The sequence below is a fragment of the Heterocephalus glaber genome, unplaced genomic scaffold (assembly GCF_053883595.1).
Source record: "Heterocephalus glaber isolate CG9 unplaced genomic scaffold, H.glaber_assembly_v1.0 deba00001662, whole genome shotgun sequence".
NCBI lineage: Eukaryota > Metazoa > Chordata > Mammalia > Rodentia > Bathyergidae > Heterocephalus > Heterocephalus glaber.
This window is the reverse complement of record NW_028258403.1, coordinates 1,211,842-1,283,930: the sequence shown is the minus strand read 5'-3', so window position 1 is coordinate 1,283,930 and position 72,089 is coordinate 1,211,842. Positions and strand designations below refer to the sequence as shown.

The window sequence follows — 72,089 nt, the reverse complement described above, 5'->3', positions numbered from 1 at the left end:
AGAATTTCAAGTGAGAAATATGCTGTTATTCTAATGTGTTTTCCTTTAAATGTGATTTGATGTCTTTGTGTTCTGTACTATTGTGAAAAGATTTATTTCTGGTCATGTCTACTATGAGGTCTAACCACTTCCTGTGCCTTTATGCCTTCATGTCTTCATGGTTTTTCCCCCTAAGATTAGGAAATTTTCTGCTCTTATTTCACTATAAAAGTTTTATATTGGTTTCGCTGCCTGCTGCACAAGCGCAAGGACCCAAGTTCAATCCCTGGTACAAAAAAAAAAAAAAGTTGTATATATTTCCTGCTTGTAGATCTTCTTTGTTTATTTTATTTATGCATATATTTGGTTTTTTAGTGGTATTCTAGAGACTTTGTATATATATATAAAAATATATGTGTTTTATTATTCTCTGAATATTATTATTCATCAGCCTTGTCTTCAAGGCCTAATAGTCTTAGCTCTGCTTGACCTAGTATATTGGTAAAGTTTTGAGCTGAAAATTTAATCTAACTTGTTGAGCTTTTTATTTCCAAGATTATGGCTTTTTAAATCAAAATGTTTATCACTTTATTGTATTGCTAAATTATATCCTGAATTGTCTTTCTTAATTTTTGAGCCTTTTATTTATATTCTCTTAGAATTTATCTATTTAAAAAAATTCTTTTGAATTTTTTGTGTACCTTTTCATCTACTTTAATGTCCTTGGAATCAGTTACGACAGGTTGTGAACTTTAGCAGATGACATGTTTCCTCATTTTTCATATTTCTTGTGCTTCTCTGTTGGGATTTTCACAACTATTTGGATAGATATCTCTTCCATTTTTATGAAAAGTCTTTCTTAGTATGCAGCCTTCTCTTGAGGATGTGCTGTGGGTTTATTTATTATGTGCAGTGTTGAGCTTAATTCCAGTTGTTCAAAGTGTGATTTTCCTGTAGCTTTTTTGGCTGTGATTAGGGGATTTTGGTACAATATGTACTTTGTTAGAGACTGAGGGACATGCCTCCTCTGTAGATGTCACAGGAGTGAGGTCCTCTGGTTGTTCAGGCTTGTGTGAAATATAGACAACAGTGTGCATCCACTGTATTTGCTAGTTCAGTCTCGTCATCAAAGTGCAGCAGTCTGTTAGGGCAAAGGAAGGATCTATTTTGAGACCTTCATAGATACAACATTCACAATTTGTACTGATGTGTCATGTTGTCACTACTGTTGTTATGAGAGTAAATGTCCAGGAATGTAGCCCTCCCCAAATTCTGTATACTTGTTTTTTTTAATATGTCTTATTCTTTAAATTGAAATATGCACAAAGGCTTGAGCAGCACTAGACCATGGCAGGAGCAAAGTGCAGTTGCCTCACTTGGGCTGTCAGTGTAGTTCAGTAAACAGACAACCCAAAGTGTACAAAGTGCTGGCTGTATCTCCAGCACTATGTGGAAAGAAGACAAAAAACAATAACAGCAACAAAGAAACCCAAACAGATGGAGAAATAAAGTAAAAACAAAATCAAACAACAATACTATCAACTACAGTAGACAAGAAAGGGGCAAAAATAATACAAACTAAAAAATTATAAAATAATGAAAATAAAATTAATTTTAAAAAGAAAGAAAAAAGGTAATAGAAAAGTGAAAAGGGAGAAAAGTAGAACAAGAAAAAATGTTAAAAGTTAAAAACAGTAAAGAAATCAGAGGACAACTGGAGAAAGATAAAAAAGAAACAAGGGAAAAAAAGAAATAATATTAAAAAGGAGAGGAACACATATACAGAGTGAATAAATTATACAAATAAAAAGAGCAAAACAACAAGAAGTAAAAAAAATAAAAATTTCCTCTCTACTGAGGTGCTCAATTTTGCATTTAAGAGTGGATGTTCACAACCTATGTTAATTATAGCCTCTTTCTATATTTTCTTAGGCTACAGAGAGAGAAAAGTCCCTTTTTTCCTTTTGCATGCTCACTAGACAATGACTGAAAGTGTTTTGCAGCTGAAGCCAACTGGAACCCTCTCCTCTGCCCTGCATGCCAGAATAAGTGAGGGAGGAGCGCAGACTCCCAGGCAAAGATTTCCTCGAGTGCGCTCTGGGAAAGAGAGGAAAACGCCAAGGTGGCGGCGTTGAGACAGGTTAACTCAGAGTGGGGAAGTCATCTGGCACAGGTTCTGCCCGAGCTCTTTACAGCAGTTACAGCAGGTCAACGGGCTCTGTAAGGCTTCAAGAGGCTGCAGAGCCACAACTCTGTGTGATTTTGAGGAAGGTGGTGGTAGTGGTGGCTGTGGGCCTGCACAACCTATTTCTGATGTTCTGAAACTTATATCCCCTGAGTAATCACACTAGATTCCTCATTTCCCCAGATTCTTGCAGCGGGATTCTCAAAACACTGGTTTTAAGGGGAGAATTGGTCTTTTGTTCTCTTACACACTACAGTTTTTTTTCTTACCATTGAATTCTCAGTGGGTGGGCATTCGAGGCTCTCCTACAGGGCTACCTGCTGAGTCAGTGTAATAACAATTGCCACAGGGACCTTATATGGAAAAGTACGGGGACCTTTAGGTTCTAGGACAGTTAATGCAGATCAAACCTTTCCCCTGTTAGAGCACCATTAGAATGTGAGGGAAAGTGCAGAGTATTTTTGCAAAACCAGTTTTCTATGCAAATACCAAGTTTATTGTCTGTTTAGACTGTATTTCTACAAGGTGCCAAATCCTTTGCCTCATGGTACTCACTGAAACTCCCTGTCTTCCACTTTTACCCTCACCCTCTGCTGTAGTGTTGTGTAATCCATGTTGGAGAGCTCTGTTTCACCCTCTGGCCCACTATTCTAATTCTCTGGGTTTCTCCAGGTCCCTTTTTTTATCCGCTATTGAACTTGAGCATTTTTCCACAGTTGCCCTTTTTGATAAGCAGCTGCCCTCCAGTTGTTTTGATTCTGTCTTATGGAGAAGGGAGAAACTTGGTGCCTCTAATCCGGGACTTTCCAACTCTAAGATTTCTGTTTGACTTCTAAATTGCCTCAATTTTTGGGGTAAGTTTTTCTCTTGTAATATTGAAATATTTCTTTGTATTCTCATGAAGCTCGCTGATTTTCCTTAAAACAGCTGTGTTAAATCCTCCATCTGAGAGTTTTCCTATAACGTTTACAACCTGGTGAGTTCTGGTGCTGTATTTTAGCTGTTAGGTGAGGCCATGTTTCCCTGAAAGTTCTTGATTTTGGTTGATGTGCAATGTTGGGTACATGTTGGAGAATTAGGTATTTATTCTAGTCTTTTAAATCTGGCTTGATCTCGGCCTGTCTAGAAATTCCAAGTAGATTTATTTTCTTTTACCGTAGAGTCTCTTCCACTATTTCAGTACTTGGTGCCCTTTGTTAGGAATCCATGGTTGGTAAGTAGTCACTGTTTCAGTGCTAGAGGTTGATCCGAATCCAGGTTTGTCCCTTCACAGTTGATTCTTTGTTCCATATGGACTTGGGGTTTACTTAAATGGATATCCTTCCTTTCATGACTCTCCTTGAGGCTAGGGTTGGCCCAGGTGCCTTATTCGGAGTCACTGGCCTGTAGTTACACACAGTACGATTTTACCATTTTACCTTATAATGAGCAGAATCTCTGTGGAGGGACAACACTTAGGCTTATATATCATTAACGCTACATTTATGTGCCATACCCCTACCTTACAGCCAACAACAAGCAATGCAGCACTGGAGTGGACCAATGCCAGCACTGCTATGGGCTGCCTGCTGCTCAGGTGGAATTTTGGCATTCTCCTACAGGTGATATTGACCAGAATAGTCCAATAGACTGGTGGGTTTCATGTTTCAGTTCAGCTCCAGGACTGTTCCAGTGGCTCCATCCATGGGTACTTATCTGGTAATGGAACCATTAGCATTTGCCCAGCTGAGATTTTACCAGCCCAGTACTGAGTTCCAAGGCAAAATCCTTTGTTTACTACTTTGTCTTACTCTTGTGAATGGAGTCTTGATTCATGCTATGCTTACTTTAGTTTTGGTAGTATTGTTGAAGGAGGTCCCTTGACTGGGAGGTTCCTTGCTGGGGTTACTTTGGCTTGCCCCTGAGCTTTACAGCTGAAGGTACCCACATAGTCTCAGTGGTGGACCCAGGCCTATGCAGAAATTGTCAGTGGTCCAAGGATGAATCACAAGTCACATCTACTGGGGCACTGTGCTCTTTCTGATGACAGAGTGGGTCTACTTGCTTTGTATGTTAGCACTAGCTGCCTGTGGTTGAGGAATAAGTGATGGAGACCATCACTTGGTTGCCAAGACTTATTTACACTAAGCTGGGTGATATCCAAATCTCACAGCCTCAGGGACTTGTATACTCTGTGAAGGGGGCTACTCAGGCCCACTCCAAGGCTAGCCATGATGCATTCCAAAACTCCAGTCTGACCCAGTGGTATAAAGATTTCTGCATCATGCAGTGGAAAGTTTAGAGTCTCCATTTGCAGGCTCTGCTCTGGGACCAGGGGCTTTTGTTTTTGTTTGGTACCGGGGATCAAACTTGGGACTTTGTGCTTGCAAGGCAGGTAGCAGAACCACTAAGCTAAGTCCCCAGCTGGCTTTTTTTTGCTTGATGCTGTGTCTCACTGGAATGGGCTTGGTACTGAGCTCCAAGGCAAACTCCTTTCTTGGTTTTCATACCCTGCTCCACAGCAGGTGTAGTCTTGCTCCCTTCTTCTGCCCAAGACTAGAGGAGTGGTGGTGGTTGCAATTTATTTGTTACCTTGCTAACAGAGTTCCAGTAACTCAAGCAGCAGGTACCAGCCTGGGATCAGATAATCTCTTTAATGAATGGTGTTGGAAAAATATAATCCATGTGCAGAAGTATCAAATTGAATCATCTCATACCATAAAAAAACCAAACATTGACAAAAACTTAAACACAAAATCTTTAATCATAAAAGTATTAGAATAAAACATAACAAAAAATTTCTTGATAGTTTATTAGGGTATAACATTGCTGTCATTTGGGTATAGAATGTCTTCCAATAACCTTATATTAAATATTTGGTTCCCAGCTGGTACTATTGGGAAAGGTGGAAACTTTAAAGAGGTGGGACTTAGTGAGAAGTCTTCCAGTCATTAGGGGCATACCCTTTCTGCCAGTTAATCTTGATCTTCAACCTGACTGAATTAAAAGACTACTGAAGAGGTGATTGGATTGTCACCAGTGGGTTAATCCATTGATGAATTAATAGGTGAATGTGTTATTAGTGGGTGGGGATGAGTTGGAGGATGTGGGTCATGGGTCATGACTTTGGGGACTATATCTGGTTCCTGGCTTGTTCCAGTCAGGCTCTTTTACTCTGTGCTTCTCAGATGACATGAGTTGAGCAGGTTTTCTTGATGTTTCTGCCTTAGAGACAGGTGATCATGGACTAAAACCTCTGAAAATCTGAGCCAAAATAAAATTCTCCTCCTCCTATAAATTGTACTTTTCTGGTATTTTTGCCTTAGCAACTGAAAAGCAGACCAATGAAGTTTTGAAGGGGATAATGGGCCCTGATCCCCTCTTCTTTCTCTTCTTTTCCACTTTCTGGACAATATGAGGTGGTCAGATTATTCTATCATGCATTGCTTACCATGATATACTGCCTCACTACCAGCCCCAAAGCAATGGGGCCCAATGGACCATGGATTGAAAGCTCAAAAACTGTGAGCCAAAATAACATTTTATCTCTTAAAATTGCATACTTCTGGTGTTTTGTTAGAGTAAAGGAAAATTGATTAATACTGACAACAAAAGCATAAGCAACAAGAGCAAAAGTACACAAGTGGAATTGTAATAAGATAAGGAAAAGGAAAAAATTTGTAGAACCATTTCCATTTGTAGATATATCATTATTTAGAAAATACTAAAAGTTCTTGAAAGCAACTACTAGATATAATGCATAAACTTAGCAAGACAAGAGAATATGATGTGCATATAAAAGTCATATATATCTCTGTGCTAGCAGCAAACACTTGGAAATGAAATTAAATAATCAATTTCATTTATATTTGTGTCAAAAAACGGCAAGATTATCTTTAACCAAACCATGCAGTAAAAACTACATAACACTGCTGAAAGAACTTAAAATAGACCAAGATAAACCATTTTAGACATCAAAAGACCAAGTTTTGGGAGTTGTCAGAATCACTTCTGAACTTTTTTTTTGCTTCAACTTATATTGCCTTCTATTTTTATTCTGACTTTTATAATGTCTTCCTACAATGACAGAGTGTAAGTGCATGAGCACATACACATAGATATACAAGCACACTTGCACATAAATATATAAACATTCACTTATAACTACAGAGCCCTCAAATGAATGTCTATTAAGATTGGAATATGTTGGGCTGGGGATTTAGCTCAGTGGTTCTGTCGCCTGCCTCGCAAGTGCAAGGACCCAAGTTTGATCCCTGATACCCCAGCTCCCCCCAAAAAGATTGGAATATGTTATGTCCCTCAAGCATGTTGGGAAAAAATAAAGATTAAGAACTTTTAGTTTTGTTGATATATAGAATTTATAATAATTATACTATTTTCTAATACTTATTGAATGCTGAATATGTCACTGTTATGTTACCTTACATATTATCTATTATTTCATTACCCCTCATAATAACCATAAGCAATAAGCATTATTATTTCTTTTCTAAAAATGTAGAAACTAAAGCTCATGAAAGTTAATATATTCAAAGTTATGATTAGTAAGAGGTGAGTAGAGTTAAACCTAGCTTTTTTGGCTTTATAAAGCTAATCATGGAAAATTGTATTAAGTCCAAGTAATTACACTTTGTACCAACATATTGAGAGATTAGATCCCTTTAAATTCTTTTTACTGCTTATGAGCAGTTGTCATGTGCCTTAAGAGGCCAAGTGCCTCCAGAACAAGCTTTACATTGGTAGACTCACTTTTCCTATCACTCCTGATAGTGCACTCAGTGTATGGTTGTTGTGGTGGTTGGAAATAAAGTGTAAATTGTTACAAAGGGAAGAATTTCTTTTAAAAATTTCTTAAAAATTCACATACAAATCCTTATGACTAGAATATTTTTGAGTTAGGCATGTGGCAGTCCCTTTATTGATTTTTTTTGGGAAAATGAGTCAAGCAAAATAAAAATTTTAAGCCAGGTTAATTTCTACCCTGTCATCCATTAAACTCAAAACCATCTAGGAGTATTCAGTTGCACACAAGTACTAACATATTTCAATGTTTTGAAAACTAATGAGATAATATTATGAGTGCACATTATTAACTTTGCTGTATTCAAAGATATAACATGTAAAATTATTCAAGGATAAATTGAGACAGTGTATATGAAATTTATTTGACCATTACTAATGAAGTTGGAATGGAAGTTATAGTGTTCATAAGCTTTACTAAATAATTTACAGAGTTTTCCATATATTATTTTCTAAAATTAATTTCACAGTTACAGAAGATCTAAGACTTTGCCCTGAAATTCACATTTCATTTTCTCAGCTGTCTCATTGCAGTCTTCATGTCTTTGTTTCTCAGTGTGTATATTATTGGGTTTAAAAGAGGAGTAACCACAGAATAAAACACAGCAAGAAATTTATCTAATGATTTGACAGGGAATGGCCAGGCATAAATGAAGATACATGGTCCAAAAAACAAAAGAACGACTGTGATGTGAGCAGTCAAAGTTGACAGAGCCTTGGATGACCGATCTGAAGGGAGACGTTGGATGGTCATTAGAATGATAGTGTAGGAGATGATTAGGAAGACAAAAGAACACACTGTGAGCACACCACTATTAGCAATGACCATAATGTCTAGCCTGTAGGTACCTGTACAGGCCAGCTGGATTACCCTAGGAAGGTCACAATAAAAGCTATCGATCTTATTGGGACCACAGAAGGGCAAGTTCACCGCAAAGGCCAACTGGCTCACTGAGTGGAGGAAGCCAATTCCCCATGCAGCAGCCACAATTCCAAGACATACCTTGCTACACATAATTGTAGTATAATGTAGGGGTTTACAAATTGCTACATATCTGTCAAAGGCCATTGCTAGGAGGATCACCAACTCACTCCCACCAAAGAAGTGAAGGAGAAATATCTGTGCAAGGCACCCCTTGAAAGAGATGGCTTTGCGCTTACTAAAAAAGTCAGTAATCATCTTGGGGGCTGTGACTGAAGATAGAGACAAATCAGTGAGTGAGAGGTTCGCCAGTAAGAAATACATTGGGGAGTGAAGGTGGGAGTCAGAAGCCACAGTTATCACAATCAGAAGGTTTCCAAACACAATTCCTACATAGAAAACAAAAAAGAACACAAATAGGAAAAGCTGGAGTTCCTGAGAATTGGAGAGTCCAAGAAAAATGAACTCAGTGACCGCAGAGTAATTTGCTTTACTTATTGTTTCATTCCAGTAGATGACTTCTGCAGTGCCCTTGGAGAAAATGATGAAGAAGTCAGAATTGTTACACTGAGCTGAAAGCTTTATTCCACAGTAGTACCTTGATTATGCCTTATAGTTCGATTACCCAGGTCTTCCCAGTGTCCCCATTCATGGTAGGCTTATTCCTAATAAAATACTATTTTTTATGCTACTCTGTTTGTCAGATAAAATCTATGCCACTACCTTACATTTATGTCCTTTTTCTCCCATGTTCAAAAACAGTTCTTATTGTATTGTATATGTCTGACATCATTTGATGACACTAAAATTCTTAGGAGGAAAAAGGAATGAAAGATGAAAAATAGAAGAAAAAGAATTTAAAATATCAAAAACATAAGATTTTGAAAGTGAGAGAGGATATAAGAACGGGGAATCCAAAGGTGGAGCAAGAAAAAATGATGACAACGCAATAAAATTTATATGACAAAAAGTGTGAAGCAGTTCAATGGGAGAAAAATTGAAAAGAAATTTCTGAGTGCTTACTATCTATGCTTTATTATGAAAATAATGAAAAACTATTCAAGAATTAGCAACAATTGCTTAATAAATTAGGTCTGGTCTGAATGTGACTTTAAAGAGGATAGGTTTTAAAATAATGCCAAGTAATTATTTTAAGCCTAACTGGAGGTAGTAACTCCAGGTTATATGAGCAGGAATGGGGTGAGAAAGGATTTCTGAGTGCCCATTAAGCAATACATTATCCTGGGTGAGATGTGAGCATGTGTGTTGGAAGGCCTGGGTTCAAATCCTAGGTTTATCTGCTATGTAGATGGATGACCATGGACAACTCACTTAAATGCTTTGAGTCTTATGATCAGATCTGGACAAGATGAGTGATAATAGTAATTCTTCATCAGAGTGCATAAAGGATTGGATTTGATGATGAATATAAATTTTCTAGCATAAAGTAATTAGTCAATAAATTAGTGTTTATTAGGGAAAAATAATAGAAGCTTTACCAACAATCTATGGTAATAAATACATCATTCAAATGTTTTTATTCTGAATAATTGGGAGCAGTGTGATGGCTTCCATTCTCATAATAATTATAATGAGAACTAATGTCATGCTACCTCATGTACAGATCAATTTCAGGAGTAGAAATAACTTTGGAAGGTGGTAAAAGATAATGATAAATGTTCAAATATGTAGAGGTATTGTTGGGACATCCTTGTAAGTTGCTCTCTGGTACATGGGTAAGATACTAAACAGTGACTTTTGACGTGAGTTGAGAGAATCATTTCAGTAGTGTATCTAGGAGAGAAAATAAATACTGTTTCAAGTTTTGCACTGAAGTAGGGAGCAAATGAAAGATACCCTATGCTAAAAGTCTTCCAACACTGTTTTTGTTTTTGTTTTTGGCTTTTCTGGGTCCTTTGTACTCCTACATAACTTTTAAATTTCAATATCCAGTTCTTCATTTATAGCAAGTATACACAGACCTGAAGTTTTATATATACCTGTGTTTTCTAATTGTGCTAAATTCAAGTACAAGTTCTAGGGGCTCCTAGAGATTTCTTAGTATTTTCTCTGTAGATGATCATTTCATCTACATATAAAGATTTTGCTTCTGCCATGCCAATCCTATCCTAGTTGTGTCATTTTATTGCCAGACTATTTTGGTTTAGACCTATGTTTCAAAGTCTAATGGACAGATGAAGAGTAGGCATATACGCCCTTGTTTCCCACTTTAGGGAGAAAGCATGGTATCATCTCCATTCATAGAAGGAGTTTTTGTTGGAAGTATGGAGTACACGTCTTTGATCTGTTGAGAAGGTTCTGTTCTATTTCTAGTCTCCTGATACCTTTTACCATGAACAGCTGTAGAATTTGGTCCAATACTCTTTCTCCAACTAGTGATAGGATCATATGGCTTTCTCCTTTCCTCTGTTAAAATGATGACTTTTGGGGGTGGATCTTCCAATGCTGAACCAACACTGCCATCCCTATAATAAAACCACTTTCTACATACTGCCAGATCTGACTTCTAAGAGTTTGTTTTGTTAAACATATTTCTATGTATGTTCATACTTTTTTCTTCTATTATCTTTATCCAGTTTTAGGATTAGCACAATGTTGATTTCCTAAAATGAGGGGAGAAGTGTTCCTTCTTTTTTCTGCTTTAATTGTTTGCTATAATTTATCAGTTAAAATGTTTATGAGCCTGCTGTTGTCATATAGGTAGGTTTTCAAGCTAGGAATATACTTTCTTTAATAGGTGCTATTCAAATTTTATATTTCCTCCAGAGTTAGTTTCATTAATTTGTCTTCTAAGTTTCTTCTTAGAAGTTGTCAAATTTATTTCAAAAAAGATTTTTGTAATATGCTTTCTATATCCCTTTAAATTCTGTAAAATCTGTGGTAATGTCTCCTAGATCTTAATATTGTAATTTAAAAAATGTATAACTGATATTTTGTAACAGGAATAAGAGGTCTAAAAGAGCAGGGTAATTGGGATGGGTAGGGGAAGGGGAAAAAGGGAAAAGAAAAAATATGAGAAGAGGGAAAAAATGGAAGCAAGGTCTTTGCAAATAGGGAAGGGTGGAGGGGGTGAAGGGAGGGCAAGGGAAGGGGAAAAAAATAAGAACCAAGAGACTCATGTAATGGTACAAGATCCCAATGATGAATGTAACTGTATTTTATACCTAAAATGTACCAATAAAGTTAATGGGGGGGGAAAGAGAAAGATACCCTAAATGTAAAGCATAGCCACAAGAATACCTGTCAGATAAGATGAAAGTTAATTGACAAGTAAAATGTTAAGAAAGAAGTGTGAATTGATGGATAAAGTCCTCTCTCCATAATATATAGAGAGATACATTTGCCAAATTTCCTAGAGGAATACTACTATTTGTTTTGGACATTTGTTTAATTGTAGTTTTCCATTGCTTTTGAAATTTACATTTTTCATTATTGTGAATTCCATTCACTCAAGCAGTATGTTACTGTTTCCACAGTCCTACAAAATTTTTGTGATTCTAAGTTTCTCCAAGCTCAAAGAGAAGTCTAATGATGAAATAAGTCACAAGTACTTGTTTTAGTTCCTTTCTGTTTAACATAGCAATAAATACAATCATAATAATCATTGACCATGCAGAGTATAGGATTTCTACTGTGAGATCATTTTTGATGTGATTAACTGGTTCCGGTGTTTGCTTGTCCTCAAAGCATTTAAATTGTAATTAACTTTACTATTTTTTGTGTAAAGCCATTTCATTTCACCAACAAAAAAAGGATAAACTTGAAGTTATATCTCCATGAAAAATATGCCAATGATGACAGTTGACTCAGGTTCTCATCTGTAGCAAAAAAGATTTTCTGTTAACAGTAACAAGTAAGAATTCCAGAATGCTGTTCTTCAGCAATATGTTTTGTGTTCACCTATTTAAGACATCATATCCCCTGAATTTATGCTTCTAAGAAGAGAGTGATAATATGGGATCCTCAGCTACAGCTCCGTTTCCACCACAGTTCTTTCACAGTGCACTTACAACTCTTAAAAAGTTATTCAACAAGTTTTGAAAAAGTACATTTCTAGCATTAAATACATGCTAATTGGAGGAGTTCTCCAGAATCTCACGTACTAGTTCTAACAATCCTGAAAAGCCAGGCCCAGTTGAAAAAGTAAATCCTTCCCCAGGTACTACGTAAGGTTTTGAATTCAACCATTACAATTTTATGTTTTTCTTTAAATATCTTTTACTCACCATTAAGGAAAACACTATGTCTTTATAAGTATCATTGTGGTAGAAGTCAAGAACTTGAGTTCTAGCATAAATTCACTGCATGATCTGGGCATATCATTCAAAATTTGGGGCCTTAGTTTTCCTATTTTTCAAATGTATTTGTTTATCAAGAGCTCTCAAAATCTCCACAGTTCTAACAGCATGATTTGCACTTTTATATGAAACAAATGTCCCAAACCAGGTTTTATTGGTATTGTAAGAAAGAGGCAAGAAGGTGGGCAAGAAAATACTAGATTGGGGAAAGAAATAAGCACAGGGTCACTAAGTAGGAAAGGATAGATTGGTCCAAAAAGTTAGAAGAACCCAACAATTGTTTCCAGCAGAACACTAACAACAAAGGTTATATTTCCTTATATTTATATTAAATCTTTTAAGAATTTAAACCTACTCCATAGGATCTTTCAGTTTTTCCTAAGATAAGACATAAGAGAATTTTGAAAAATGAATTTTTATTAACAGAAACATCTCATTGTTAATAAAAGGCTGAGATTTGCTTAGTTCTACTAATATATTTATCACATGTATTTATAATATATTCGTCATTCCACTTACCTCCTTCATAACAGGAAGAGACTACAGCAACTTTCAGAGAAAGAGGAGTATATATATATTTTTTTATTTTTGCTTTCTCAAAGTATTAAAATTTGCAAGAGGGTAACATTTATGTGACTTTTTCTCCTTAGTAAATTAAATAAGAGCCCATTATGAAAGTGATCAGAAGCAGGTGAAGACATATGGAAATAACCAGCCCGAGCTTTGAGTACTGAGACTTATAGTCTCAGAGGTTTTCCCTTGGTTATTAGAGGAAAAACAAAATCTTGTTGTGTTAAGGAACAGTGTCACACTTTTTTGGCCCATTTGGCTATTTTCACTACCTGAGTCTAAAGGTGATTTTGAAAGAATTATGATAAAACAAATAAAATCAAATTGTAAAACTAAACTCTAAATAGGCCTGTAAGAGTGAATAATATTGCTTAGATTTTATAAAAAGAGAATAGCATAGAATATTGATGACCAACTTGTGGAGAAAACATAGGAATAATACCTTGACTAATAATAGAAAGTCTCACATATCACTTGCCATTTCATTCTGCAGCTTTAATCACCATGTAGTATTTAAAAATGAGCTAGGACAGGGCTGGGGGTTTAGCTCAGTGGTTCTGCTGCCTGCCTAGCAAGTGCAAGGTCTGGGGTTCAATTCCTGGTACAAAAAAAAAAGCTAAGGCAAAACAATTAGTGTTTCTTAAATTTATTAAAATTCATGTAAACGATGTCTAAATTGTGATTCTTGACTATCAGGATTTTCAGATTTTATCTAAAAGGTGTCAATCACCTTCCTTGTACATATCACCCTAGTTTAAGATCAAGCACCTTAAATAAGTTTTGCGATTTTAGTGGTGTGCCTTCATCTGGTAAATAAATCTCATCCAATACTTTTAGAATATTCCCTGCTTTATTTAGTGAATCAAGAAATTCTTTAAGAAGGAAGCAGCCTATATGCCCATCAGCAGATGAATAGATAAAAAATGTGTTATATTTACACAATGGGGCACTACTCAATCATGAAAAAGGAAAAATTGAGGTATTTGTCGCAAATTGGATAGATTTTTAGCCCATAATGTAAGTGAAATAAATCAGACACAGTGAAATAAATCAGGTTAAATTATGCATGGTTTTTCTGAGAAACACACAATATAAATAATTTAAAGAAGAAAATAAAAGTAATGGTAAGAAACAGGGAGGTAGACTCTGGCTATGGGAAGGAGTGTTGGGGAAAAAGAAAGAGGAGGGCAGGGAAAAGGGGAGTAAAACTGATCAAAATACAGAATGTATATGTACCGATTTTTCAGGTGGGTGTAATTATTATATACTGCATGCATATACTAATTTAAAAATTTCTTTTAATAGTTTCTCTGGTGTGAGAAACTGAAACCATAAATAAGGATCAAAATGTATTACAGATAATGTGAAATAGAAAGAAAAGCTCCAGAGGGGTAGAGGAAGTGGGAGGGATAGGAGAAAGGAAAGAAGGGAATGGAATAAATATGAGAAAAGGGAAAAATGGAAACAAAGTCTTTGTAAATAGGGAGGGGTGGAGGGGTTTAAGAGAGGCAGGGGAATGGGGAAAAAATAAGAACCAAGATATAAAGATGTAAAGGTACAAATTCCCAATGATGAATGTCATCATATTGTATACCTAAAATGTACCAATAAAATTAATCAATAAAAAAATAAAAATTTCTTTGAGGAAGATCACAAGAGTAACAGAATTCTGCTGTTTAAAGGGTGGAACATACCAACATTTTCCTTCATGCAAAGTACTAGAGCCTATTTCTAAAATGACAGTGTACAAAACAAATTGAAAATCATATTGAAAAGAATACTTGAGCTAAAACATAGTATCGATTTTTCTACTTATCTAATGTAAATTAAAATAAGAATTTAAAACAAGAATTATTTCTTCCTATATCTGTTGGTGTAAATAAGCCCATATTTCATTTATTGGATAGAGATAATTTCCATAAGAAATATCTATTAGTTTTCAGTGATCCCTATTATCAGTGTTTTGATGCCAATAAATTTATATCATATAAATGTATATAAAATATAAAATAACAGATCTAAATTCATTGCAGTCATTGTTGGTAGTTGCAGTTTAGTATGTAAGTTAGACAAAAATGTATAATATTTTTTTAATTAACAAAAGCTGTTGCAACTCCACCTGAAGTTAAATTTATTGATTTAATGTCTCTTTTTGCTATGGAGTTTGTCTCCAGACTATAAAAATGTATGCATTCCATAGCCTTTAGAGTGATTGTGGGGGTCTCTGTGGTCCAAGACATTCATCCTTGTGTTTGTTAGTGAAATCTACTATGTCACCTCCCTAGAATTTACAACCCATGAACACAGTCTTCTCATTGCCAACTTCATATCTTTATTCCTTAAAGTATAGATGGCAGGATTTAACACAGGGGTGACAACCAAGTCTACAATGGCAAAAAAATTATCCAATAACTTAGTAGGAAAAGGCCATACATACAGAAACATGCATGGAGCAAAGAACAAAACCACTACAGTGATGTGAGCCAACGAAGTGAAAAATGGTTTTGATAAATCTTTGGAAGAATGTTGTTGGACAGTGAACAGAATGAAAATGTAGGACACAATTAAAAAAGAAGAAGGTGCCCATCGATACAAAGCCACTGTTGGCAGTGACTATGAATTCTAGTCTATAAGTGTGCATCCATGTAAGTTTAATAACCCTAGGAAAATCACAATAAAAGCTCCCTACATTATTGGGGCCCTGGAAAGGTAAATTTATGATAAAGATAAACTGAGATACAGCATGGATTACCACAATGATGCATGCAGAGATTACCAAAAGCATGCACATTTTGTAATTCATTATAGTTAGTGGAGAGGCTTTCAGATGCCTGTATACTTGTCATATGCCATTGCTATGAATAAAACCATTTCCACTTCTCCCATAACATGGATAAAGAACATTTGTATCATGAAGCATTGGAAGAAAATGACTTTATATTCAGTGCAAAGATTGAAGATTATTCTAGGAACTGTGGTAGATGAAAGGCCTAAGTCAATGAATGATAAGTTGGCCAGAAGAACATACATGGGAGAGTGTACGTGAGAATCAAAAATCACTGTGAACACAATGAAGAGGTTTCCTAGAATAATTCCCATATAAAATAGAGAGAAATAGAGGAAAAGGAAAATCTGCATTTCCAAGGATTGAGCAAGTCCAAGAAACAGAAATCCAGGTACCACAGAATCATTTATTTGGTCAATTGATTTAGAAAGAAGGGGAGACTCAAATAACCTGAAATAAAAGAAGAGATGCTGAAAATATTGTGTTAAATGTGCTAATTTAAAATCAGTTACTAATTAATCTTTTATTTAGTTGATGGCATACTATTTACAAAATAATGGGAGCCCAAGTTACACAAGATTTCATAGTATGGACAAAGATTCTCTTAGAGGCCATCTATTGTTTAATATGTTTTCATTTGCTCAAATTCATAAACCTATCAGGGAATTTAAGAAGTTAGAAAAGAATGCACAGAACAAATTCATAGCATTCAGGTGAAAGAAAAGAATAAGGAGGAAAAGCAAATCTATTAATATGAAAAACCAGACATAAAAGAGTTTTGAGAATTCAAAAAATTCAAACTTTTACAAATGTAGTAAACAATAATAAAATTAAACATAATAACATAAAGGCATAATAATAGTTAATACCTCTCTAAAAGCTATTTCCTACATGTGCCTAAAATACATACCCCAAACTAACACATGAATTATCCTATATTGAATTTTAAAGCTGTAGAGAAGCAAAAGGTTGATTATCTTCATATTACAAAAAAAGTTTAGATCAGGAAAACTTCCAAAACTTAATTGGTAAATTAAGGAATAATAATAATAAGGAATATGCATATATGTATACAGGTGTGTGTGTATCTCAGAAATAAAAGAAATATGATAAAATATAATACTTTTATTTTCCTATTAAGTTAAGTGTTTTCCAATTTTTATTATCAAAGCTGGCAAAGACTCAGTGAAGTAGGCATTTTCATACATTAATGGAAGATATATAGACTAATTCCAAACCTTGAATCAAACATTTTGAAATCATGTATCAAGAATATTGACCCAATTCTTTTAGTGTAATAATATTTTTTCTGGAATTCTATTTATACAGAAGACATCCTCAGCACAAGAAATGTTGATCTATTTACTTTATTTACATTGGTATAAGTGTGGACTAATATAAGTAAAAAACTCTGTACAAAGCGAACTGTAATAGTTATTAAATTAAATATTAACAGAATTTAAAATAGCAACATGAAGACTTTTCTTTAAAATATCATTAAAAAGGTAAACAAATTGCATAGTCCAACATTTTACATAACAACAATCACTTTTGATTTTTTGGAACTTTAAAATCTTAAAATATCTATACTTTTATATGTTACATTTATTTTACTTTTTGCTAAAATATAATATGGCTTTGGAAGTTGAAGGAACAAATAATTTGTTAAAAATTTTTGAAAACCAAGATTTCATGGTAATTATAAGGTCAAATTGACTGAAGAAGTAAAGGACTAGTACTTCTTTCATTCAATTACGTCTTCTTATAAATGTAAGAGACTGTTTCATAGATGAGATTATCAAGGGAGTAGAATTAGATGAGTAAAGGTCTGATTAAACTTCTGAGGAATTGTGAAAAGTCATGAAAGTAAAATATTTTGAGGTATTCCATGTGGGCAATTGTTAAAACATCTTCCTGTTTTACTTTGACCAGATGGCTATTCTGAATGTATTCTGATAATAATGAAATAGCAATGAGGAAAATGATATATAAGTATTCTCATCCACTTCATGGGGAGCAAGGTTAGTAATTTTGCCGTGGGAGATACTAAGAGACAAACACTAAATGGTCTAAAACATAAACAATAAATGGGAATAACAAAAGATAATACTTTGGCAAAAATAGATGAGATCGGGCGCGTTCAGGGTGGTATGGCCGTAAACTGGCAAAAAATGTAACAAATGGAAACAAATTGGTTTTGTTTCATTACTATTTCCATAATATGCAATTCTGTTTTTTTTCCCTCAGTTTTTCCACTATTTCCAAACTTCTATGTACATGCTTTCCTAAGCACTCTTAAAAACATTTTCTCAATGTATCATTTATAATTTTAAGACTACGTCTTACCACCTTCAAATTACCTACAGTATGCCTTCTGGATTTATCCATACAGGTCACCAGTGGATAAAAACAAAGGGTTTTGGAGGGAAATTGAACCTGGGAAGCATTATAGACTTAATAAACCTGAAAATTTTTATGGCAATGTCCTCTATTTTGCTGAAAATAATCTATTTGGTGACTTACTATGATCAATTGTATGCTGTTTGAAACAAAGTTTAAGTTGAAAAATCATGTCAACTGCTTTAGATCAAATATTTTATCTTGTAAAACTAAGATGCAACATATAAATCAAATACTCTAGGACTCTTCATGAATGGAAAATTTCATCTTATAAAACCAATTGTGAGATAATTAAGAAAATTAAATCCTTTGAATTACTTTGTTGGAGTTAGAATTTTGTATTACTATTAGGGTAATACTGTAGAAATGCTGTTTGTCTTGAGGTGCAGGTAAGCTTTTTACAGAGAGAACTCCCAAGCTACAAGAACATATTACAGATTCAGAAATTCCAATATAATATATAGTTTTTTCTATTCATAATCATTTTAAAATGGGGCAATCACAGTTCAGATATAAAATGATGATTAATGTGTTTGAAAAACAGACATAAGAGAAGACATAAAGAGGAAGAATAAAGATGAAGTGGAAATGCAGTGGTAGAACTAAGGGTGTGACAAAAATAGTAAAACAGAGCCCTAGGAGGAACAAGGATAAAAAATGTCATCAAAAGAAACATTGAAGAGAACAATGTACATCCTGCTTAGGTTACTTGTTCTGAATTAAACCAACACACATGGAAGTGTTGTGAATTTACTTGGGTTTTCATACACTGTTTATGCATATTTTCATTGGAAAGATGGAGAGTAGGGGAACAGCTGCAGAGAAAATAATCACTAATGTGAATGAAGAAATCTTAAGTGTATAAGCCTATGAGAAATTGGTTGAGACAGTGCAGTTCTGTGTGTTGGACAATGCTGGAGGTGGACCAGGTGACAAATGAGACATCTAAAAAAAAGGAATACGTGGTCAAAATAATGTATTTATCTCCTAAGCAGCATTTTACTTACTCTAGTTCTTATCAGCTTTTCATAAATGTGAAAGTAAAGTCCAGGAGTTCCCGGAACCTCTCTACTTCGTTTAATGCTATATTACCTGGTTAAGATAATGTCTAAAACATAGGAGACTCGAGAAATATTTGACAAATGTATTTCTAAAAATATGAACAGAACTCTTCGCATTAAAAATAAAACTGTAACCCCCTACAGATACACAGGGACTTTTGTGTGTGTGCTGCTGGGGACCAAATCCAGGGCCTTGTGCACACTGGGCAAGTGGTGTTTAACAGAGCTAGGCCTGAGCCTGGGAAAATGTTTTTAATAATACTTCTTCACAAGCTTGCACTTCTTGATGATAACCTAGTTATAAAAAAACTATAGAAAATCTCATTTTTCTTTTATAAACATATGGAATTGTTACAATCCTGATGTCCTGAGAGAGCTTGTGTGGAGAAAAGACCATGGGCTTGACTTCTCTGGCTTCTTATGAACCACTGATGACTTTGCGGAGCTCCTGTGAGTTCTCCTGAAGCTAAATCCTATAGAACTTGTCATCTTTCTTACTGGAGATTAAAATTTGTTCAGTCATTCAGGGCTAGCAGAGACACATTTCAAACAGAAAACACAAACACAAATTAAACCAAAAACATTATCATAATTACAGTGTAGAAGAGAAATGGGAAAGAACTTTAAGATTAACTCATGTAATAGTTCATTCTATAGTTATGTAAACAATTCAGTGTGGCTAAATGACTACCAATATTTTCATGGTAATATATTCAATAAACAAGAACTAGATGTCATATATCCTAAGTTTCTCTCCAGTAGTATTCCTCAATAATGTTGCACTTGTACATAGTAGAAACAGTCATGAAAAAAGCTAAGGTTATTTATATTTGATAGGTTCATTCTAATCCATTCAGAAGACCCTGTTATTCTTTTTTTTTTGGTACCAGGAATCTAACTCAGGACCTTGAGCTTGACAGGCAGGTTCTGTGCTGCTGAGCTAAATCCCCAGCCCTACCCTCTTATTCTTTATTCAAATTTATTGCTTGAGTTCTTATTTTGTTTAAAATAAAAATTAATATTTCTTTCCTAAAAGACCATTTTTTTTCTTTTCCAATGAACAATGGTCCTTTCTTATTTCTTCAAACTACCTGGTCATTCCTGGAAGACTTCTATTTTAAGACTCAGAGCTGCCAGCTTTTTTGCATCATCTTCAGTAATGACCAGAATATTTCTCTGTCTGAGCTCTGTCCATTAGCTTAAGCATTGGCTGGGACATTCAGTAGAAAGAACTGCACCAGAATATTGGAGGTCAAGGCTTGAGATTCTTTCCCTCTTGGTTTAAAATAGAATCTGATGTTCAAATAGGATGGGAATAGCTGAGACCAGATGTCTGTTCTATAGTTGAAAATGAAATTTACAATTGGAGAGTACAAAAATACAGAAACCTTGAAAAAAATCTTCACAGTAAGGAAATAGATTGCAAATACCAAAGGGGTGTCCGTATGAAATTAACTGCAGAAGTAAGTACAATTAGGTGATTGAAATTTCAATATAGGATAGCAATAATATGGAATAAAAGGACCAAATATTTGAGGAAGGATGAATTCTTGACACAGAGAGAAGGGCAGAAATTTAAGGTGATCTGAGAGGGATTGAATAATAGAAGTGATGATGAAAGGGTAGTTTTGTAATTTAAAAGCCTCTCTCTTACCTGTTAAGTAATAGTAGGTTCATTTTTAGAAGGAGAAATTGAGATAGCTTAGTCTTCACTTATGTAATAATAACACGAACAAAAGATATAAGATTTTTTTATAATGGAAAAAAGCTAATTAGCTGCACAGGACAGTGACCTAGTTATTACTACTTTCTCTTGGTAACTAGATCTTTGAGTCACATTGTGTTCCCTAAGAGACAAGTATCAAGAGAATTGCCTGACTACGGAAAAGTCGAGGAGAGGGAGGATCTTGAGGTGATATGTTGGCTAGCATAAAATAATTCCCACTTAATCCTAGGTTGTTAATTGCTTTGAATAACATAGATGAGGATTTGAAAATATATCTAGAGTATTCAGACACATCTTCATTCCTAGTGCCATAAATGGAATTTCAGGAAATAAAACTAAGATCTCTGATGTGTGAGGACAGTGCCTAGAGTTGATGAGAGGGGGAATAAACAGATATTTCTGCTGTTATCAAATATAGCAAATGTTTGCTTCCAGATGCTTACATGTGCTCAAAACTTTAGGGTGCTGAGGATGAAGGTCTATTTAAAAGCTTTTGATCATTGTCCTTTTCAGTTAACTGATTACACATAAAACTTGTGTTATTGGATCAATTTGTTCAGAGACTTTGGGAAAAACAGAAAAAACATAAAAGATGAAAATGTAGAGTTATTTTGAGTTGACTATAATATAACCATGGTTACCTGTGAAGGAGATAAATGTTTAAAAGCACCTGTGTCAAGCCATTGAGGCAACCACTGTGGATCTCCCTGGAGAATCTAGGATTTATCATTGATGTACAGCTAGAAAGAATCTAACCTCTAGGTTATCATGGAAACCTGGAAGTGTCAAGGCTCTGACTTTGTTTAAGATTGTTTTTGTTTAGATTTGAGTTTATTTAGAACTGTATTTCATTTTCTCTTTTCCAGTAATAAAAAATGATTTGTTAGAAGAATCAAGGATGTGGATGGATCTCAAATAACTTTTGAAAAATAGTGCCATTCTAAAAATGTATAAGCAAGATAAAAAATGGAGAAAAGCATGAGCAAAAATGTTAAAAAAACAAGAATGTATGGTCAGTTATATGAATCATGTAGGCATAAGATGAGATAACAGTTAGATGTGGTGGTACCTGGAATCCCAGTACTCAGAAGACCGAGGTAGGAGAAGGCCAAGAAAGCTTCGGCTACATAGTGAATTCAAGGCCAGCCTGAACTACATAATGAGACCCCGTCTCAAAACAAAACAAAGCAAAACAAAAGAAAACAAAGCAACAAAAAAGATGAGATAACAATTTTGTTGCTTAGGGGAAACACAACTACTCTGAGATAAGAGAGAAATTTCTATTAATCATAGAGGTCTCTTCTGGAACAGTTAGCAGTACAGAGCTTTGTAAATCATTCTACTATACCAGTGTGCTTCTGTCTTGATGTGTCTTTGTTTTAATTTAGAGATTGGGGTACCAAGTAGAATGTTGCAATAGTTAACTGTGGTGTAAACTTGAATAGAAAACCTCTAGAAGATTGATTTAGCACAGTTCTGAATGTGCTTGGATGACTGATTTATTGAAGATGGAAGAACAACCCTGGTTGTGAATGGCATCAACAAATAAGCTTGTCACCTGGATGGAGTAAAGGGGAAAGAAGAAGAAAGTCTCCTTTTCGCTTTTCCAGAGGAGCTCCAGTATTTGCCATTGCCTTTGGATGTCTTTTTCTAGGTTTCCAGCATAGACTCTTCAGCCTACTAGTGCAGACTCTTTTGCCTTCCAATGCAAACCCTTTGGCTTCCTCAAATGGACTCTGCTGGGAGCTCCAGGTCTTCAACCTTCGACTGGATACTCCAGCTTTCCATTGTGTAAATGGCCCATTTGCATTCTTCTACACCTGATGCTGCAGGTGGCTGTTGTAAACCTACCTTGTAAATCCATGACTATTATATTATATTATAATCTGTTCCTCTTGTGAACCCTAACTGATACAATCATGTTATGATTGAAGAGGAAGCGTCTAGGCAGAAATAAAGTGCTGGGGGGTTGACCAGCCTGGTAACAGAGCATGCTGAGATTTAAGAGCTGTCTCCTGGGGCATGAAATTGCTTGGCAGAGGAAGGCTTCTGGGTCAACAGTGGAACAGTAGTTGTTAATGACGAGTTTATGAGATCTAAAAGTACTTGATATAGCTGAGACACAAAATTTAAGATCTACCTCAGCTGAGAATGAGTCTCTCCTGCCTCCTTTCTTTTCCTTTCCTTTCCTTTCCCTTTCCTTTCCTTTCCTTTCCTTTCCTTTCCTTTCCTTTCCTTTCCTTTCCTTTCCTTTCCTTTCCTTTCCTTTCCTTTCCTTTCCTTTCCTTTCCTTTCCTTTCCTTTCCTTTCCTTTCCTTTCTTTCTTTCCTTTCCTTTCCTTTCTTTCTTTCTTTCTTTCTTTCTTTCTTTCTTTCTTTCTTTCTTTCTTTCTTTCTTTCCTTCCTTCCTTCCTTTCTCTCTCTCTCTCTTTCTCTCTCTCTCTTTCTTTCTTTTTTCTTTCTTTCTCTCTTTCTTTCCTTTTTTCTTCTTTCTTTCTGTGGAAATTGCATCCAGGGCCTTCACAATAGGTCACAGCACCAGCCCTTTTTAATTTTTATTGAGACAGGCTCTTGCTAACTTACTAAGTTGTCAAGCTGGGCTTGAACTTGTGATCCTCTGGCCTCTCCTCCCAGAGTTCTGGAATTATAAGTATGCATCACCGTGCTGGGGATGTTTAAATTTTTGAATTGTCCTAAATCTGCAAAAAAGAATTCATTGATATTCTGCCCCAGAATCTTAAGAATATGGAAGCAGAGGAAGTTATTTAATCATATGACATTTGAGTAAATATAAGAAGAAAGCCTAAGTACTCTTCACTAGCTTGTTCTTATTGCCAATTTTTTACTCTTTGTTGGATTGATGATGACATACCACTGACAGACACAGCCCTGCTCATAGGAACCTAAAATATAACATGGAAGAAAGAGATTGAATACTAAATAAAGTGAGATTCATATTATAATAGTGGTTACAGTGAGTACTAGAGTAACATACTCTACGATGTTAGGAGCTCTCCTGTTCCCAGCTTTAGGGATGCCTGCCATGGTAAAATGATCATGTGAGGAATGAAGACATCGTAATAGACAATACTTGGAGGGTAAATATTTCATACAGAATGATTAGTCACCACAAAGCTTCAGAGATGAGCTAGGATGAAGCTTTCAGGCAAGTAAAAAAAAAATCACATTGGCTCTAGGATTGAAGGGATACAGTATGTTGTTCTCTAGAGCTAAGAAAGGGGAATAGAAGCTAGGTCTTGGACAGTATGATAAATCCCTAAAAGGAACTGATATTTTCATGTAAAGAAAATGACAACCATATTAAGGATATAAAGCAAAAGAATCCTATACTTAAATTTATTTTAAAAAATTCTGTTACCGAACTCTTGATAATGGGAATTAAGAAAAAAATTCAATGTGATTTCATGAATGAATAATATTCCATTCCAAAAAATGTCTAGACAGGCATGGAAACAGTACAAACAAAAACAAGATGAAATATTTAAAAGCTATTAGAAAGAGGAATAAATAGGATTAATGATTTGTTGAGTAATGTACACCACTAGAAGAATAAATCCATTTTTGTTCCTAGATTTTGGATTGTGTAACTAGGAAATATTAGTTCCATTGTGACTTGGGACAAAGAAAAAAGAGCGGGTTTGAGAAAGAGACAATTAACCCAGTTTTAAACTTTAAAAAACTTTTAAATTAATTTTATTGGTACATTTTAGGTAGACAGTATAATGACATTCATCATTGGAAATTTGTACCTTTACATAACATATCTTAGTTATTATTTTTCCCCATTTCCCTGCCCTCCCTTAAACTCCTCAACTCCTCCCTATTTACAAAGACTTTGTTTCCATTTTTTCCTTTTCTCATATTAATTCCATTCCCTTCTTTCCTTTCCCGTATCTCTCCCACTTCCCCTTCCCCTTTGCTCCTTTGAGTAGGAGATGCCTGTAAGACCTCCAGATCATAAGGCAGTTACTCAAGAAGGAGTAAAATGGTTGAGAACTCCTAGTGTCTAAAGGGTAATTAAAGTCATGGGATAAATGACACCTAGGGACAAAATCTAGGAAAGAACAGGCCAAAGATACAATTTTGAGAAACACTGGGATTGGTGGTTTAGCAGATAAAGGAAACTCAACAAAGAATGCAGAGATGGAATTGTCCAACAAGTAGGAAAAAAAATCAGGAGACTGGTGTTCCAGAAGCCCAGTATAGTACTTGGTGGAGAGGAATGTGTGCAATACTTTAAAGAAGAAATTAACATCCATGAGAAAAAGAAAACAATAAAGTAGCATGATTGATTCATTACACAGTGGAAGACAGAAATATTTGAAGTTTCATGGAGATAACATAGGTATTCAGTTCTTTAAAATGAGCAATTTTTGTTTACAGAATAATAGAAATAAACATCTGAAAAAATTATGTACAGCTTTGATAAAGTTATTTTAAATGCAGAAACTCTCAATTATATTGAATGTACTCAGCATTTTTGGCTTTGCTTATTACAAGACTATAATCACAGATGTGTAAACTTTAGGAATTCGTTTGCCTTACCAGGAGGCCATAATAGTAAAGGAAGCCAGGGCCTCTATACACAGATAACTGAGTGATTATTTTCTTGGGAAATATCTATTATCCTCTTGATTTTATTTTAGAATAAATTGGATGATCGAATATTGGAAGGTCTTCATTTTTGGAATAACAAAGAGGCACAAAAAAGTGCAATGCCTCCTTCTCTATTACTCAAAGTGTTGACAATGTTAAAGAAATTCATCCTTTACTTGTAATTATTCAAATCTAAACACAGCATTGAAAAACATCCAAAGCTTATAAAGCTCAAGATAAAGTTCAGCCTGAGTTCAGGGTCATATATAGGTAATATATAGTTCCTTCTTGTTTTAATGTAAACTGAAATTAAAATAGAAATTTAAATGTTTTACTGTTTTATCATTAACCTAAGCTCATATTTTTCTACTTGATCCATGTTTACTATAAGACATATTAATTTTTGAGGTACTTATTAGAAATTGAGAGTAATTATGATTAACATATCCCAGAAAATGTCACCTAGAAAATTATTTTTGAATATCAGATTTACTACTGCAAATCAGCTATAAGTATTTTCTATTTTCAATTCTCACCTCAGTGGAAGTAGATGAAATTCTTCAGTGTGGTTGGCAAGTTAAAGTTAACTTTGACTTAAAAATAAACTTCCAAAGGTATGCTTTTGTTAAATTTTTTCCCCAAATATTAGTTCTTATCATAGTAATGATGACAGTCACATGACTCACAGTTTTCTGTCAAACTGAATCACCTTGTACTCTAGATGTTCATCAGTTATTATTAATGTGAAGTTCCTGTCGGGACCCACAATCTATTTTTCCAGTCTTCCTCTACTTTATTAGGGACACAAAAGGGCAAGTTTTTGTCTATGACAAAAGTAGATAGATATGCAACATGTATTACTCTCAATATTGAGGGAACTACTACAAAAGAAACATTTTGGGGCTCAGGCTAGTCAAGTGGAGGAGATCACAGATTACAGTGTCTCTGTCACATGCCATGAGCAGCACCATGTCAACTCCACCCAAGATATTAATTAAAAATATCTGTGTCATGTATTTGGAAAAATAAATGACGTTGTAGTTCATGAGAAGATCAGAGATAATTTTGGAAATGGGCAAAGACAGATCAAAAAGAGAGGTTAGCCAGCATAGTGGGACACAAAGTGATCCCCACATTTTGGGAGACTGAATGGATGGGATCACAAGTTTATCTGGCTTGGGAAACCATGTCTAAAAAATAAAATAAAATAAAGAAACAGGTGATGTAGATCAGCTCGAAGGCTTGTGTTCAACCACCAGTACAAGAGAATGGATGTGTTAGATGTTAAAATTTTAGGTTGGCTGATACATTTAGTAAATTAAGTGACAAATATTGGTTTAGATGGGATATCATGTGCTATGATTTTTATCCATACATTATAAAAATATGTAAGTGTATACACCATCATCTCAAGCACATTACTTCAGATAATAATGTATTAGGTAATTTTAATTTTAATTTTTTTTAATTTTTTGACATACTGAAACTATACATATTATAGAATACCGTTGGATGGTAGAAACGGATAGTTCATGGAGAATGACAGTGGATTACAGGGAGTTAAATAAGGTGGTCCCCCCATCTATGCCACTGTCTCAACACTGCTCTCCTGACTAAACAAGCGATGTAGGCTATGGGATCTGATCATGCTGTTTTGGACCTTGCTAAATGCTTTGTTTAATATTTCCTAGCTGCTGAGTCCCAAGACCAGTTTACATTCCCCTGGAATGAACAATGGACCTTTGAAGAGCTCCCTCAAAGCTACCTATAAAGCTCCACCATTTCCCATGGGATGGTGGTCTGGGACCTCAACTTGTTATCTTACCCATCCATAGTGAAAATGTTTCATTACATAGATGATACCATGTTAACCTCTGAGTATTTCACAGATTTAGAACAAAACACCTGGAGGATAAAAACACTCGAAGGAATTGGAATGGGAATGGGAATTGTGAATACATGCATGTCCCTAATAATTATGAATAAATCAGGATTCATTTACATGTGTCCTCACTTATATTACTTAGAGGAAAACCTAATCTTGGTTATTCCAATTATGGAGGTCAAGAGCAGCACATTCCAGGGCCTGCTCCCTTAACTGGAGAGAAGTTCACCTCATATCTAAAAGTTGGACTTATTGTGTGTTGCCACACATGGTCATTGCCCATTGCAATAAAAGTTTCCCCTCAGTAGTGGGGTAGCATTAATCTGGAAGTAGCATTAACCTATGGGCACAGACACAAGTGTTTAGATACAATTACATGGTACATCACGTCCATTTAACAGAACAGCATCAGTGGCTTCTCTACAGGGGCCTATAATCTCCATATCTACAGGTTTTTGTCCTGGGTTGCAGAATCAAATGTGAGTGCCCTGTTTGGAGCAGGCTATACATTTGGAAAGTGGGTCACTGCTCCCAGATCAGTGCACTGATAAGCATATCCTTCCTGGCATGCTGGTAGTGTAACAAGCAGGGGCCATAATATAGCAGAACCACTGGTGACAATTCTCCCACAGCAGCTTGCATAGCACCTTACAGCACTATAAATATTAACCAGTATGAGAAGCTTCCAGCTTAGCCAGTTTGATTTCTCTGTGAGCTACAGTCAGAGTGTGGTATCCTCATCAATGAGACTTACTGTCTAGTTTTGACATACAACCAACTGCAGTATAAACATTAAGAGGTCTTTTTGTTATTTTTATTCCTTTATTATTAAAAAGCTGTTTCCTCATGGATGGATGCCAGCCTAAACAATATATTTTCTGATGTTTTGAACTTTGAAGATATAGAACTGTTTACTGTGCATTTCATACAGTAAGTGTGGTTTTGCTCCACAATGTGCTTACCTGTATCTTAGAGGATAATTGTGATTCCTTCATTTTCACTGCCACTTCATACTGTGTCAGTAAGCCACAGACTATCAATCCATTCTCCTCTGGATGGACATACAATTGCTACCACCAATGTTTACTACTTTTCTTGGCACAAGGGTCTCTAGATGTGCTATACAGGAATAGAAATGTTTACAGTAAAGAATGTGCATTTGAAGCTGACTAGACAATGACAAGATGTTTTCCAAAATGGTTCTGTGAATAGATGCTTCCCCAGGAAGGGTATGATAGCTTTGGTTACTCCACAGCCCTATCATCACTTGGTATTGTCAGAATTTAACATTTTGCCAGTCTGGTAAGCATGAATTGACACACTATGGAAATTCTAAACTAGTATTTCCCTGATTCTTAATGAAGTTGAGTATCTTTTTATGTTTATTGAAAATACTTGTTTCATTGTCTGTGCAGTGCTTGTTTTTAGTTCTTTTTCTATTGTCTTTTCATTTTCTTAACGATTCTTAAAATTTTTTTTATTAGTACACGATTGCAGTACATAATTATTATGTTCCTCATGGGGAGTTGGTACGTGCATGTACGTAATCTATTTTATTTCTCTTTTCATACCCTTCTCCTTACCTCTTTGTTCCCTCCCTGCACCCCTTGGTTCCTTTTCCTTTTGCAAAAGATCTGTCTCCCTGTGTCTTATTATCTACCTTACATTTTGCTCTTTATTTATATTTTGGGTTTCTCATATAAAAAATCATGTGATATTTAATCTTGTGTGTCTGATTTACTTCACTCAAGTGTATCCATTTTCCTACAAATGACTCAGGTTTAACTTTCTTAATGACAGAGTAGTACTCCATTGTAAATAAATACCATACTTTCTTTACCCATTCATCTATTGACAGATATACAAAGATTTAGCTATTATGAGTTGTGCAGCTGTAAACATGGGTGTGTAGGTATCACTATAACATAATGTTTTTAACTCTTTAGAAAGATACCTAGAAGAGGATTAGCTGAGTAGAATTAAATTTCTATTTTTAGTTTTTTTATGCATATCTATATGGATTTCCATAAAAGTTATATTAGTTTATATTCCCACTGACAATCTAGAAGGATTTCTTTATCCTGGCAACTTCACCAGCATTTGTTATTATTTGATTTTGTGGTGATTTCCATTCATTTTGGAGTAAGATAAAATCTCTTACTGTTTTGATATGCATTTCTCTATTGACCAGAGATGTTGAGCATTTCAATATATTTATTGTCTATTTGTACTTATTATGAGAAATATCTATTAATTTCAGTTGCTCACTTTTTGATTGGTTCTTTTATTCAGGGTATCTAATTTTTTTACTATTATGAATAGATATTAGCCCTCTATCCAAGGTGTAGCTGAGAAGTTTTTTTCACTTTCTGTAGGTTGTCTCTTCATTCTGCTGGTTGTTTCATTTGTTACACAGAAACTTTTTAATTTGATATAATTTGTTGATTTTTGATGTTACTTCTTATGCCACTGAAGTTCTGTTCAGAAAGTCCTTACCTACACCTACCTATATGTTTAAGAAGTTTACCTATTTTATCTTCCAGTAAATTAAGCGCTTTTGTTTTAGTATTTAGATCTTTTATTCATTTTTATTTCAGTTTAGTACATCTTAAGAAATACGAAACTAGGTTAATTGTATGCATGGATTTTGCCAGTTTTCCCAGCACCATTTGCTAAAGATGCTGTCTTTCCTCCAGTGCATGCTTTTGATTCCTTTGTCAAAATCAAATAGTTGAATGTTCCTGGGATTGTTTTTACCTCTATTCTACTAAATTGTTATCTGTTTTTGTGTCAGTACCTTGCTGTTTTTATAGCTGTGTAATGTAACCTGAAGTCTGGAATTGTAATACCTTCTTTGTTCTTATTGTCCAGGATTGGTTTTGGCACTGTGGGTCTCTTCTGGTTCCACATTTATTTCAGGATTGTTAACTCTAGTTCAGTGAGGAGTGAGTGCTGTTGATATTTTGATTAGATTACATTAAATCTGCATGTCTGTTGGGGGGGTATGGCCAGTTTGATACTGTTCCTTCTACCTAAGCAGGAACAAGGGGTGTCTTTCCATTTTCTGATGTGCTCTTTGATCTCATTTTTCAGAGTACTGTAGTTTTATTGTAGAGTCTTTTACTTCCTTGGTTAGGTGAATTGCTAAGTATTTAATTTTTTTATGTTATTGTGAATGGTATTATTTTTCCAATTTCTTTGTTGGTGAGTTCATTATTAATATATAGGAACACTGATTATTGTGTGTTGATTTTGTTTTGTTTTGTTTTTTTGTTTTTTGTTTTTTGGTGGTTTTTTTTGGTACTGGGGATCGAACTCAGGGCCTTTTGCTTTTGAGGCAGGCAGCAGCACCACTAAGCTAAATCCCTGGCCCTGTGTGTTGATTTTGTATCCTGCTACACTATTAAATTTGGTTATTCATTGTTGGAGTCTTTTGGTGGATTTGTTTTGAGTTTTCTATATAGAGGATCATGTCATGTGCAAGTAGTAATAATTTGACTTATCACTTCTACATACATATTCTGTTCCTTTCTTTCTCTTGCCATATTGCTCTGTCTAATATTTTGGCCACCATATTTAACAGGAATGGTTACAGTAGATATCCTTGTCTTGTTATTGATTTAGGGGGAAAGCTTTCAAGTTTTCCCCAGTTTATATGGTTTTTGCAATAGGTTTATCATAAATAGATTGATCAGATTGAGTTAAGGTCCTTTTCTACCTATTTTTTTCAAGTTTTTTTATCATGAATGGATATTTAATTTTGTTAAAGGCCTTTCCTTCATCTGTTGAGGTCACATAATTGTTGTCCTTGCTTCTGTTTATGTGATGTATTTCATTTATTGATTTATGTATTGAACCATACTTGCATTCCTGGGAAGACGCCTACTTGGTCATGATGTATGATCTTTTTGATGATATGTTGCATTCTGTTTGGCATAAACTTGTTGAAGACTTTTGTATCTATGTTCATTAAACCAATGGACCTGTAATTCTCTTTTCTTTAGTTGGATCCTTTTCTAGTTTTGGAATCAGGGTAACACTAGCTTCCAGGCATGTTTTCAGGAGTATTCTTTCCCTTTTAGTTTCAATAGACACTTTGAGGAGTATTGGCATTGAATCATCCTAGAAGTTCTTATAGAATTCAGTAGTAAATCCATTGAGTCCTGAGTTTTTCTTAGATGATAGATACTTTATGATTGCTTCAATTTCTTAGCTCATTATTGGATTATTCAGGAATTTTATATCTTCTTGCTTTAATTTTGGCAACTCATATATACTTAGGAATCAATTACTTCTGTATTTGCCAATTCATTAGAGTACAGATTTTTAAAGAACTAATAATCTTTTGGATTTCATCAGTGTCCATTATGATCTCACCTTTTTCATTTCTAATTGCATTGATTTGTGTCTTTTCTTTCCTATTTTGGTAAAGTTAGCTAAAATTTTGTCTATTTGGTTTATTTTTTCAAAGAACCAGTTCTTGGAATTTACTTTTTATATTATTTTTCTAGTTTTAATTCCATTAATTTCTGCTCTGATCATTATAATTTTCTTCATTGTAGTAGCTTTGGATTTGGATTTTTCTTGTTTATCCAGGATCTTGACATGCATCACTAGCTTATTTATTTGGATTGAGGCTGTTCTGATGTGGACATTTATAGCTATAAACTTTCATCTTTGGATTGCTTTCATTGTGTCCCATACATTCTGGTATGTAGTACTGGTATTATCATTCGACTCTAAGAACTACTTAGATATCTGTTCAGTCTCAGTGTTCAAAAGTTTGGTTCAACTTTGATAATTATTTGTCAATTTTTTGTCTAGTTGATCTGTTTCTTCATGACAGAAGGGTATTTAGGTCCACCACTATAATTGTGTTGATGTTTATTTGATCTTTTATGTTTAGTAGTGTATGTTTTATGAAGATGTGTGTGCTGGTGATCAGGGCATATGTTTATAATTGGCATCTCTTCCTGTTAAATCGTTCCTTTAGTTAATATGTATTGACCCTTGCCTCTTCTGATCAGTTTTAGCTTGAAGTCCATTTTGTCTAAAAATAGTATAGCTCTACTTGCTTTTTTGGGTTCCTAGTGCATGAAATATTGTGTTTTCTATCCTTCAATTTTTAGTCTGTGAATTTCTTTTTGGGTTCAATGTTTTTTTTTAATATATAGAGCAGGCCATTGAGGTGTGTTTCTTGATATATTCTGCCAATTTGTGTCATTTGATTGGGGAATTGAGAACATTCACATCAAGAGTTATTACTAAAAGACATTGACTCAATACTGTCATTGTATTAATTTCCTGTTGCTGATTCCCTTATTTTTCTTTCCACCTACCTTCTCCCCTGCCTGGTGTATTCATCCTATTAGATTTTTTAATATTGCTGACTTCATAGACTCTTTCTAGAATGTCCTTTAGAATATTTTGACGTGGTGATTTTTAGGTCCTGGATTTCTTCAGCTGCTCTTTTGCTATGAAAAGACCTTATTCTTCATCAATTTGGAAGGGTAGTTTTGCAGGATATATCAGTTTGAGTTTAAAATTGCTCCTTTTAGGGCTTGAAACACTTCACTCCAATCTCTTCTAACTTTTAAGTTTTGCATTGAAAAATATGTTGTGATTGTAATGGATTTACCTTTAAAAGTGATTTATTTTTTTTATCTAACAGCTTTTAAGATTCTCTCCTTTTGTTGGACTTAGGAGATTTTGACTATGATGTATCATGGAGAACTTCTTTTTTTATCATGACTATTTGGGGTTCTATAAACTTTATTTATCTGCATGTTAAAATCTTTCCTCATATTTAAAAAGTTTTCTGCTATTATTTCTGTAAACAAATATTTTATGACATTTATTGTCTTTTGATTTTTCACCAATCTCAAATAATCTTAGATTAGTCTTTGCATCATCAAAAACTTTTGGATTCATTTTTTGTTTTCCTCTTATTGTTTTAAAGTATTTCTGAGAAATTATACTCAGAGATACCTTAAAAACCAACACCAGCCCTATCTTCTAGTTCTGATACCCTATCCTCCTATTGGACCCTTCTGCTGTTCCATACTTTCAATAGAATTTTTAATCTCCTGGATACCTGCTTGGTACCTTTGTATGGCCTCTAATTCTTTGCTAAACTTTTCATTCTTGTATTATTTTGTTTAGGTCAGCTAGCTTTTTATTAGTGTCTTCTGTACTCCCTTATTGTTTTACTTATTAAGTCCACTATCTGTTTAGTTATATATTCTTTGAGCTTGCTGAGCACCTAATTGATATGTTTTTTATTTTTTCCTTTATCATTTCAAATAATACATTTGTGTGGCTTTACATTTCCTCCTCCTTGATGCCTCGCTGATCAGTTTTGGAGAGTTGGTAGTTTTGGGAGATATTTTTTTGCCTTGTCTTCTCAAGTTTCTAGTGCGTGTGTGTGTGTGTGTGTGTGTGTGTGTGTTTGTAGGTTGATTATTGTTTAAAGATATTGTTGCTATTATGGAGACCTCTTTAGTATTTGTTTTTTGTTAATTCACTCTAGGGATGGCTAACTACAGACCTTTGCCTCCCTTAAGATACCACAATCTCCATTAATTTGGGAGGGGAGGATGCAGTGCTTTTAGCCCAGAACCCAGTTCTCTGGGATTGGGTCACAGTACTGTTAATGAAAACAAGGCAATTCAGATATTGTTATACAGAGAAAATCAGTTAATAGCAACATCTATGTCTCCCTGGCAATATCAAGTAAATCATAGCAGTAATAGCAAAAACAAAGTGGATATTGACATACCATATGAAAAAATAAGGTACCATCAATAGCCATTAAAAAGAGATCTATAATTATGGTATAAACACTAAGGCAAAAAAATATTGACATATAGTAAATCCAACTATACCTCCACTAACAATAGAAAAGAGTTCAACAGTTATGTTATAGTGTCAACTAACAATCTAAAGATTTCTAAAACTTAATTATTATACTATTAAAGATAGAGGGGATGAGGAATGAGAGAATGAAAGAAGAAATATTTTAAAAACTAAGCAATTATTACCTCACCATTCTCCCCTTCTTTTACAAGGAGTAAAAGGAAATTAATAGAATTAGATAAAGGTAAGTAAAAAGAATAAAGAAGAAAAAAGAGGGAAAAAAAGAGCAAAAGACTCTACTAAAGGAAAGAAAAAAAAAGCAAAAAGAGAAAAACTTTTGAATCCTCCACAAAAACAATGAAGAGAAAAAAAAAAGAAATACACCTATAAAAATATTTCCCTGTATTGTTGAATGAGTTGTTTCTTTCCAGCTGGGTGTTTGGAATCCAACAATTTATATGTTTTTTCCACCTAGATTTCTGGGGTATTTGTGAGATGCCCCTCCTCTTTCATGGTCCTCTATTTGTACACTTCTGATTGTGGCAACTGTCCAAGCTGAGGCAGGTCCTTGGCTCGAATTGGTAGATGGGGAAAGCAGTCAAGAGTGCTGATCTCCCTGCCAGATGTAGTCAGATGGGTGGAGGTTCAAGCAGACTACTGGACTTTCAAACCCTGAAAGCCACGTATTTGTCATTAATTGCTTTAAGCTTCCTTCAGTACAGCTTTTGATATTGGTTGGCGGCAAGGAAATTCATATTGCTTGAGTTGGCATAAGTATAGGAATATAGAAAGAGCAAGAATTTTTTTCTACTGTCTATTCCAAGTGACAGTTTGACTAGGTCTGCTTATTAAGAATTTATAATATGCTTTATGTTAAAAGAGATCACTGACTTATACATGAAGTACAAATATTTTCTCACTTTCTTCTGCATTTAGTTTTGATTAACTTAGTTTAAAATTCAGTAGTTTACGCTACAATTATACAAATTTTATGTAATTTAAAAATTATTTTATGGTACAATTTTAACATATTTTGAACAATTAATTTGTTTTGAACTATGCATATCCAAGTTTTGTAGGTGTGAACAATTTTTTTTGTTCAAAAATGTATGTATTCATAGTATATAAATCTATTTGTTTTAGTTTTGATAATTATAAAATAAAATTTATATCTTTTTTGGGCTTTATTATTCCAGATATTGTTCCTTTGTTGTGCATCATTTACTGGCCCATTAATGAGTGTACATTCAGCAGCACAGACTTCCACCTCAATTTCTTCTTATTATCTCATTGGCTTCTGCACCTAATGTTATTGCTTCTTCCACTTCACAGCCTGTAGGTTAACTTTTCTATTTTATGTTTTCACAGAAAGGAAGAATAACAACCAACCTAGCACTTCACTGGGAGTTATCAAAAGACTTTTGTCTATGATCTTTGTTATGACAATTAGTTTTTCTTTGTGGGTCAGTTTTATAATTTTTTTGTTTTTTCTTTTTTGTTTGTTTGTTTGTTTGTTTTTTGTTTTCTTGAGACAGAGCCTTTTTATGCAGCTCAGGCTGGCCTTGAACTCACTATGTAGTCCAGGCTGGACTCAAACTCATAGCATTCCTCCTGCCTCTGCTTCCAGAGTGCTGGTATTACATGCATGTGGCACCATGCCTGGCTAATTTTATAATTTCTATACAATGATAGATTATCACTTAAAATGGAATTTTAAAATGCAATTGCAGTTTGAAATGTAATGTGATTTTTTTCATTAAAAAAGAAGACTGAAAGACATGTATACTTATTAATTTTCCTTATCTCGTTACACTCCAAGAAAAGAGTTAAGTAGCAGAGTTAATAATCTGACTCATCTACTCCACTATGTGTACAATGGCCCGTGAATATATAGCTGTGAATGGCAGTGATGAAATCTTTTCATGGGTTCTTCATCCTGATGTCTTCTCTTTAAGACAGTCTACCTACAGCAAGCATTGTATTATTGACCTTTTGGAAGCATACATAAATGCTCAATCCTTGATATAGTTTCTTTTTTTGAGGCTTTCAGTCAGCAGCTTGATGGAGAATTGTTTGCAGTGGATTCTTTCCATGCTGGAAGAACACCAATATCGCCTTACCGGGATAAATGGGTATTCTAGGTATTGAGTCTCCTGCTGTCAATTATCTGGCCATGAAATTATTTAAAGTATTCAAAGATGCATTAAATATCTAATGTCCTTCATAATATACTTTAGGATAGAAGAATATGCTTTATAATAAAGAAAATACAACAAAATAAGTCATCAACTGGTAATGTAGTTACTGTATCAAACAGAACATGTCAGAACGTGAAAAGAGCCCTTTAAAGAGTTAAGGAAATGTGATTAATTGCCATTTGGGGGATGGTGTTCTGCAGAGTTAGAGCTATGTGATTTAACATGTAATACATATTGTGAAGCAATGGACATTATAACATGTTGGATCTCCAAATGCACAGGTCTGGAAAACAATGGTACATAGTGAGAGTAACTTCCCTTACTATCACTCCCTTGGAAAATTTAAACATCGTGGACTTAAAGAATTAAGTTTTCTTGAGTGGATAAATTTTAAGTTTTGATCAAAGGAGCATTTCAATAAACCTAAAGTTTTAATAGATCCCTGTTCATTTTGCTTTCTTTGTGCTTGTAGGTCATCAAAGGAAAAATTATTATAATAGTAGGTATAAATGACCATCTTTAGTATAAAGAAATAAAATTTATGCTACAATTACATCAACCATGGGTGATAATAACTGTAAATGGGGGAATTAGAGCAATTACAGTCTGACAAGATCATGGTAATCGAAGACTCACACAACTTAGGAACATGTAAACTGGGCAAGTGACCTAGACAAGTGTAAAAACTATATAATCATAAAGGGAAACTGAAATAGGTTTTAAAGGAGGAATATAATGCATGTCATTCTGGGATAAATTAACACTTGTTCCATTAACATTTCTCTATTTAAAGAAACAATGATGAAGTGAATTTATATGGACTGTGAATTATGATAATCATGGAAGATACTGACAGTATTTGATGTTATTGACAACTCACATATACCTTTCTACACCTAATATTCCCAGTAATTCACATTATTTTATGCTGTCAGCTTCTGAGATTCTTTACCTGGTGATTTTTCTTTGTATATCAAAAGTGCTTAAACTACCTTGGGAGAAGAACAAGAAATGTTAGAGTTAATGCCCTAGAGCAGCTCTAGACCAGTAAAGAAATTCATAGCTTCCTCGTCCATCGAATGGGAAAACCAGAAGTTATAGAATTTGTACCTTTTCTTACAAGGCTTCAGAGCAATTGTGATCAAGTTGTTCAAGATCCTCTATTGTCATTCTGTCCTTCCTTGGCTCACTTCCACACTTCTAAACCAGTGTCTTCTACAGTTACCTTTCAAAATAACTACTTGTACTGAGATTTTTGACTCTGGACTTTTTAAAAAATAAATTAAAAACTGGTTTAACATATATTACAGTTTAATAAGATGATCCTTGACATTCACAACAAAATTACTGTTTATTTTAATAATATAAATATTTTCTTATAAATATCAAGAATAATGTTTTTGTATTCATTAATTTGCAAAATAAACTTTGAAGATTAAAGTGTTCTTTGGTGGGCCATGCTGTTCTCAGTAAAATATCAATTCTTAACTTGGTGTATTTACATTTCCCATGGTAGTAATGGCAAAGCCCTCACACTCTACAGGTGAAGAAGTAGCAGGCTTAAAATGTGCAGATGATAAATTTGTTCTGGTTGTTACATTTAAGCTGTCTAAGAATAGATGAGCCAATGTGCAGTTAATGTATAGTTTTAAATCCTCAAAAAGAATTGTGGTCAACAAAATTTGGAATTAAGTTTCGTGTTTTGGAAACTTTTTATTGCTTTCCTTATGTCTTTGTTCCTTAATGTATAAATGATAGGATTCAAGACAGGAATGATAGCGAAGTCAACAATAAATAGATTTTTATCAACTGAGGGTGGGGGAGAAGGCCAGGCATACAGAATTATGCATGGAATAAAAAACAAAAAAACTACAGTGATGTGAGCTGACAAAGTAACAAATGCCTTGGATAAGTCACCTGAAGAATGTTTCTGGACTGTGAGGAAAATGTAAGCATAGGAAAGGAGAAGCAGGATGAAGGTGCCCATGCTCATAAAGCCACTGTTGGCAGTAACAATAAATTCATATTTAACGGCATCTATGCATGCAAGTTTTATGACCTTGGGCAAATCACAGTAAAAACTGTCTATTTTATTAGGTCCACAGAAAGGCAAGTTTATAACAAAACCAAATTGAAGCATAGAATGGATCACTCCAGTTACCCAGCCGCTGATTACAAATGAAATACATATTTTAGGACTCATGATTTTCAAGTAGTGAAGAGGCTTACAGATTGCCATACACCTATCAAATGCCATGGCTATGAGCAATACCATCTCCACTCCTCCCACGATGTGGATGAAACATATCTGTGTCATACAATTTTGGAAAGAAATGACATTGTATTCATTTGAAAGATCTATGACTATTTGGGGGATTGTAGTAGAAGAAAGGCACATATCAATGAGAGACAGGTTAGCTAGCAAGAAGTACATAGGGGACTGTAGGTGAGAATCAGTAATTATCAAAAACAAAATGAGAACATTTCCTAGAATGACACCTACATAAAGCAAAGAACAAAGAAGGATGAGAAAAAGATTTTTCTCTCTAGAGCAACTGAGAGGCAGTAACACAAGTTCAGTGACTACTGAATCATTTAGTCCACCCATTGATTGGGACAGGAGCATTTTCAAGTGACCTAAGGATAAAAATTAAAAGAAGTAATATTGGAGCAAATATAGATTCCCTATTTGTCTTGCTAATTATGTTAAATAAAAATAAGAGTAGAAATATGAACACTATAGCAGAAATAAGGTTAGCAATAAATTTATATATAGGGACAATCAAGGAAAAATATGACTACAAATTTTTCCAGTACAGCCAAAGGAAGTACTTATTTCTCATTTCATAATTAAAATATTTCTTCTCTAGAAGATTTATCGATCATCTTCTTTACCACTTCCTTAGGTGTTCTCTCACCTAATGCTACCTTTCCTATCATATCCCTGTTAATGGTTTCACACTACAGATGCCTCTTGACTTATGATGGAGTTATATCCAGATAAACAATTATAAGCTGAAAATATCACAAGTTGAAACATATTTAATATATATATATAAACTACTGAATACCATAGTTTAGCAACATAGTGCATGGCAGAGTATTACTTGCTTACCCTTGTGATTTTGTGGCTGAATGGGTGCTGTGACTTGCTGTTTCCACCTAGCAACTTGAGATAGTATCATATTACATATCATTAATCTAAGAAAGAATAAAATTCTAAATTTAAAGGATAATTTCTGCTAAACGAATATCACTGTTACATTATCAAAAAGTAAAAGAAGTCAAGACCATCTGAAATCACATACCCTCTTACCTGCAGCTACCTTAGCTCATTAATGTTTTCTCATTTCATTAAGCTTATAGAGGTCACCAGGTCAAGGATATTTGAACACATTCCATCATTTCCTATCTTGGGTTTTTAAGAATTTAAATGAAACTCAGATCCCTGGAACTTAAAATTTATAATACTTGGTTCACGACATAATATCACCTCAGGTATTTGGTAATTTTAAATTAATAAACTAATAAATGGACAATTAAAAAAATCAGAAGCCATATGTGGTGATGGTGCTTATAGTCCTAGCTACATGGAAGCCTGAGACAGGAGATTATCTTGAGCCTTCAGCATTACAACCAAACAGGGCAACATTATTGGACTCAAAAAAACAAAAGCAAAAGAAACTAAAACCCCCAAAACTTGGATATCTGAGAGTTAAGAATTGAAAATATAACTATGACAGTTAATCAAACATATCAATTAATATTTAATGATAATCACAGATAATATATCTCCTATACTGAGGGTATTGCATTAAGCACATTATCTCTTTTTAATTTCCTAACTTCTCCATAAGATAGGTTTGGTTATGTGAGCCATATTCTACAAATGAAGAAGCTGAGCCTCAGGAAAATGAAGCACCAGATGTGCTTGCTTTGGCAGCACATATAGTAGAAAAATAAAGCAGCAGAAGTAGGACTTGTATCTAGACCTGAAGAACTTCGGAATGTATGCTTCTAAACATGACATTGTGCTCTTCAAGTCAAAGTGTACTTTAGATCTCTCCTCATGGATCTCAGTGCATCATTTAATCTTCCTTGTTTGTCAGCTTTTCACTTTCCTTGATCTGTTGAACATAGAATACCCTTTTTCAAAAGTAAGCCTATTAGGGGTAGAGTTCCCAACTTCCTTTTATTTCCTCAAATCCTTACAATTAAGTTTATATTTACTCATATTTTCTATTTAGTTCCAAGCCAAAATAACCTAGCTTTGGCTACAGAAAATCATTTTAGAGGTTTTCAGGGATTTTGTCCAAGTATAAGACTATCACATGAAATAATCACCTTCATTCTTTATTTTAGTTACTTGCTTATTCTGCAAATTTGACACTATTGATCATGTCTTTGTTTTTGAAATTTCTGCTGTTGTTGGCTGCTGTATAAGTTGTCTATCCCAAATCCTTTTCCATTCCCATTTCCTAGTAACAGAACACCTATCTGTTTAGGTATTTGGTAGATATTGTTTCATTTGGAGAAAATAAGCCCTATTTTATCTTCAGGATGAACCATGTTAACATAATTTTATTTGGCCATGGATTTGTTTAAGACAGGTGTGTAATCTAGGTATTAATGAGCTATAGGATAACATTTACTGATAAGGGTTCCTTATCTACATTAGCCACAAAGTATCATTTACAGAAGGCACTTTTCGTAGCCCATTTATTCTTGCATCAGTATAAAGTGGTGCCTTTAATGAGTAGAAATCATGAATTTTGAAAAACCTTAGTGTTAAAGATGATAGTGTGAAAAAATAGTAAAATGTCTCTAGGTTTCAAGTCTTCAACTGATGCCATCAAATATCTATTTTATGAGATCTGTGATTTGAGAAAAATAAACTCAATTTTTTAAGAGATTGTGAAAATGGCATTGTTAGTTGCACTTGCATTTCTAATATTTGTATAATAGCCCTCTCAAATTTTTACATACATTTCTGACTTCATTGCCTCTTTCACTGACTCATAGTTTATTTTTCTTGTACTAATCCTTTACTATTGATGTGACTCAGAAGTCTATCCAAAATATTTCTTTTTTTCATTCCAAATATGGTTCATTGTTTAACTACTCCCTGTATATTGAATATATCTATATTACTCTTTCTAATTCTGTAATCTAGCTTAATATATCCAGAAGTGTATGGAGGCACAATGGACATTTCCCAAGGATATGCAAAGTTCAAATGCCAAGTTCTGATCATAACTATTGAACCAGATGTCCACTTCAGATATTTTTGAGATATAATTGTCTTTTCTGAAACTTTACATTCCAGATGGTCAATTATACCTCCTTCATATTTCTCATGTTTGCTTTCTCCTGTCCATTTCCACTGTCAACTCTTCACTTGATGACTAAGAATCCTGAATGGTCTCTATCATAGCTAAAATCAGTCCATACTATACTGTTTCCAGATCTGGCTATCTATATTTCAATTAATTGGTCATACCCTATTCTGCCACCTCAGAATACAAACGAGTAAGCTCCTAAATGATGCTGGTGATATTTTTTTGGTGATGAGAAGTATAACTTACTTCACCTGATGCTATGAATATTTGAAATAATATAAGCAAAACTGCCTAGTATGTTTCCTCCTTTGTCTTTTTTCCTCTAGGACATCAAATATCACTTCCTCTGAAATACTCATTGAAGACCCCAAAGAGAGTAATAACATCTGATCTACTGTTATAATGTGTACTTTATTTGTAGTAACTAAAATCATTATAATTTTTACATGTTACTTTATTATTTTGACCATTATCTATTTATTTGAGGAAAATTGAACTTTACGTACTTAATACTTGGTACCATTTGACTTTGAGAACTGAACTGACTGCCCCCTCCTCACTGGTGAGTGAAGAAAACCAATCTGAGAGTCAGTGAATCTCTAGGTCTCTTTTCTCAGAGTGACCTCATTTACCCATATTCCCAGCTATGTTATATATCTGACAATATGAAACTAGAAAAAGTTTTTGCTTCAAACAAAATGTGTAGAGATACTGTAGAGATACTATAGGTGAACCCTCAAATTATAGTGTAGTATCATAAGCATTTTATGTAATATTGTATAGCAGGAAAATGTCAACAGCTGCTTGGAATGATGCAGTAATTAAAAAGATCAGTACAATTTTCATAATCATAGCCCCTAAGAAAAGTGATTTTTCTATGTAAATAAGAGAATTTTTGATGCAATTGAATTTATGGCATGTTTATCTGATGAAATTAAATAAATATATAAAACATCAAATAAAATAACGTGAATGTTTATGTTCACTATTTAACTAAGTTAAAAAGATTATAAATACTATTAGTATAAAGCAAGTACGTACATGAAAATATTTAGATTATATCACAATGTCTCTAGGTTGTGAGACTTCTTGGTGATTTTAGATTTTTCTAACTATTAACTTATTTTCTACACATTACAGGTAATATTTACAGATCTTTATAAATTTTTAGTGAAAATTTGAATTTTTAGGGAAAATAGGAAAAGATGATATAAGTAATTTCATGAATATCAATATAATGTGACTAAGAGCACAGATTCTAGGGCTAGACTACCTGGGTTCAACTCTCCATCTCCTTGGTTTATGAGCTATATGTCCTTGGGTGAGTTGCTTCACTTCTCTGTACCTCAATTTCCTCATCTGTAAAATAGGGATAATAACAATATTTATCTCATAGTATTGTTTTCATAATTAATTGAGTTAATGTATGGAAAACATCAAACCATGCCCTGGCACAGAATCAGTACTCAAGTATTTTAAAAATGATTAGTATTGTTTTTAAGACTCATTGCTTCAATTCTGTTCAGATATAGAAAGAGCTTGTTTTGCCAAATCATGCTTATTTAGAATGAAATACCCAAGACTTAAATATGACTTATTATTGTCATTCTAATTTCAAAGAGAAAAAGTATGGAAAAAGAAAGACTCTCCACTTATCAAAGAAACAAAATAATATATCTGAAGAGAATTAATTACAATAACATTGAAATTATGAAAAATGAAGTCAGAAGGATATATGTAAAACTATATGAGTGAGACTCATTTAAACAAAGAGGCACTAGCAAAAGAGAACTGGAGATAGACAAAAGAAAAGAGATTTAGAAATGAAAAGAATAAAAGTAACAAGGAGCCATGGAACCAGTTGTCAATGAGGTGAACACAAACAAATTTCCTATGTACCTCCTAGGCACAGGATTCACTCAGTTGCAACTTCCGAGGACACGGGGAAAGTTAACACCATTATTCAATCACTACTGTTTCTTAAGAGAAAGAATTATAAATAGCTCAGACCATTAAGAAGGAATGCAATTACCAAGGCTAGGTGGTAAGACTGAAATGGCCATAATTGTTTCCAGTAGAAACCAGGCCTTCTGTGCACACAATTTTCCCAAAGGTAAATCATCACACTTTGTAGAAAATGTTATAAGGAAGTTAACAATTTAGTGTGATGATCAATGAATTTGTGATAATTTTCAAGTTACAGGAAAATTTGGGCTTATAGTTCAGATGTTAATTTAGATATTTAAAGTTATCAGAACCCTTCATTTTCTTATTTTATGCATATTTTTGAGGAATAATGAACTGATATTTGAACAAATCATAGAAGCTACAAAAGTAGACCAAAATTAGACTGGGAAAATTTTATTTGATATTTTTTCACAGCTTTATGCAGTTTTAATTTAAGCACTACAAAAATTCATAGATTTTAAGTGTACAATTCAATTATTTTTTAGGAAATTTATAAAGCTGGTAACCACTGTCACAGTTGAATTTTAGAACAATGCTGTAGTTAATTTTCACCTCCACTCCCAGACTTGGACAACAAGTAATTAATTTCTTGCCTCTACATATATCCTTTATCTGGATATTTCATATACATAAAATCATACAGTATGTAGTTTTCAGTGACTGGCTTCTTTAATTTGTCCTTTTTTACTTTTAAAATAACAGCTTTATTGAGATATAACTCAAGTCACAAGATTCACCCTTCAAAAAGACAACTTAATTATCACATTGGCAAAGCCAGTTCTCAGTTTTGAGAATAGTGTTTCTTTTTCCAGTACTGAGAATCAACCAAGGGCCTTGCATATGCTAGGTAAGCCCTTCACCACTGAGCTACCTATTCAGTCGTGAAAATAGTTTTATATTTATGCATTTACCTAATTCCCTTTTTTTTAGCTGAAGGAGAAGATAACATAGTGTGATTTCAGAATCAATCTGCCAGGGAAGGAACACCATTTAATCTTCTAACCAATCATATATTTTTAAATCTCTCTATGCTTTAATTTTCTGCTGAGAAAATGAGAATGTAGGTGTCAATACAATGTATGTAAAGTGTTTAGAAATTTTAATATACTATTTTTCACATTCATCTATGTTGTAGCATATATCTGTAACTTTTTATTGCTGAAGAATCTCTCCTTATGTGCACTGATCAGATTATGGTAATTGACAGTTTTCCATCCTTATCATTGTACCTTTGGAAACTTTCAGCCATCTCTTCTGGTTGTCCACGAAATATATAATAAGTTATTGTGAACTATAACAATCGTTCTGTGCTAAAGAACATCAGAACTTTTTCCTTTTACCTGACTGAGTTTAATATCCAACATCTCCTAGCCCAAACTCTAGCCTGTAGAGGGCATAACATTGGGTTAAAACAAACTATCCCATACTTTTCTACTGTAAATTTTTGTTTTAGCATCATAGTAGCTGGCTGTGCATCTCAGTAGCTACACCTGGGGGATACAGGAAGCAATCTTTGTGTTTACCCACTTGGTACAAGTACCTGATCAGTGCATGTTGTATGCACAAATTGAAAAATCACACAGTATTTCATTATTTGTATAATTATTACATTTCCAATGTGAAATCTCGAATAAAAGTTTTTTAGATTCAGGTTATCTACTTTATAGCAAAGAAATTGCACAAAAGAACAAGAAACTACAGAATCCACTGATTTCACATGTACTATAACAACTGAGAGCTGTCAATTTGATGGAACACTGGAACAGTCTTTCAAAATTCCAACCGAGATAAGAATATACAGACAGACCCTGCAATGCCAGGATCTGTCTAGGCTTCAAGAGATATGCTTTGAGTCAGTGGTCTTTAGGTGGTCCTCTGCACCCTAGGCATAAAATATGCACTCTTTGAAACCAAAGGATACAGAAATAAGTAGCATTTGTTTTTACCACAGTTATCAGTGACATTAAATAGTTTCTCTTTTCTGTTTCTAAAATTTTATCATCTTCTAGAATCTGTAGAATCTGTTTTGGAAGACACAATATGGATTCCAATAAGTCAAAAAATTTTAACTGCTTTCTTATCATTTGAGTTTCCTTAGGTTAGAGGACTAGCAGGTAGAAAAATGAATAACTTGACTTTTTTATTACATTAATTTTTATTTTATTGATACATTTTATTTTTATTTATTTGAGTTTTAAAAAAATAATTTCTTGGTACGATTTAAATATAAATAGAGATTATGTTCATCAAAGGGAATTTGTACATGTACATGATATATCTTGATTTCTCTTTTTCTCCCAATTCTCCCCTCTCTCTTCACCCCCCCTTATTTACAAAAGCCTTCTTTCCATTTTTTTCTTTTCTCATTTTTTTTCCTTTTCCCTTTCTTTTCTCCTTCCTCCTTTCACAGTTTCTCTTTCTGTTTGAACAGTTCTTTCCTATTTTATATTAAATAGATACAATTTAAGACAATAATCTTAAGTGAAATAACTTGGACACATGTAAATATTTCATTGTCTCTTTGGTGTGAGTGAGAACTAAAAGAGTAAATAAGACCCCAAAATGATATATTTTAGATATACTCAATGGTAACTTTCATCATAAGGAATTTGTACCTGTACATGATATATTTTGCTTCATCTTTTTTTATCCCATTCCCCTCCCCTTGTTCAATCCCCTTCCCCTCCTTCCTTACAAAAGCTGTTTCCATTTTTCCTTCTATTCGCTTTTTTGTCATCCTTTCCTTCACATCATTTTAATCTAATATTTAATAAAGATAAAGATGCTGTTTCACAATGGGCAATGAAGTGAAGAGTTCTCTAACTAGGAATCCACCAAGGTATCACTACCCGGTGGTTTCATGATTGATGGAAACTATAAAAGGATAACTGTAGCAACAATATATTTAGCAAGAACATTCTAACCAGAAGCTCAAACTGCTCATAAGTGAAGTGGGTTATCTCATGTATCAAGCAACCTAAATCAGCAGAATACTAGGTGGAGATGTGGGGGCTTTAGAATGGGAAGTAGAGGAAAGAATGATGACTGTCAGGAGGGAAAATGCTAGCATATGTCACTTCTCTACAATTTTACATGTGTGTGTGAAATTGTGAACAGATATAACTTTAAAGAACTTTTACAGGTTAAAGTGAAATTAAGTAGGGGCCCAGTGTTTTAAAAGTGAATATGATGGGCATATACTGTCTGCAAACAAGGAAATGATTCTTTACGCCACCACCCGACAGCCTACCTGTCAGTTCATCTCTGGCTTTCTCACATGAAGTGTTCTGGGTGTGACAATTTGGATATGGCAAAGAGTGTCTTCACTCCCTAAAAATGAAAAATGTCCCATGTACCTTATTCCTCAATTGGAACAATTCTCATTCACAAGGTAAAGAGGGACTTGAGGGAGTACAGAAGGTTTGCATCCTACTTATGTTTATCAACATAAGAAGCTTTTACTTCTTGGTATCACTTCCCCACCCCCTACTGATGTTTTCCAATATCATTTTCCAAATACACTTTTTATAATCAAATTATGTCTTAGGTCTTTTTTGGCGGAAAGCTATGCTAAGTACGTAAATAAGGTTTCCAGTCCTATATACCCAACACTTTGATGTAATGCTTTCTGATAATTTACCAAAAACAAATGTGCATTTATTTGTGAAGCTTTTAGGAAACAGAAAAAATGCAATTATGTTCTTTCTTATGTCAAAATGATCATGGTTTAAATTGTGAGATGTTATTTATGAGTGCTATTTATACATAATCATATCACAATAGAATCATAACTCATCATAGTGAAAGCAATAAGTAAATGCTTTATAGAAGTAATAGAAATTTATCAAATGAGGTAGAGGTTTTGTCCATTTTGTCCTAAATACCAGTCATAGGTTTAAGTGGAGGTACTCAACAGTCAAGCAGATTGACCATTTGAGAGCTTCAGGGACAGATCTGGCTAGCATAATTTGACATAATATATTTTCTTGCTCAATCTTTTTATGGCTATTTTCATATCTTTGTTTCTTAGTGTATAGATGACAGGATTCAAGACAGGGGTAATAGCAAAGTCAACAATGAACAGGTATTTGTCAATTGGTGATGTGGGGAAAGGCCACACATACAGAAATATGCATGGTGTGAAAAAAAGAACAACCACAGTGATGTGAGCTGACAAAGTGACAAGTGCCTTGGATAAGTCCCCTAAAGAATGTTTCCAGACTGTGATCAAAATGAAGACATAGGAAAGAAGAAGCAAGAAGAAAGTGCCCATTGTCATGAAGCCACTGTTGGCAGCAACAATAAACTCAAATTTGATTCCATCTGTGCATGCAAGTTGTATAATCCTGGGAAAATCACAGTAAAAGCTGTCTATTTTATTAGGACCACAAAAAGGCAGGTTTATAACAAAAGAAAATTGAGACATAGCATGGACCACTCCTACTACCCAGCCAAGGACTACAAATGAAGCACACATTTTAGGGCTCATAATGTTCAAGTAGCGAAGAGGCTTACAGATTGCAATGTACCTGTCAAATGCCATGGCTATGAGCAGCACCATCTCCACTCCTCCCATGATGTGGATGAAGCATATCTGTGTCATACATCCTTGGAAAGAAATTATATTGTGTTCACTTAAGATATCTAAAATCATTTTGGGAAGTGTGGTAGTAGAAAGGCCCACATCAATGAAGGACAGGTTAGCCAGCAGGAAGTACATAGGGGACTGTAAATGTGAATCAGTAATAATCAAGAAGACTATAAAGAGATTTCCCAAGATGATCCCTACATAGAGCAAAGAGAATGTGAACATGAGAAAAATTGTAGTTTCCCAAGAACTAGAGAGTCCCAGCAACACAAACTCAGAAATCATGGATCCATTTTGTCTATCCATTGACTTAAGCAGAAGAGATGATTTCAAACCATCTGTGGATAGAAAGTGGCAGAAAGTCATAGTAAATGATACTAAAGTTATATATTCAGCATTTATCCTACTAGTGTATTCTGTGGGTTACATATCAGAGAATTAGAAATCATTGAATTGGATTAAAACAACAACAAAAACAACAACACCAACAGTAATAAAAGTATTGTTGTGCTGGGGAGATCATATAAAAAGGAAAGAAAATTAGGATTTAATGGACTCAAATGTATTAGTTTTTTTACATTCCATGAGCAGAATTTTTGTTTTGTTTGCTTCTCAAGGATTTTGAGACATGTTTCCTGATCACTTTCCCAAGTATTCTCTTATTCTAATGATCTCAGGTGACAATGATTGATAATGATATTTGTTTTTTTATAGTAATGCTTTTGCACTATCTGGAAAATTATCTAGCTGAGTTTTTTGTTCACTGTTCAAACCAATATTCTCAAGCCAAAATCATTTAGTGTTTCTTTTTTCTTTTGAATAAATTACTAGATGAAATGATGGAAGTTATTTATAATGTTTTTTGATACAGTAGTACCTCCGATCATGAACTTAATTCTTTGGATGATTCTGGTCACAAACTGAATTGAATGAGAACTAAATAAGATTTCTTCAAGAGGTCAACAATGAACCATTGAATCTAACTATTGAATCTGATTTGGTTCTTGTCCAACTCAGTTTGTGAACAGAATTGTGGAAAGTATCAAGTTTGTGAACTGAGATACCACTGTAATTGCCACTGAATGCAATCTGAGTATTTCTGATAGTTTTCTCCTAATTCAATTTCTGGCTTTTATGATTCTTTGTTTCCTGGTCACTCTTACTAATTGGTATGCCAAAGATTTCTGACTCAAATACTATTTTTCCAATTCAGTGCCCGTTTACTTAGTTAAGCTAGTACTGTTCTTACATAGTAAAGTCTCAGTCTGTGACTTTATTCTTTTTTTTTCTTTTTTTTTTTTTTGCTTTAATTCTTTTATTGGTACATTTTAGGTATACAATACGTTTACATTTATCATTGGGTGCTTGTACTTGTACATGATGTATATTGGTTCTTATTTTTTCCCCATTATCTGTGCGCCCTTCACCCCTCCACCCTTCCCTATTTACACACTTCGTTTCCATTTTTTTTCTTTTCTCATAATTTTTCCTTTCCCTTCTTCCCTTTCCCCATCTCCTCCCACCACCCCTGCCCCTTGGGACCTTTTCCTATTTCAAAGTATCAATTATTAGTTATCAGTCCTTTTAATCTTTATTTATACTCTCAGTTTCTCGCTAAATGGATGCATATTGAGGTCATACTCTTAAGTGAAATAAATAAGACACACGTGTAAATACCAAATAGTTTATTCTTGAATCCAGAGTTATAAGCCCAGAATTGTATGTGGCATAAACCAATGAGAGAAGTCACACCTCACCTGCAAGTTCACTGGTTATAGCTGAGCTTATGATCTTATTTTCTGTCTAGTCAAGTCCAATCTAGTTGATCAATTCTAGTATAATTTATTGCAATGTCTTAGTAAATTTCATTATAATTCTTCTGTATACCCCGGGCTCTCTTGCCCCTCCTTTATTTTTCAATTTCAGTGGCACAATTTTTACCCCCCCTAAAAATTTTTTTTCTTTGGTACCTGGGATAGAACTCAGGGACTTGCCCATGCTAGGTAAACATACTAATGCTGAGCTGCATGCTAGCTCTTCAAGTAGCTCTTAAATCAATTCCTTCCTCTATTTATACCATCATTTTATTTTTTGCTTTCATTTTCCACATTTTGTCATCTTGACAACTAATGGCTAGTGAATCATCTTTGATCCTTTCTACCCCAAGTCCAGACCTTCCTACATTCTACTTCCAGATATAACTACCTGATGATCAAATATGCTCAAATGATGACACATAACTCCTTTGGTAGATTGATGAAGGAAAAATTCTTAAAGTTCCACATCAGATCACATAAAATTCAGACAGAAGGCAGCAAAATTTGATTTTGTGGTACTTCCATAACGATTTTAGGGAATGAATATACTATGCAATTACTGCTTAAATTTCAAAAATTGACTTCTGATGAAAAATCTTAGTAAAACAGGAAGTATCAAGAAATATTTAACTCAGGATGCTTTTAAAAAATCAATTGATTATATGTGAAACATTAAAATTAAAACATGAATAAGGAAACCTCTTAGTACTATGTATGGCTTAACAATGTGTTTTAAAGTAGACAAGATGAATTCAAGTAATATTATTAAAGGCAGGGTAATGAAATTATAATCACTGGTTGTCAAATCACATAATTGGCTGCCTCAAACATATAAAACAATTGAATGGGAAACATTAAATCAAATAAGAAAACTTAAATAAATATAAAAAACTAATAATGTTTCTACTTTCAAGTTAACTGAAAATTTAAAAAGAGATGTCATGTATAAAGGAAACCTGTGCAAGGTATACATTCTATTGAGAAATATGTACATTTTTCTAATATATTTGAAACTCTGAATAAAATGAGAGCCCAAACCATGCTAATAGAAAAGAAAGACTTGAAGTTATAAAAATACCAATTCTCATTGAACTTGTCCATGGATTAACTGCAGTTACCTATCAATAGAACAGTAGAAATCAGTTGAAATAATACAAAATAAACCAAAGTCAATTTCAAAACTCAAGGAAATTTGAAAGAAAAACATAATGAGAGTTAGGGTTGAGAAGTGAGTATTTTCTATAAAATGAATCAGAATGTATTATAAATCTATAGTTATTAAACAATTTGACTAGTTTAACAGAATATGGGACAAAAATAGTCTGGAATTAAATATTAGGAATTGTGGTATTTGGCAAATAAGGCCTTATGAATTTGTAGGAAAATAAAGAATTGTTTAAATAGGCACAGTACTTAATAGTTAAACTTGTATATCATCATTGAGAACATGTGTGTTACTGTATGCCTTATGGCAGAATAAGATGTGGATATTTAGAAGATTTTTTATGTTAAAATGTAATTACTATTTTCTAACAAAGTGTGAGAACTAATTCTTAAAACTGGACTTTAAAGTTTTCTAAGTCGACGCCACCTTCAAAAGCTAGATTCTATTTTATCTGATTTCCCGAATGGAAGTGTTAAACCGGTTATTTTTTTGAGAGAGGGGAGGCAATCTCAGGTGATGAAATATCAAGTGTACATTCACTCTAAAAGGCATTGAAGTAATAGATATAAAACTCCTTAACTGTGACACAGCAATTCTATGTCATGGAACTATATCAAAGGGAAATATATAGACAAATAGAAAAAGGCATAAAATTATTTTACCTTATGACTATTACTTATAATACTAAGTGGAAACATGTTAAATATTCAAAGAGAAGGACTGATTAGGCCAGTAAATGGATAAATTCATGTAATGTAGGTTTTACAAATAATTGTTAAGTCCATATTAGTTAGTAAGAAGAGTATCAGTGAATCAAAGGAACAGTTATAAAATATAAATCGCTTTATTTTGAACTATAAAAATATTTTACAGAAGTAAATATTCATGATTTACTAAAATATTTTATACCACCTGATGGAATTTAAGTAACTTTATGCCTGTTTATTTCCCCAAATTTGATTTATTCTATATTTAGAGATAATATTTATTGGTTTTCTAGTTAAAAATCATGATGTATCAAAATCAATGTGGGAAAAAAGAAAACTTATAGGACTAATATCCAATGTAAAATATAACACACTATTATAGAATAAAGTAAGTATTAAAAAGTGCTACCCATCACAATGTTGATGACATTCAGGAAAGAGACCTAGAGGTTTTCAGATTAGGAATACTGAACTATTCTGGCAAAAATCAAGCTAGTCTGCTTTTTGATATTTTATCAGTGAAAATGGGCTAAACAAGATACCGACACTGATTTTCATTTTTAGGATCCTAATCTTCAGAGAAAAAGGAAATGAAAGAATCAAAACACTTTACATACCACTTAAAAATATTAATGCTTTGAAGAACATTTTGAGTTCATCTCATAACACAATTTTAATTCTAGGAATAAGACCAGAAAAATATATAACAACTTGAGTGAGATCACTCAATTAAGTGCACTATTAAAAGTGAATGAAGACCAAAGGAAAAGTAGATTGTAGTGAGTAAAAAAGGGTATGGGACTGTACCAGTAGAACCAGAAGTTGGAAAATTAAAGAGTGAACATTGCACCTACCTGTACAGGCACACATTTTACCCTCAGTGCTTCAAGAGGGGAGAAACACAGAATTACTCCACTTTAGATTCATCATTACATATCAAGATACAGAGTTATAAATAGTTCTTATTTGTATGAATGAAACCAATTAAGAGGGCTAGGAATAATGACCAATATCAACTCTATTACTACCAGGCCGGGGATTTAGCTTGGTGGGTCTGCCGCCTGCCTTGCAAATGCAAGGTCCTGAGTTTGATCCCCGGTACCAAAAACAAAACAAAACAAAACAACTCTATTACTACCTTTCTATAGAAACTAAGTCTTCCATACACAGTGTTTCCCAAGGGTTCAGTATCATCAAATGACAAATAGAGTAATAGGGACTCAGAGCTATTTCATGTAGTGAACAGTAATTATGTGACTCTGATAATATTTTCTTTAATTTAAGATTAGATGAATCATTGAGAGTTATCAAAATCACTAATTACATCGTTTTGAAGTCAATATTGAGTTAAAGAACATCTATTACAAAATAATAAATTGCTCATTCCATTTGTTTTTTCTAAATAATGAATTAGTATTTGAGAACTATAGGAGTGTTGAGAATAGAGAGAAATTAAACTAAAAATTTCACTTGTATTTTAATATTTCAAATTATTCTCTCTAGAATTTTTGTTTTGGTTGTTTAATTTTGGTTTAAAGAAACAGGTTGGCTCATGAATTAAATATATTAAATAGGGTTTTCATTCTTACTAAGTATCAGTTACTTGCCTTGGGCTTCCTTGTGTTTTTCCTTTGACTTATTTCTCTGTAGGTATTCTTGGGATTCCTTTAAATGAAGAAATGATTAATTTCCTGTTAAAAAAAGAAGCTATTTATTTAAGGTGAATCTGTTTCCTGGAGGCATTTGCTCCCCACGAAGGAGTCCTTTTTGGTTAAAATAGTAAAGTCTTCTATGGCCAATATATTGGTCAATTTCCTATGTGTAAATTAATAAAAGGGTAGATTTCAAACTAATGAAAATGTAAGAGTCTGAGCCTGAGACTATAGGGCAATGCACGACTTCTGAATTGCATAGAAAAGGAAAAAATCAAGACTAAAGTGTACATAAATAAGACATGAAAGGTAGATATGAAAGGTATGCACTTTTCTTTGCAAAATTGAAGCTGTAACTATTTATTATTTTTAGCCAGACATAAATGCAGGATAGGAAGGGAATAGGTACTGAATTAAGAAATTAAAGACACAGTAACAATTAACTACCTCTTTTTTCATATTAGCAAAATAAACTATAAATAAAGGAGAAGCAGTGTGAACATATTACTTGATTTATTATCTATGTAAAGTTGGCCAGAGTCAGAAATGATGTGTTTTCTTTGGCCAATAATTTAGTAACATGAGTATTTGGATTTATATATTAATGTTGAATAATAATTCTTTACATATTTTACAAAAACAAAATTTTGTTATGTCCTCACAGCTTTTGTTACTATCTTAGTGAATGTTCTTTTTTTCATGAAAATATCACTCTAATTTCACTTGTCTGTATTCCTCCAACAAGAACTACAAAGCAAAAATTGTATCTCCATCTTTCTTTATGTACATGATATCCTTTCAAACTCATTTACCTTTTGTTTGTAGTAGTACAGCATCAGCTTTCCAGGAACAACACTTCACTCCTAGTCATCATACCTCTCATTACATAATTATATCATTAAATATTTAATCTTTACAATGGTGGTGAATAGTGTCTGAGAACAACTTGTTTTTTTATGTCATAGTTTTTTATTCATTAATTTCATTGGTACATTTTAGGTATACAATATGATGACATTCATCACTGGGAATTTGTACCTTTACATGACATATCTTGGTTCTTATTATTTTCCCCATTTCCTTGCCCTCACTTCAACCACTCCACCCCTCCCTATTTACAAAGATTTTGTTTCCATTTTTTTCTTTCTCTCATATTTGTATTTGATGACAAAATTTTTATAAACCTTAAACAGCTGGTTCTTCCTTTAGTAGTTTAATCACAAATTCATCAATGTTCAAATAAGACATTAGGGTCAATTCACATATAACATGAACCAGCAGCTATGACAGAAGTTTAAGATTTTTGGGGGGAAGTATTTATGAAAGGAGAAAGCCTAGAAGGAAATAGGAACAGGAATGCAGAGAAAGCCTTTGTAACAAAATGTCAGTGCATTTCTCTATGAAGAAAGACTATAGTCAAGACAACAAAAGATAACACTTGGTGCTAAGGAAGTGGAGAAAAGGGAACCCTTAGTCACACTGTGGAAATGTGCATTAGTACAGTCATTTGGGAAAAAAGCATGTGGGCAATTCAGTCAGTTGGCAATAATATGTTATAGCTATTAATATGTTGTAGCTAAAAATGTTTTAATAGCCTATTCTCAAAGCACTTTAAAGTGCAGTCTCAGTTTGGGTGTTCACAACTCAAACTAAATGTCTATCTCACAAGTTTCTAAACAATACCAATGGCAGTTAAGTGGTGCTTCATATTTATCTATCACAATTTTGAAAGGTACTGATTATAGAAATCTAAGCTCATAAAAATATATCATTGGATCTTTATAAAAATGTTAATAAAGATCAGCCCGCTGCAGACAGGCAGGTCTCTGTCCAGCCTACCAAGGACCAAGTCACACGGAACACGCTGAATCAGCCAGAGCCCAGGCAACAATACACTGGAGCCACTCCCTGCTCTTCTGTACAGCCACCTGGTTCCATGCTACAAAGATGCAGAGGACACCGGACCACCAGACAATGGTACTGAGTCCCGCTGCTCCTGGCCCAGAGGTAGGGGCTTCTGAGCCTCTGTCCCACTGCTCCTGGCCCAGAGAAAGGGGCTTCCAGGCCACCATCCCTCCCACCACTCCTGGCCCAGAGGTAGGAGCTTCTGAGCTGCCATCCCATTGCTCCTGGACCAGAGGAAGGGCCTTCCAGTGACGATCCCTCCTGCTGCTCCCAGCCCACAGGAAAGGGAATTTGGGACACCATCCCTACTGCTACTCCTGGCCCCTGTCCCCCCTCTCCCAGCTCAGAGGAGGTAATTAGTGCAGGCACCAACAGCCCCCCGCCCCACCAGTTGAAATGAGAAAACACATAAATAAGTCTCAAAACCAGACTTCCAGATCACCTACAGCAACCCCAAAGGGAAATGAGATGGAACACTGTGATACTCAACCACCTGGACCCACTGAACTGGCAACAAAAGGGGATCTGGAAAAAATGAAATCAGAAATAGTTTCTCAGATAACATGAGAAATTGTGCCCCTAGTGCAAGACATGATTAATAAATCTAGAGAGGAGCTCAGGAACATGATGGAATCCCAACATAGGAAACAAATGGAATCCATAAAACACATACAAATAGATTTCCAGGACATGAAAAACTCCATTGAAAGTCTACACAGCAGAATAGCCAATGTGAGGACAGAATTTCAGATATAGAAGATAAGATTGCAATTAGTGACCAAGAAAAGAAAAATTGCTTCAAAATTGTAAGGGCCCATGAGAAATCAACCCAGCAGCTGCTAGATGATGCAAAGAAGAAGACTGCTTGGAGTCAATGAAGAAACATGAGAGAGTGCAGATGACATAAAAAATCTCTTCACAGAAATAATGGCAGAAAACTTCCCAAGCAGGGGAAAAGAGCTTGACATACAGATAAGTGAGGCATATAGGACTCCAAATAGCCTGGATCTAAAAAAGTCTACACATAGGCACATAATTGTTAAGATTCCAGAAACTCAACAGAAGAACAAAGTTCTACAAGCAGTTAGAGAAAAGAAAAAAATCACATACAAAGGAAAGCCCATCAGAATCACAGCAGACTTCTCAACACAAACCATCAAAGCAAGAAGAGCTTGGAGTGACATATTCCAAGCCCTATAAGAAAACAGCCTCCAACCCAAATTGATGTACCCTGCAAAACTATCTTTCAAAATTGATGAAGAAATAAGATACTTGCATGACAAAGAGCACCTTAGGAACTTCATGAATACCAAAGCAGCACTGCAAAGAATTTTACACAATATCCTAGGAACAGACATTGAGGATTACAAACCCAGGAAGCAAAGCAGAATGAACCCATCTGGCATGACAAAAAATTAAATGTAAAGGTGGAAAACCCAACAAAAAGAAAACGTCATGGCAATGACAAGTCAATACATTTCAGTTATAACCATCAGCATTAATGGTCTCAATTCACCAATCAAAAGAAATAGACTGGCAGAATGGGTCAAGAAGCAAAATCCAACAATATGCTGCATACAAGAAACACACTTAATTTAAAAAGAAACTCATAGACTGAAAGTTAAAGGGTGGAAAACAATACTCCATGGGACAGGAACCCGAAAAAAAGCAGGAGTAGCTATCCTCTTTGCAGATCAAGTAGATTTCAAACCAACACTGATTAAGAGAGATGAAGAAGGACACTACATCCTTGCAAAGAGAAGAATCTAACAGGAAGTGAAGACAATCTCAAATATCTATGCACCAAACATTAGTGTGCCCAACTATATAAAACAATTACTAACGGACATGAAAAGTCATATATGTGCTAATTCAATTGTAGTGGGGTGCCTCAACAACCCACTGTCACAAATAGATAGATCAACTAGACAAAAAATAAGTAATGAAATACTAGAACTCAATCGAACTCTTGACCAGATGAATTTAACAGATGTTTAGAGAGTCTTCCACCCCACAAAATCAGAATACACATTCTTCTCAGCTGCACATGGGTCACTCTCAAAAATAAATCACTTTCCCACACATAGAACACATTTAATTAAGTGCAAAGGAGTTGAAGTTATCCCCTCTATATTATCAGACCATAGTGAGATGAAATTGGAGATCCATATCAAAAGAAACTCAAAAAATTTCATAAACACGTGGAAATTGAACAACACACTTCTGAATAACCAATGGGTCACAGAGGAAATTAAAGAAGAAATCAGACAGTTCCTTCAATTAAATGACAATACAACATATTGGAATCTATGGGACACATTGAAAGCAGTCTTAAAAGGGAAATTCATAGCAGTGAATATGCATATTAGGAAAACAGAACAAGTCCAATTAAACAACCTGATGCTGCACCTCAAGCTTCTAGAAAAAGAAGAACAGGACAACCCCAGAGCTCATACAAGGGAGGAAGTTATAAAGATCAGAGGAGAAATCAATGCAATGGAGACTAAGAGAATGATACAAAAGATCAATGAAGCCAAGAGTTGGTTCTTCGAAAGAATCAACAACATTGACAAACCCTTAGCCAACCTTGTCAGAAAAAGGAATGAAAAAGCCCAAATCCATGCAATTAGGAATGAAAAGGGTGACATTACAACAGACCCAGCAGAAATCCAGAGGATCATCAATACCTACTTCCAGAACCTATATGTGAATGAGATGGACAACACAGAAGAAATGGACAGATTCCTAGATACATATAAGTTACCAAAGTTGAATGAAGAAGACCTAAAAATTCTGACCAACCCAATATCAACCAATGAAATTGAAAATGTAATTAAAAACTTATCAACTAAGAAAAGCCCAGGCCCTGATGGCTTCACTGATGAATTCTACAAGACATTTAGAGAGGAACTGCTGCCACTACTGTTGAAACTCTTCAATGAAGTTGAAAGGGAAGCAATACTCCCTAATTCATTCCTGGAAGCAAGCATCATCTTGATACCCAAAGCAGAGAAAGACCTAACCGAAAAGGAGAACTATAGGCCAATCTCACTAATGAACATAGATGCAAAAATCTTTAATAAGATAATGGCAAACAGAATGCAGAAGATCATCAAGAAGATCATACACCCTGATCAAGTGGGGTTCATCCCAGGGATGCAGGGATGGTCCAATATATGCAAATCAATCAATGTAATACACTATATCAATAGAGCCAAGGACAAAACTATATGATTATCTCCATAGACGCAGAAAAAGCATTTGACAAAATTCAACATGCATTTATGTTAAAAACCTGACAAAAAATTGGAATAGATGGTCTCTACCTCAAACTGATAGAAGCCATCTATGAAAAACCAACAGCCAGAAGCTCAGCCAGTCCCAGCACCTGGAAGGAAGCTCCCCCACCCCCAACCCAGGCTCCTAGGGCAGTGAAGCTCAGGCAGTCCCAGCACCCAGAAGGAAACTTGCCCGCCACCATCGCAAGCTCCTAGGGCAGAGAAGGTGAGCTGCGTTGGGGCCAGAAGCCCCTGACCCCCCGTGGAAATGAGAAGACACATAAACAAGCCTCAAAAACAGACTTCTGGATCACCTACAGCAACCCCAAAGGGAAACAAAATGGAACAATGTAATACTCAACCACCTGGACTCTCTGAACTGGCAACAAAAGAGGATCTGGGAAAAAAGAAATCAGAAATAATTACTCAGATAACAGCAAAGATTTTCCTCATGGTGCAAGACATGATTAATAAATCTAGAGAGGACACAGATAAAAAAAATAGAGGATCTGAGGAATATGATGGAATCCCAACATAGGAAACAAATGGAATCCATAAAACAGATACAAACAGATTTCCAAGAGATTAAAAACTCCATCGAATGTCTGTGCAGCAGAATGAGCCACTGTGAGGATAGAATTTCAGATATAGAAGATAAGATTGCAATTAATGAGGAGGAAAAGAAAAATTGCTTTAAAATTGTAAAGGAACACAAGAAATCAATCGAGAAGCTGCTAGGCGATGCAAAGAAGAATAACATAAGACTGATTGGAGTCAATGAAGAAACAGGAGAGAATACAGATGACATAAAAAAAAACTGTTCACAGAAGTGATGGCAGAAAACTTCCCAAGGAGGGTAAAAGAACTTGACATACAGATAAGTGAGGCATATAGGACTCCAGGTAGCCGTAATCAAAAAAAAATCTACACATAGGCTTATAATAGTTAGGATTCCAGAAATCCAACAGAAGAATAAAATTCTACAAGCAGTGAGAGAAAAGAAACAAATCACATACAAAGGAAAGCCCATCAGTATCACAGCAGACTTCTCAATGCAAACTCTCAAGGCAAGAAGAGCTTGGAGTGATGTATTTCAAGCCCTAAAGGAAAACAGCCTCCAACCCAGATTGATGTACCCTGAAAAACTATCTTTCAAAATTGATGGAAAAATAGGACACTTTGATGATAAAGAGCACCTCAGGAACTTCATGAATACCAAACCGGCACTCCAAACAATTTTAGACAATACCCTAGGAAAAGACAATGAGGATCACAACCCCAGGAAACCCAGCAGAATGAATCCATTGGGCGTGACAAATTAAATGCAAAGGGGGTAGAATCCAACAAAAAGAAAAAGTCATGACAAGGCTTAAAACTTTTGACTTCATCTCCCTAATGAGTGTATAATTCAATCCTATTGTACTGATTAGTATTTTTCTGATTCTAGAATTGTACACCATTCCTTGTGCTATACTGGCTATTTATCATCTTCTTATGTCTACATTTTAATTGGGTTGTCTACTGAGCTTTAAGAATTCTTCATATATTCTTGTCATGGGTTATATGCATTGTAAATAGGGTCTGTTTAAGGACTACTTTTCATTTTAATGATCTCATTTAAAGTTCTAAATTTTGATGGAATTGCATTTATCAATTTTTTTCTTTTATACATCATGTTTTTTGTATCCTAGGTAGTTCTTGTCTCCCCTGAATTCATAAATATTTTCCCTTATAATTTCTTTTTAAAGTTTTATACTTTTAGGCTTTCTTATTTAGGTTCATAGATCCCTTCAGGTTATTTTCATGTATGGAAAAAAGTAGTTGATGTTAATTTTTTATATATTGATACCAGGTGTTTTAGTGCCATTTGCTGAAGACACTATCTCTTCCTCAGCTCTTGAATTGAGTTTATATTCTATAAAATGCTAATGTTAAATAATCTTTCAAAACTCAGTGGCCCATATATGTGTGGTTCTATTTCTAGATTCTCTGTTTTATTGCAATGATCTATATGTCTTTCCTTACACTAACACTGCCTTGATTACTGTAGCTTTAGAAGAAGTCTTAAAATTGTATGCTAAACGTCTTCCAACACTGTTTTTGTTTTTGTTTTTGTTTTTGGCTTTTCTAGGTCCTTCGTACTCCTACATAACTTTTAAATTTCAATATGCAAGTCTTCATTTATAGCAAGTATACACAGACCTGAATTTTTATATATACCTTGTGTTTTCTAATCCTGCTAAATTCAACTACAAGTTCTAGGGGCTCCTAAAGATTTCTTAGTATTTTCTCTGTAGATGATCATTTCATTTACATATAAAGATTTTGCTTCTGCCATGCCAATCCTATCATAGCTGTGTCATTTTATTGCCAGACTATTTTGGTTTAGGCCTATGTTTCAAAGTTTAATGGACAGATGAAGAGTATGCATATCTGCCCTTATTCCCCACCTTAAGGAGAAAGCATTGTATCTTCTCCATTCATATAAGGCATTCTCGCTGGAAGTGTGGAGTACATGTCTTTAATTTGTTGAGAAGTTTCTCTTATACTTCTAGTATCCTTATAGCTTTTACCATGAACAGCTGTAAAATTTGGCCCAATACTTTTTGTCCAACTAGTGACAGGATCATATGGCTTTCTTCTTTCCTCTGTTAAAATGATGACTTTTGGCTGTGGATCTTCATTCCAAAGCTGAACCAAAACTGCCATCCCTATAACAAAACCACTTTCTCCGTCCTGCCAGATCTGACTTCTAATAGTTTGTTTTGTTAAACAAATTTCTGTCTATGTTCATACTTTTTTCTTCTATTATCTTTATCCAATTTTAGGATTAGCACAATGTTGAGTTCCTAAAATGAGGGGAGACATGTTCCTTCTTTTTTCTGCTTTAATTGTTTGATATAATTTATCAGTTAAAATGTTTATGAGCCTGCTGTTGGCATATAGGTAAGTTTTCAAGCTAGAAATATACTTTCTTTAATAGATACTATTCAAATTTTATATTTCCTCCAGAGTTAGTTTCATTAATTTGTCTTCTAAGCTACTTCTTAGAAGTTGTCAAATTTATTTCAGAAAAGATTTTTGAAATATGCTTTCTATATCCTTTTAAATTCTGTAAAATCTGTGGTAATTTCTCCTAGATCTTAATATTGTAATTTAAAAAATGTATAACTGATATTGTGTAACAGGAAGAAAAGGTCTAAAAAAGCAGGGGAATTGGGAGGGGTATGGGAAGGGAAAAAAGTGAAAGGAAAAAATATGAGAAGAGGAAAAAAAAGGAAACAAGGTCTTTGTGGATAGGAAATGGTGGAGGGGGTGAAGGGAGGGCAAGGGAAGGGAAAAAAAAAAAAGAACCAAGAGACTCATGTAATGGTACAAGATCCCAATGATGAATGTAACTGTATTTTATACCTAAAATGTACCAATAAAGTTAATGAGGGAAAATAAAACCAACAGCCAATATCATACTAAATGGTCAAAAACTGAAATCCTTCACACTAAAATCAGGAACAAGACAAGGATGCCCACTGTCACCACTCTTGTTCAATATAGTTCTGGAAACATTAGCCACAGCAATTAGACAAGAGAAAGAAATAAAAGGAATAAAGACAGGAAATGAAGAAATCAAATTGTCATTATTTGCAGATGACATGATACTCTATATAGAAGACCCCAAGAACTCCACCAAAAGTCTTCTAGACTTAATAACCAAATTCAGTCAAGTAGCTGGTTACAAGGTCAACACACAAAAATCAATAGCTTTCCTCTACACCAATGACAGACTCACTGAGAGAGAAATAGGCTAAATAATTCCTTTCACAATAGCATCCAGAGAACTGAAATACCTGGGAATCAACCTAATGAAAGAAATCAAAGAACTCTTCTCTGAAAACTATGGCACTCTGAAAAGAGAGACTGAAGATGATATCAGAAAATGGACAGACATCCCTTGCTCCTGGGCAGCAAGGATTAATATAGTGAAAATGGCCATACTTCCAAAACTGCTATATGGATTTAACGCAATTCCAATTGAGATCCCAGCAGCATACTTCATGGACATTGAGAAAACAATCCAAAAATCCATTTGGAACAAGGAGAGACCCAGAATAGCAAAAGCAATTCTAGGTAACAGAGACATGGCAGGCGGTATCACAATCCCCAACCTGCAACTCTACTACAAAGCTACTGTGATCAAAACAGCATGGTTCTGGCAAAGAAACAGACCTGAGGCCCAGTGGAACAGATTAGAAGATGCCCAAACAACTCCAGATGCACTCAGCAATCTCATCTTTGATAAAGGAGCCAAACACCCTCACTAGAGGAAAGATAGCCTCTTTAATAAATGGTACTGAGAAAATTGGGCTTCAACTTGCCAAAGATTAAAACTAGGCCTATATCTCTCATCGTGCACTAAATTAATATCAAAATGGATTAAGGATCTAAATATTAAAATAGAAACTCTGAACCAGTTGGAACAGAGGTTAGGTAGAACCCTTGAAGACATCGGAGTAGGGAAAGATTTTATGAACAAAATCTCAGTTGCCTGTGAACTAGCACAATCAACAAGTGGGATCTCTTCTTATTAAAAGGGTTCTGCACAGCAAGGGAAACCACCAGCAGTGTGAAGAGACAACCCACAATGTGGGAAAAAATCTTCACCTGCTCTTCCTCAGACAAAGGTCTACTATCTGGAATCTTAAGGAACTTAAAAAATCCGACCTCCCAAATTTAAAGACCCAGTCCGAAAATGAGGACCTGAAATGAACAGACATTTCTCAGACAAGAAAGTAGAAATAGCAAATAAATACATGAAAAAATGTTCAACATCACTGGTCATTCGATAGATGCAAATGATAACAATAGTGAGATTCCTGCTTACTCCAGAAAGAATGGCTGCTATCATGAAATCAAGCAATAACAAATGCTGGCGGGGCTGTGGGGAAAGAGAAACCCTGCTCCACTGCTGGTGAGAGTGTAGACTGATGCAAGCACTGTGGAAATCAGTATGGGGATGCCTTAAAGAACTAGGATTGGAAGTCCCATTTGACCCCTCTATTCCACTGCTGGAGTTCTTCCCCAAAGAATTAGAAGAATCATACCACAGTGATATATGTGTGCCCATGTTCATAGCAGCACAGTTTGTGATAGCTAAAACTTGGAAACAGCCCAAATGCCCATCAACGGGAGACTGGATAAAGAAAATGTAGGGTTTTTAATAAAATGGAGTACTACTTAGGCATAAAAAATGAGAAATTAGAGACATTTATAGCTAAGTAGATGCACATTGAGGCGATACTCTTAAGTGAAATAAACAGGACACAGGTATAAATACCGAATAGTTTCTCTGGTGTGAGAAACTGAAAGTGTAAATAAGGACTAAATGTATAATAGGTAATGTGAAATAGGAAGAAAAGGGGCAAAGGGGAAGGAAGTGGGAGGGCTAGGGGAAAGGCTAGAAGGGAATGTGATTAATATGAGAAAATGGAAAAATAGGAACAAAATCTTTGTAAATAATGAGGAATGGAGGGGTTGAAGGGAGGGCTGGGCAAGGCTGAAAAATAAGAACCAAGAGAGACTATGTAAAGGTGCAAATTTCCAATGATGAATGTCATTATATTGTATACCTAAAATGTGCCAATGAGTAGAATGTATAATCGATAATGTAAAATAGGAAGAAAAGGTCCAAAGGGGTAGGGGTAGTGGGAGGGGCAGGGGAAAGGAAAGAAGGGAAAGGAGAAATGCTGAGAAATGGAAAAAATGGAAATAAAGTCTTTGTAAATAGGGAAGGGTGGAGGGGGTGAAGGGAGGGCTAGGAAAGGGGAAAAAATAAGAACCAAGATGCATTATGTAAAGGTACAATTCCCAATGAGAAATGTAATTGTGTTGTATACCTACAATGTACCAATAAAAGAATTAAAAAAATGTTAATAAAATGTATTCAGCAGGTATTGGACAAGCAAATGAAAGAATTACATATGAACTACTCATAAAATTGCAAGCTGGAAAGGTCAGTGCCATTTCATTTTATATACTCATAGAGTTCTGAAACAACATCTCAGTTAGCTCACAAAAAGCACTCAGAGAGTCCCTCATCTGCCCCTCGCCTACAAAGTTCAACATCTCATTACTTTCTTCCATTGATGTACAACTAAGACAAACAAAAACAAAAGAAACTCAAATTCCACTGAAGAATTTTTTTAAAGTTGATTTTTTCAGGGTAAGACAAAACAGTGAAAGCATAGAAAAATGAAAACTTATATTGTTGTACATCTTTTTTTTCTTTTTTTGGTACTGGGGATCAAACTCGGGACCTTACACTTGTGAGGCAGGCACTGGAACCACTGAGCTAAACCCCCAGCCCTGTTGTACTTCTGTTAAAGATGACGCATCAGCTATTTTAGCTGAATAATAAATCTTTGACTTAAGCAAATACATTGACCTGCAAAAATTTAATCACAGTAAAGTAGAAGTAAAACAGCATTAAAAATAGACAGTATATTGGGCTGGGGATTTAGCTCAGTGGTTCTGCTGTCTGCCTTGCAAGCACAAGGTCCCGAGTATGATCCCTTGTACAAAAAAAAAAGCAGTATAAAATGTCTTTCATATTTTAATTATTGAGGGTTTTTCTTTGCTTAGTTGTAAAGCTTCTTCAGAAAATTAGATTTAGAACTACCACATTATACAACATTCCTACTATTGGGTGTACATTTGTAGGAAATGAAATCAGTATGTTAAAGAAACATCTGCACTCTCTCATTAATACCTGCACTAACCACAGTTAGCAAGGGATGGAATCAGCCTAAATGTCTATTAGCTGATGGATAAAGAATATGTGGTTGTATAAGCAAATAAATATTGTTTAGCTAAGAAAAGATGGTAACCCTGTCATTTGAAAACAATATGAATGAGCATGGACAATATGTAAAGTGAGGGCCGGAGATTTAGCTCAGTAGTTCTGTCACCTGCCTCGCAAGCGCAAGAACCCGAGTTCAATCCCAGGTACCAAAAAAAAAAAAAAAAAATTGTAAAGGGAAATAAGTCAGCATTAGAAACCAAATACTGCCTGATCTAACACATAAATGGAACCTAAAAAGTTAATCTCATTGAAGTTGAGAGCAGAATGGTGATCATCACAGTCTAGGGGGGTAGTGGGAGGAAGGGCTGTGGAAAGATCAATCAGTGGGTACTTAGTTATCGTATAACAGATGGAAAAAGTACTCATGTGCTTGGATCAAAGATCTAAATAATAAAACAGAAAAACAAATACAAAAAGAAATGTGTTAAATGATATGTGAACAGACAGAATTGAGGAGTTTATCGAAAAAAGAACTTAGCTCCTCTCTAATGGAGCTTAGTATGCACTGACCCCGTTTTCCTCCCATACCTATTCTCCCCAACCTCCTTAACCATATTCTACTCTGGACTTCTAACAAGGCCAAATGTTTAGATTCCACCTGTGAATGCGTTCATGGGGGTACTTGTATTTTCATGACAGACTTATTTTATTTAACATAATGATCTTAAGTTCCTTCTGTTTTGTAGCAAAGAAAAAAGATTAAGTCCTTCTTTGTGACTAAGCGATTTTCCATTTTACACGTGTACCGTATTTTCTTTATCCATTCATTAAGAGATGGACACTTAAGATGCTTCCCTTTCTTCCTTATTGTGAATAGTGTGGCAATAAACATGGGAGTATGGATGTCTCTTACTTTGTGGATTTCCTTTCCTTTCAACACACTTCTATTAGTGGGATTGCTGCATCATATGGTATTTCTATTTTTAATTTTTATGAGTAGACTACATACTCCTTCCCAAAATAGCTATACTAATTTACAGTATCCGCTACAGTGCTCTGGGATTCTTTTTTCCCCCACTTTCTTGCACATCCAGCACTTGTTATATATATGTTTTCATTGTCATTGTTGTGTTTTATGATAACCACCCTTAGTAGAGTGAAGTAAATTCTAATTGTGGTTTTGATTTGCAATTCCCTGATGGTTAGTATGCTGAAAATTTTTTATATGCCTGCTAGCCATGTGTATGTCTTCTTTTGAAAAAAGTCTATTAAGATCTGCTGCCCATTTTTTGGACATTATTTTTTATGCTACTGAGTTCCTTATATTCTGGGTGTGCAATTTGCAAATATATTCTCTGATTCTCAAAGTTGTTTCTTTGCTCTGTTGTTTTCTTTGGTGTGTAGAAATTTTTTAGTTTGATGTAATCCAATTTATCTGTTTTTGTCTTTGTGGACTTTTGAAGTCTTTTAAAAAATTCCTTGCTAATTTCAATGTCTGAAGAATTTTCTTTATATTTCCCTCAGTAGTTTTATAATTTTATGTCTTGCATTTATGTCTTAAATCCATTTTGAGTAAATGGTGAAAGATAAGAGTCTAGTTTCATACTTGTGCATATGGAATCTAATTTTTCTCTGCATCATTTATTGAAAAAACTGTCCTTTCTTTAATGTCTATAACTAGCACCGTTTTCAAAAATGGGCTTCCTATAGATGCATCAGTTTACTTCTAGAATCTCAATCATGTCTTATTGATATAGGTGTTTGTATTTATGCCAATACCTTGTCTTGATGGTGCCAGCTTTGCAGTGTATTTTGAAGTCAGTATATTGCCTCTTTCTTTCTTTCTTTCTTTCTTTCTTTCTTTCTTTCTTTCTTTCTTTCTTTCTTTCTTTCTTCTTTCTTACTTTCTGTAGTGTATTTTGAAGTCAGGAAGTATATTACCTTATTCTTTCTTTTTTTCTTTCTTTTTGCTCAAGATGGCTGTGACTATTCAGATTTTTTCTAGTTTATAAATTTTAGTATTGTCTTTTTCTAATACTATGAAGAATGTTATTGGTGATTTGACAGGTTACATTGAATCTGTAGATTGCCTTGGGTAGCATGGACAGTTAAACAATACTGTTTTTCCAATCCACGAACACAAGATGTCTTTCCATTTTTTATATATCCCTTTCAATTTCTTTCATGAAGCTTTTATAATTTTTATTGTAAGAATTTTTAACTCTTGTTTAATTTAATTTGTAAGTGTTTTCTGCTTTTCTGTTTGTAAATATTGTAAATATGTTTGCTTGATTTCTGTTTCAGGTCAATGTTCTTGGTACATAGCAATGTTACTAATTTTTGTATCTAAGTTTTGAATCCTATAACTGGACTGAATTCATCTATTATTTCTAATAGGTTTTTGGTGGAATCTGTGGGAGTTTCTGTACAAAAAATCTTGTCATTTGCCAACAGTGACAGTTAGACTTTCTCTTTCCCAATTTAAACACTTACCTTTCTGTTACCTAATTTCAGTATTGCATTGCATGAAAATGGTCAAGTTGATTTTCTGTCTTATTCTAGACCTTAGAAAAAGAATATTCAGATTTTCTCTATTCTTAGCTTTTTCGTTAAAATCAAGTGAAATTTAGCAATTTAGGAAAAGGTTCATTATGAAGTTGAAACCCAGAGATCTTGGTAGAAGTGTATTTTGTCTAGTGCTTGTTTCCCAAAATTCAGATGAAGAAGCACCACAGAATGAGACTAAGAAATTTTAGTATTTGGTGCCAGCATGCCAGTTTTGATATCTCTGAGGTAATGTAGTGAGGCTGGTAGAAAATGGAAATCTTGATTCTGTTTCTGCCATAGGCATGAACTACTGCCTTACTAGGCAGAACAGCAAACTGAGAAAAAGCCCACAGCAAGCAAATATGAAGGAGTGATTCTTATTCTCCAATCTTGCAGTCTCTCAGTTGGACACTCCATTGTCAGAGCACAAAATGGAGCCAGAGAAGAAACAGTAATGTGGTTTGCAGAGTCCTAGCATGAGAAAGATGATTATGAGTGTGTAGTTTTTCAGCTAAGAAATGGTAAAAATTAGGAGAGCAAATGATTTATTTTCAAGGTTAATTTTTTCAATCAATATTGGACCTTAAGACATTCTTGCTTTAGTGACTATTGTTGAAATGTTACTTTCCTGATTTCATGTAAACTTGAAAGGTTTTTGCCATAAGGTGATATATAATATCATCTTACTTCTCAGGACTATAGCATTATAGTGTAATTTCCTTTTGGATCCTTGGCTTGAGATTTTGTACCTTTTCCCTTTTTTGATCAGTCTTGTTAATGTATTACCAATTTTGTTGATCTTTTGAAACAATCAACGTTAGCTTTGTTGATTATCAAAAATTTAAATTTAAGACATGTCTTTAATTTCCTACATTACTTTCTTCCACACTTTTTAGGTTAAATTTTTTGAGATAGATACTTGGATCATTGATATGCATAATTTCTTTTAACAAATATATGTTGTAATGCCCCTTGATGCATAACTATGGCTGCATTCCACTCTTTCTGTATTTAGTGTGTTTTTATTAGTATGCAGTAAAAAATTTCAAAACATTTTCATTGTTATTTTTCTCAAAACACAAATTACTTAGAAGTGAATTGTACTGAATTGCTGATGAGTTAAGTAAAATATATGTTTAGCATCCACTTGTGTGGTAAGACCCTATTTTGTAATTTATAAAAACAAATTATTGGGCCGGGGATTTAGCTCAGTGGTTTTGCCGCCTGCTGCACAAGCCCAAGGACCTGAGTTCAATCCCTGGTACCACCCCCCCACCCCCCCCGCAAAAACAAAAATTATGTAGACTAGTAAGAATTCAGTCAAGATGCCCTATTGTGGGTAGAAGGTGAGAGGAAGTTACATGTAGGCTTTAAATCACTTATGAAGCAATGATGACACTTACATACAGAGTTATATCAATGAACACAGTTGAGATAATTTCATATAAAAATATTACAAGAAGACTTTCTATGTCCCAATGCAGGTCTCTTGATAAGTGTAAGTAATGCTTCCATAATCATCTTCTTGAAGAAACCATAATTACAATTATTTAGTATATTTATTAGATCAGTTATACTTTTTAACATGAACCACTTTACTTATTGTTTTATTATTATTATATTATTAATTTATTTATATTATTCATTTTATTAAAGATTGATTATAATTATTGAATTATGAGATATTGGTATAGACATGAGATACAAGAAATTATGACTCTCCTGTGCATCGGCATAAACTACAATCAAGATATTAAAGAGAATGCTCATATAATTTTATACAATGAATGACAAAAATCATGAAAGTTTTCAAATATGAAATATTATAGAGATATTGTATTTAAAAAGGTCATATAATGTTGACATAGCTTGACTTACCAATTTTACTCATCCTAAAAATAAAACAATGTGTATTTTACCTTTTTTATACATTTTACTATATTTGCTTTAATACATGCATATATGCAAATATTAAAAGTCTTGTATATGTGTATGTGTGTTTGTGGGAATGTATGTGTGTGTATTGGAGAAGTATGGATCTAAGTGGAGGCAAAACACTCAACTAGCTTTAATATGTTCTCCATTTAGGTTAGAATTGAGATGGATATATTTTGTTGTAATTTTGGTAATGGAAACCATGATAACTAAACCACAGTTATTCTACTAGTAGTAGATGATCTAGGTAAAATATCTTGGTATGTCTTGGGAAAATACATAATGATTAATAAATTGTGGCAATGATTATTTCCATAGTTGTTATTATTGTTATCATTTTATTATCTTTGAACATACCCAAAGGGATATTTATGAAATTTATTTTCTCTGCAAGTAGTTAGAATATAGGTATTAAAATGTTAAATAGCTTCATAATGGAAAAAAAAGACCACATTCATAGCATACAGATGTGAATCATCTATGCAGATTAATTTACAGGTCAAAACATGCCAAAGTGGATTATACACAGTGGCTTCTCTGATTATATGAGATGATTAACTATTCCTTGAACTCACATGATGACATCAGTTTCTTTACTGCATTCCTAATATCTTTATTTCTCAATGTGTAAATGGCAGGATTCAGAAGAGGTGTGATTACTGTGTAAAATACAGCAAGAAACTTGTCCACCCAAGCAATGCTGACTGGCCAAAGATAGATGAAAATGCAGGGTATGAAAAACAACACCACCACTATGATGTGGGAGGTACAGGTAGAGAGTGCTTTGAATGCACCATCTTTAGAGTGAAGGCGGACAGTTAATAGAATGTAAGTATAGGAGACCAGCAGGAGAATGAAACAAGTTGTTGCCAAAACACTACTGTCTGCATTTATAATGAACCCCAAAGTCTCAGTATCCATGCAGGCTAATTTCAGTACCAAAGGAATATCACAGAAAAAGCTGTCCACTACTCTGGGTCCACAAAAGGGCAGCTCCAGAATCAGAAGCAGCTGACTGATGGCATGCACAAAGCCAATGATCCACGATATCAAAACTAGCCAGATGCACTTTCGTCTGTCCATGATGCTGGAGTAATGGAGTGGCTTGCAGATGGCCACATAACGGTCATAAGCCATTGTCACAAGAAGCACCATTTCACCCCCTGCAAACAAGTGTACACAGAGAATCTGGCTCATGCATCCCCCAAAGGAAATGGTCTTATTACCCTTTTGGAGGTCTGTGATCAGTTTTGGGGTAGTTACTGAAGACAGGCAGAAGTCAACGAATGAGAGGTTCGCTAATAGAAAGTACATGGGGGAATGGAGATGGTGGTCAGTGATGATTAGGAGCACAACAAAGAGGTTGCCCACAACAGTCATCAGGTATAAGAAGGAAAATGGCAGTGAGAGGAAGACCTGGAGCTCCTTTGCATTGCAAAGGCCCTGAAAAATAAACTGAGACACCACAGACTGGTTTGTTTCTTCCATTTAGTGCATGACATTCCAATGGGATCCAATGAGGAAGAGACGAACTAAGAAATTCTAGAACAGTGACACAAACTTAATATTCAGGTCCCAGTGAGCAGAAAAGCACATCCTATGTGCAAAAATAGAATTTTACCATTGTACTAGAGTCAAAATTTAAAATAAATTTTTCTTTAATCTAAATGTGTGCCCAACAATGAAGGAAGGCATCTAGGGTAGAAAGGCATGTCCAGAAGTTTCCCATCAGAACAACAATACCTACAGTTATCAAATATGAATATCCTCCAGAACAGTGTCAGCAGTAAATTTTGTCCATAAACAATGTTTTTCAAATTCTGGATCCACCTCTTCCTCAGGAATCAGAAAGATTGTGTTCAGTGCATAGCTGTAAAAGATGAGAAAAGCTTTTTGTTTTAGTAGACCAAGTCCTTTGCAATGATCTAAAGTTACATTTATGACTCAAAACATACTTCTTGGATACAAATCTTTTTCTGAGTGAATATGTATATGATGCCAGAATGGAGTGTATGTCTATTACAATTTATTTGGAAAATTTCATGAAATGACTGGAGATTGGATGTTTGTGTTCCAAAAGTGACCTATAAT

At 34.4% G+C, this 72,089-nt stretch overlaps 4 protein-coding genes and 1 pseudogene across 5 annotated transcripts; all 5 read right to left on the bottom strand.

Annotated features, from left to right (window-relative positions):
* Positions 1 to 7,472: 7,472 nt before the first annotated feature.
* LOC101711882 (olfactory receptor 4F4) lies at positions 7,473 to 8,538 on the bottom strand. The gene is made up of 2 exons (XM_013065661.1): positions 8,512 to 8,538; positions 7,473 to 8,417 (listed from the first exon to the last, which is right to left on the bottom strand). Exons 1-2 carry the CDS (start codon positions 8,536 to 8,538, stop codon positions 7,473 to 7,475), a joined length of 972 nt encoding a protein of 323 aa, XP_012921115.1.
* A 6,505-nt stretch (positions 8,539 to 15,043) lies between these two features.
* LOC101711508 (olfactory receptor 4F6-like) lies at positions 15,044 to 23,791 on the bottom strand (annotated as a pseudogene).
* Positions 23,792 to 37,973: 14,182 nt separating this feature from the next.
* LOC101711140 (olfactory receptor 4F15-like) lies at positions 37,974 to 38,909 on the bottom strand. Its single transcript, XM_004865125.1, has one exon. The coding sequence runs from the start codon at positions 38,907 to 38,909 to the stop codon at positions 37,974 to 37,976; it is 936 nt and encodes a 311-aa protein (XP_004865182.1).
* A 7,162-nt stretch (positions 38,910 to 46,071) lies between these two features.
* LOC101710776 (olfactory receptor 4F21-like) lies at positions 46,072 to 48,502 on the bottom strand. 2 transcript variants are annotated; one of them, XM_087197278.1, is made up of 2 exons: positions 47,615 to 48,502; positions 46,072 to 46,125 (listed from the first exon to the last, which is right to left on the bottom strand). In XM_087197278.1, exons 1-2 carry the CDS (start codon positions 48,500 to 48,502, stop codon positions 46,072 to 46,074), a joined length of 942 nt encoding a protein of 313 aa, XP_087053404.1. The 2 variants fall into 2 exon arrangements, with proteins under 2 accessions (XP_087053404.1, XP_004865181.1); XM_004865124.1 differs by lacking the exon at positions 46,072 to 46,125 and having other exon boundaries at positions 47,567 to 48,502.
* Positions 48,503 to 70,556: 22,054 nt separating this feature from the next.
* Positions 70,557 to 71,495, bottom strand: LOC101710416 (olfactory receptor 4K15). Its single transcript, XM_004865123.4, has one exon. It carries the CDS (start codon positions 71,484 to 71,486, stop codon positions 70,557 to 70,559), a length of 930 nt encoding a protein of 309 aa, XP_004865180.3. The 5' UTR covers positions 71,487 to 71,495.
* Positions 71,496 to 72,089: the final 594 nt, after the last annotated feature.

Bases quoted from the DNA above. Each gene is read 5' to 3' on its own strand.
- LOC101711882 (XM_013065661.1), bottom strand. From the start codon at position 8,538: ATGAATGGGGACACTGGGAAGACCTGG. The intron at 8,418-8,511 runs GTAATCGAACTA...ATTTTCTCCAAG, and splicing joins GGGACACTGGGAAGACCTGG to GGCACTGCAGAAGTCATCTA.
- LOC101711140 (XM_004865125.1), bottom strand. From the start codon at position 38,909: ATGGGTGGACTAAATGATTCAGTAGTCACTGAACTTGTGTTACTGCCT.
- LOC101710776 (XM_087197278.1), bottom strand. From the start codon at position 48,502: ATGGATAGACAAAATGGATCCATGATTTCTGAGTTTGTGTTGCTGGGA. The intron at 46,126-47,614 runs GCCATAAAAAGA...CACACCAAAGAG, and splicing joins GAAACAAAGATATGAAAATA to ACAATGAAATATTTACATGT.
- LOC101710416 (XM_004865123.4), bottom strand. From the start codon at position 71,486: ATGGAAGAAACAAACCAGTCTGTGGTGTCTCAGTTTATTTTTCAGGGC.